This window comes from Numida meleagris, chromosome Z (assembly GCF_002078875.1).
Source record: "Numida meleagris isolate 19003 breed g44 Domestic line chromosome Z, NumMel1.0, whole genome shotgun sequence".
Classification (NCBI taxonomy): Eukaryota; Metazoa; Chordata; class Aves; order Galliformes; family Numididae; genus Numida; species Numida meleagris.
Genome location: NC_034438.1, coordinates 74,470,608 through 74,528,014, shown reverse-complemented (window position 1 = coordinate 74,528,014; position 57,407 = coordinate 74,470,608). Strand labels below are relative to the sequence as shown.

The window sequence follows — 57,407 nt, the reverse complement described above, 5'->3', positions numbered from 1 at the left end:
CATTATATTCATACTAGTAATTCTTCAGTGGTAACCAGGTTTAGAGTTTCAGGGAAATAACACCTTTGCACAATGCTGTGCAGTGAGTTCCTCTCGGAAGATACTTTTGCAACACCCCTTTTCACTTGATTTGAATGACATCTGCCAATACAGATGTTAATCATACAAGGAATTATGGTCAACCTTCGATCTTCACATTTACTGAATATTTTGGGTTGGAGGGGACCTTGAAGATCATCTAGTACCAACCCCCTGCCATGGGCAGGGACACTATCCACTAGACCAACCAGGCTTTGGACCCTTCCAATGGAGCACCCCTCTCCTCAGGGCAGCCTGCCAGTGCCTTACCACCCTCAGAGAAAAGAATTTCTTCCTATTATCTGATCTAAATCTCCCCACTCTTAGTTTAAAACTATTTCCTCTTGTCCTACAACTCCCTGTTAAAAGAGTCTCTCGTATTTTCTGCTACCCCCCTTTAGATACCGGAAGGCAACAACAGGGTGTCCCCAGAGCCTTTCCTTCTCCACTCTGAACAAGCCCAGCTCCCTCAGCCCATCCCTGCAGGAGAGGTGCTCAGCCCTCTGATCATCTCCATGGCTCTCCTCTGGGCCCACTCCAACAGCTCCACATCCTTCTTGTGCTGGGCACCTGAACGTAGTACTCCAGGTAGGGGACAAGGAGAATATAAACAAAATAAAGGACCAGGTTCTTGAAACACAAGGGTTTTATGCAAGCCAAATGTGACATTTCACTAGAGCACTGTGATGCAAAAAAAGACTATGCTGTTTTTGTACTAGTAACCCATTGTGACACTGCACTCCAAAAAATGCTATTATACTTTTGTTCTCTCACAGGCTTCTTGTTTTAGGAAGAAAAGCATACTCAAGCCTTTTCTGTTTTCAGTTGTCTAGTACTAGAGACAAAAAAAGTCTCACTAATCCCTGCTAGGAGACTTATGTGAAGGCTAATTCTCATTCTACTGGAGAGAAAAGAAACTGGATCCAGAATTTAACTGTAACCTAATTCTGATAAAAGCAAAACAAACAAGTTCTAAGAAAGCTGGGGAAAACACTTAATGAAAAAAAGATCATTAATGTATGTTTTATCCGTTTTGAGGTTTGCATGCTTGATTCAAGTCCAACTCAAGCAGTGCCCACCTTCACTCTCATTGGATTAAGTTTAATGTTGAGCTGCTGGCCAATTCTAATGAGCATCCTGCAAGCCAAACACTTAGCAGAGTTATGCCTAGTTCAATTTCTCCACCATAAACTTATTGCATACTTGAGCTTTTGTAGGGTACTTACAAGCTAGATGACTAGCACTGATACATGGGTTGTGATAAGCTTAAAGTACTAGCACTGCAGCAATTTAAGATAATTGACAAAGGCTTGATGTGTTTTCAAATAATTTTGACTACATACAATTTTCCTTGAAAATTTCCAGAAATATTGAATCACCAGAATTCTAGAGGGAAAAAACACAGAAGACAATAATCTTGGAAGTTTGCACTAACTTTGTTTTATAAATCAGAGAATGACATTACAACTGATTTTCATTTTCCATTCTGTTCAGAATTAGAATTGGTTGTTTCTTTATGCTTGACCGTCAACACAAATTCACAGGCTTATCCTGCAGTCTTATGATTTAGCTGAAAGGAGCAGTTCCTCTTACATGTTATACTGTCTTAAAATTGTTGACATTAATACTCCATAGACCAATTCAGTATATCATTAAAATGACACTGGACAAAGCAGCATGTCCTACGTTAATGCTGTGCATTTCAGAAAAATATTTAACTGTTCCAATATTTTACAGAAGACACAATTAGTTCCCGCAAATGCATTTTCTACTCAGACGAAGAAAACGCTAGCCCTTACAACTATCTTATGCTCTCCACTGAGTGACTGACTTTTCTTCCTCCCCCAATTACCAGAATTTTTGCAAGCGTTTTTTTTTCCTCTATTTTCCTCTGAGACCACAGAAGACAAGGTTTAGAATGCTGAAATTTACCAGTCCAGCAGGACCATGCAAGTAATTTTAGTCCTTCAGAAACTTTGTATGAGATCGTATATGTCTTTTGACTGTGAGTATTAATGCAACGGTAACTTCAGGTGAGAAGAATATCTATAAAAAAGTAAATCAGAATTAGAAAAGAGTTTACCACAAATAATTATCTGTGGGTTTTTATTACCATCTTCAGAATCCTTTACTCAGTGTTGTTTCAGCCTTCGATGCAATCTCAAATTGTTATAAATGCTACTTCTAAGAAACATCAAACAGACACAAAGGCAGAGCTTAATGCTTCACAATGTATATCCCCTTTATTACTGTAATCACAAAAACATGATTTTTACAGGAATGTTTAAGTGAACATTAATTGAAGCAATTAAATTGTTTCACAAAGATCAGTTAAACAAACTACAGAACACTGTATCATAAAGAACAAAAATACCAGCTTTCTGGCCTTGCAGTGCACATTTTAGTGCAAGTATTAAGACACAATAGTGTTCAATTCAGCAACGTATTGCAGAACATCATGCCACAGTCCACTTCAACGAGGGTCAGGACATGCAGCTTGTTAATAAAATGCTGTAGTATATAAAAAAAAGCCACGTTAATTCATAAAATATATAGTGGTTTATTTTGATGATTCAAAGTGATTTCACTGTGGAATTTAATTTTATCCAGGAGAAACATACAGCGTGTCTTGTCATTTGGAATATTCTTCTTTTAGGCAATGGCTTTGGCTTCAGGTAGGAATGCCTCCCAGTATTTTATTAGCTTAAAGAAAAAAAGAAAGAATTGTTACAGAACTAAATGTTGGAAAACAAATAAACCTTCCTCTTGTGTTAAACTTGTTTTCTCTGGATGAAGTAAGAACGCAGATGCTGAATAGTATCCACTCACATTAGTACACGATGCAAGCAAAAATACAATATATAAATCTGGTTAACAGTAATTACTACACATTGAGCACAGTACTACAGAATACACTTACAGAGAATGAGTTTGCAAGGTTAATTTTCTACTTTTACCTCTAACATGCATCGCTTTTTTGGTGCTGTTGTTTTCAATTAAAAAAGGCTGAAATGTTATAACGCTGGAGTGAAAACAGAAAGACTCCAAATACTCTTTTGGGAACAAAGTCTATTTCTGAGTCACTGAACACTGCTTTACTGCATTACAATACTCAGTAATACATTAAACTTTTTAAAGGAGCAGTAAGCGTTTAAGTACTCCAATCGCTTCACTAGGTCTAAGTACATATTTAGCGCAACTTATTCCAGTGTGAAAGAGCAAGCATTATCTGAGTTTCAGAAGAACAGACAAGACCCTCCCCACACCCTCTTCCCAACTATGGGAGTTTCTCCCTTGCTTCTCTCAGACAGAGCTGTGCAAGGAAGCACCGTAATAGCTGGGTAGCTGCAGTCACTGTTTTCTCCAGTACAGTGCTACTGGAAGTAGTCCAAAGATTGTCTTCTGTAACTAACCTGGTACGTAACATCTTAAATATTAACTTGTATGAAACTTAAAATTTTTCTTACCTGCTGTTGTGTTTGCACTAATGACTCTAAGTACTTGATAATAACAGTTTTAAAGTCTTTCACTCGTTCCTTCTGTTAATAAATAAATTATGGCATATTAACCTCTTCACCAATTTTACTTTGAATGTCAATATTATCTGCAGTAAAACTATCATTTACTTAGACAAAATTATACATGCCTCAAATCTTCCCACTTCCTTGCGAATCGTTTTGGAGATCTGTTCAAAATCTTTTTCCCCTTGCTGAACTTTTGTCTCCCACTGGCAAAGGAAAGACACACAGAGATGAGACTTTGTTTCCCACTCAGTCTATCAGTATGTGAGTTTTCTAGGATGTTAGCAACAATAATTCAGGAAATGAAAAGGACCTATTCATCCTTTTGACAAATAACGATTTCCAAGTAACAATTTGTGGAATAGGATGACATTAAACTATGGTATCTCTAACATAATGATATTTGTAGATGACAAAAACATCTCAGCATCGTTATGAAGAAATGCTTAATAAAATCTTTTAGAGATTCTTTAGCAAAGGAAAAGGATCTCTATGGGTTTATTAGACATTACTTTGCAGATACTGCTATAACAGGAACCTAAATCAGTAAGCTTTCTGTGACTGCCTATCCACTCGAATGTAGGAGAGTCTCAGAAGTCAGTTTCCTATACTTTTCTAATCCCAGAATAAATGATTAAATCTTTACCTCTGCCTATGGTCATATACATGCTTATCTTTCTGTTAGAGATGACAAGCTCACAATACTACGTTTTTTGGTTTTCCAGTTAGAACACATGTTGCTCAGGGAATTCAAAGCGCACAGTCTCTTTTTCAGAGGTGATTGAAGAGACAGGAGCAGTAAAAAAGCTATTGTGGGTAAGAAGAGCATTACAGGAAAATTAAGAGAAAATGGTGTTACTTGGGGTTTTTGTCATAATTGGAGTGTGGCATTTCCACAACAGTACTACATTACAGTAGGTTATATTTATCCTTAGTTTATACAAAAAGACATCTAACTACACAGTATGATCATCATCACGAACATTACCTTGTAACTAGTAGGATTTACTTTGCATCTGCTTTTGCACGCCTATGTATACTGTTAATTTAGACCATTCCTATAGATACATTGTGAAAAAAGTTATCTGCTGCCTTACATTGCACCCACAGTTAACTGGTATTTCAAATGCAACTGTATCTGTCTCAACATACAAACTGAAACATAGAAGCTAACAGATCCAAGTAATGGTTATCTTGGTCAGAAAAAGGCAGCCAAGAAACAACACATGGCTGTCAGTGGTGCTGTATATCCACAACAGCATCTTGCCCAAGCTGTGCAGCTTTCTATTTTGCAATTTCTCTGCCAGAAGAACTATTACTACAGAATTCAGCAACTACGAATCTACTTCAATGGCAGCAATCTTTCCATTCATATATTCAAATTGAGGGTTTACTAATAACCTTTTTCCACTCCTACAGTAAATACGAAAAATACATCCTTCAGGAACAACACCATTAATTCTTTTCATGTTGGGACTAAGAAAGGATTACTGGCTAGTTCTTACTACTCTCAGTATTCACAAAAATTCTGGCCAAGGAATGACATCACTTGTATTGTGAACAGATGAATGACATCAAGAGTACCAACCAGAAAGAATGTGGTCACATAAGACTCACAGTAAGCTTTGCCAGTAAACAAGGGCTTTTTTAAAGAAAAAGAAAGCCTAGTTAATGAGAAACTCCAACGCCATGTGCAAAATACAATGAAGTGTAGAAAGAACAAAGCAGTTTGTGATTAGTGACCAATGAGGAAGCCAAACAAAGTAACTGCATAACAGAGTTTGAAATCTAATGTTCTCCCATTATTTAATGAGAGTACTGGTGCATAATCAGGATGCATTAATGTTAAATAATTAAGTTGTCCTACCTCTTCAATTTCCTTAGTGAAGCATGATAGAAAAAGTGTATAAATTATGACACTTCAACATGTAAGACTTATTTTTACTGAAATCACACCATATATACATACATATATATATATGGGTAGATATACACTGCATAATGAAGTGAAACATGGGAACAGTTCTCCATTATTTTTTGTGTTGGTTCTTTTTTGTGAAATTTTAGCATCTTAGTGAAGATGCTCCTGTGCCTATCCAAGTCATCTGTTAAAACGTAAACTCTATTCAACTTGTCCTTTTTCCCCTCCTCCCATTTCCCAGACTCTGTAGAGACAGCATTCAACTGCTTTACAGATCTTACAATGTGTAGCAATTGCGCACGTTTTTTAAATAAATTCCAACAATTTCAGTAAATATGGCAGACAGCAAATGAGTAAGCAATTCTTAAATAAAAATGGTTTAAAGTAGTGCATCGATGCAGAATGAATGAGTCAAAGCAGAAAATCTGACCTCCAAAATATCGTTTGATAACATTACCTCTTTTATCTCATCTTTAGCTTGCTGCAACTTGTCAGGTTTGTTGGCAAGCTGGAGCTTTGCTTCAGCTTCACGTTTTTTTTGTAAAGTGACCTGAGCATCTTGCCACTTCTGCCAGCATTTCATTCGGTGGTCAAACACACCCTGTGAGGATGAAGAAATTTATTAAACAACTGGATTGTTAGCACTATCTAAATTTCTTGTAGGAAAAGGTATTTCTGAATAAAACTAGAATAATTATACTCAAACTTCACTGCGTCTACTGTAGTGATCAGAAGGACCAACATGATGGAAAAGGTGTTACCAAAGAGGTGGAAGGACCGATGCGATAGCAAGGTGCTACAAGGGAAGTAGATCGCCCACCTGTATCAGAAGATTCTGGGTTTGCAGGGAAAGGCTTCCACCAAGGAGGGATCTCCAGAGAGAGATCCTTCCTCAGTGGCAGTCAGCCCTTAAATGAGGCCTAAGAAGGGTGACCTTCCGGTCACACACGTGAATTGCCTTCACCTGTGTTTCCAGGGCTGACTGGGTCTTTCCTCCAGGTGCTTAATCAGTGGTTCAGGCCATGACTCAGCAGTTCCCATACAGTCTACCATGTCTACTTGCCTTTCACTTGACAGCATGTTTGCACAGCTAAATACCACCTATAAATAACAGAGGGCATTCAAGAAGCCTATTCCAAGTGGACGGTGTCCCATAGTATACTGTGTTCCTCATTCCAAGAAAACACTACCAAAGTAACCAAAGGGGGTGGAAATGGAGAAAGGGAGGGGAGAGAAAGGGAAAATAACATCTTGACAAGTTCACAGGTAGCTCTGGATAAAATTCTCAGACATCCCTTCCCATGTCAAAAATTGATTATACTATACAGTACGACTGACAACAAAATCCAGTACTTTCTTTAATAACGTGTAGATCCAAAAACGATACTTGTTTCCTATTTACGGAGGCTTTCAGCTAGCCAGCAAATGTGGCCGAATTATATTCCTGCTTAGACTTAATAGCATATAGCATGCCCCAATACCACACACAATTAGAACAGCTTAAAGTAGATATTCACCATTTACATTCTTTCTACATCCTATGAAGCCATCCCCATTTTTATCATTGGAATAATTGATCACAGATTCATTCATTTTACTCAGAGTGAAAGGCAAAAGCTTTGTCTCAACTATGTTAAAAATGTGCATATACATACAAACATTCATTTACCCCAAACGTAGAAGTTGAGGATAGTGACTTTACACACAAAATTAGTTCTTTTGCTGCTAGTACTCACTTTTACTGCAGCAATCAGGCGAATATAATCACCGAGCAGCTCTGAGAACATGTAGAAATCAGCAAAAGCTTGTTCTTGATGCAACTGATCTATCTTCTCCTCAACTTCTGCAAGCTGAGACAAAGCCCTAGATAGAGCAGTGTGGTCCTCAGAGTTACCTAACATGGCAGCACTTTTAGCAAAGGCAGCTGTGTTGGCTGAAAGTTCTGAAATACAGAAATAACATTCCGTACAATGTAGTTGACTTATGTTACTTTGCAGCACAGATCAACATATCAGAGATTCCGCCCTAATGCAATCTTAATTTCACCAAATGAAAAATAGAAGACATATTTCCTAAAGCTCATGATAGAATACACAAGGCATTCACAATGAAACCATATTTAGGAGAACACAGTGCACAAAATTCTCCATCAGTAAATGTTTTGCTGACCCTACTACTGTCTCTATCAGGAGACATGGAAAAAACTGTCACTTCATTGAAATCAAAATGCCTGGTTCAGGAAAAGTCCAAGCTACAGAACCAAAGCCAAGTCACCAGCAGAGCAACTTCAAACCAACCTCAGCTGGTCTACAGCACCGTTGAGAGTTGGAAAAACCTACGTATTTCACAAGAACACCACCACCACAAGAGGAATTTATTTTTGTTCGTCTGTCCTACTGACTAAAGTTCTTTTAATTGTGCGTACTGTAACACATTGCTATGTTTTGACACATCTTAGAGGAAGAAAAAAATACAACAAAAAACCACAACATATACCAGCATGGCTGGCTGGTAGCTATGAAGCTGAAGTTCTCAGCTTATTTATTAATAAGTACTAAGGCAATTGTCTCATCAAATCCCACGCACATTATCTTGTACAAAGTTAACTCCTATGAAGGACCTTTGAATATATATATTTTTATCCAAATTACTTAAGAATTGAAAGTGCAAGCTTGTTTGCAACTCTGCTGCTTTTGCAGAATCGTTAGAACGGTAGAAATGTCTGCAGAAGAAAAACCACCTTCAGATGTATAATACCATGATTTAAATAATCTCATTAAAATACATTAAACATTTCCTCAAGTCTACAAGTAGATGTCAAATCAGCAGAAAAAAATAATGTCCGTTTTCCATTTGAATTACTTCTTAAAATAGTAGTAAAGCTTGAAAACATCTGCCCAAAGATTCTTTGTGTCTGTGTTTTTTACAATAGAGAGAATAATTCATGGTATTATAATGAAGAAGCAACTTTGTGTACTTTTGAAATTACAGAGTTGAAACATAATCCAAAATTTTAACATAACGCAGTAACATCAAAAGGCACGCTTATGATCTTGCACTGGAAATCAATGTGGTTTTGTTGTTGTTTTGTTTTTAATCTAATGGAAAGCAGTCTTTGAAAAAACAGCTATGCACACAGGTGGTTAAAACATAAACTTGCAAACTTGCAGGCAATGCTTCCCTCTAATACAAGTAAACCCAAAGTTTATATAGTTTATAGTTTATAAGTTTATATCATTTCAGAAAAGTTTACCTCAACAGTAGCATGATGATGTATCATTATGTGGACCAAACAAATAACTGAAAATTCCTATTTAAGATCTTAAACTTAGTTAGCAGAGCAGTATTGAACCATAAGATGTTTAAATAGATTTATGCAGTAACTTTTTGCTCAGGAAGAAATTACTCTTGCCATGAGATCTAGAAATACATCTATAAATGTCTACTGCAGTAGAAACACTTGCTAGGTATGGTATTAGATCTCTGCAAGAAAAGAAAAAACTATACTAAATCAATACAGTAACTTTCAAGTTCAACAGAAGGGATGATTGATATTCTAGAGAAAATTAAAATTAATAGCAGGTATACCAAATTGCTACCGCAGTTTATGGTAAAAAGTACAATTACAAGACTTCTGCATTAAAATATACTGTATAACTCTACTCACTAGTTAAGAGTTCTGACATAATAAGTTCACCTCTCACAACCATTTCCTAAACTTAAGTTCGTGTAGACACATGAAAGAGAAGCTACCTTTTCTGTGGCAGACTAATGCTTCAACACTGGCATGAAGTTTTCTAAGTTGCTGATCCAGATTCTCAAATTGCTGCTGTTTTTCTTCAAACCACTGACAAAAGATGAAAGAGCCAAGCATTACAAATTAGATTACCAACAACATTTCTTGTTTAAAGAAGCAAATTATCCATGTACTGCCAGGGTGGTCAACTGATACAGCTAAGAATCCAAGCCAATAAGCAAATTAATAACCCATTTTCTACTTCTACAGCCTTAAAATGCAATTGTTGAGCCTCATTAATTCGTCTCATTATTCAAGTCGAAAATTCAGCTCTTACTGCATCCGATTCATTCATCTTGATTGTCATTTTGTTGACAGCGTCGGCAGCCTTGTTCACCATCCTCAATATTCCTGCTCCACTCAGAGCTTGGGTGTTAACCGCTCTCGGCAGCTGGAATTGAATGACAAATAAGAGCAAACAGACTGGTTAAAAGGATGGAGGTTTAACGGGGCACAAGGGGGAAAGAAAAGGATATAGTGCTTTCTTTAGTCCTATGTGTTTCAATATAGTGGAATCTAATTTCTCGGATTTACTACTTTTACATTCTCAGAGGAAAACTTAAAAATACAGACTATTTACTTTTCTTCTACATCTTTACATTTAAATGGAACAATCAGCCAACTTGTCCAAAGTTATTATGAAGTAGCTAAAGGTCCTAACTAGCCACCTATACGCAACAGAGAATAAGCTGCCACTATAGGAAGAACAATGCTTAGAATTAGATGAAAGAAATTATGTTGAACACTTCATCATAATGCAAGACTTTCACTGTATACTCATCATGAAAGGCTGACATATTTTTGCACCTAGCTCATGAGTACTGAGTGAACTGCGCATGTGCTTAGGTATTTAGAGGGTAAGTTAACAAATACTAGTATTATTCAAGTTAGTCTAAATATGCTGTACAAGGTACGCCCCTCCATCAGACCTTCCACATTTCACGTTTTGTCTGCTAGTATCATTGGCAAATCCACTGTAAGTATAACTAAAATACTAACATTAGCCTCTATTCACAAAACATCTAGCTTGCCCAGTAGCACTGCAAGCACGTTCACATTACCACACCAACAAATGTTAAGTAGGACTCACAGAGGCAAGAAACCTGTTTCCAAGCCAATTTAATTCCTAATGTTACTTAACTATCAGTACCATCAACTACAGATAGTGACTGTGCGCACAGTAAGCTTCAGTCAGAACTGTAGAGACCAACTAACTCAAGAAGTCACTGTGAAGCAGATGGCTTTTGGTCACTACAAGCCTAACTTCTTTCAAATGCACACACACCATTACAGAAGTATCCTACTACTACTCTGTACCATGTACCACTGTACAATGGATAGAGCAATCCAATTCTACCTTAGAGTAATTTAGGAGATTAGGTCTCAACAGAAAGAGAATATATTATTTTGTGTATTACAGTATCTAAAAATAAACAGGAGAACATAAAAGAACTTACAATACCTCAGAATTTTCCAAGAACTGCCTTAAATCTGGATCCTGTAACAAGGTTGGGTGTTTTACTGTTCGCTGTAGATACCTATGGTTTTAGAAATTAAAAAATTAGACAACAGAACAGATTTAAAGTGTCTGACAGCACTGGAAAATTCCCATCTAAAAAGCTGGTACAATGCAGGCAGCACACAATGTCCCTTATTACCTAATGGAACTTCAACACTTGTGAAGTATCCACTAAAGGATCAGAGTCCATGCGTCTTCAATCCTTTGCCTCCCTACTGAATGTTCATATCATATTTCTGCACTCTGCCACCTTCCTCCAACATATATGTAGGCTATGAGCTACACAGAATTACAGGCTAGCACCACGAAGCAGTTTAAACATTAAGTGAAGTCTTAGTCTAGTAAGGTAGACACAAAACCTGAAACTTCTGACTAAAATGCAGCCACACACACTGTATATCATACCATAATACACCAAAGCAGCTAGCTGCTAACCTACTGTAATTGTACGTGTCACAGTGTAAAAATATTATATTTCATATTTTCAACAATAGAATGAAATCCTCCTGCTCTAATAACAGTCAATTTTAGGCCAGGAGAACAAAAAGAGAAAAAAAAAGATGAACTGCTTTAAACATTCTTACATAATGCAGTTATTTTTTGGTTAATTTAAAAACTATTGATTGAACAAGTATGGGTTGAAGAGTGAAATTTCAACAGTATTATTCCACTAAAAAGTGCTGTAAGTTTGTCACATATTGTTGCAATATTATACACTAACAGAAAGTGTTAAATGTTTGTATGAGTGCTTCAAAGAAATGCAGTACTTCAAAAGGCCAGGAGAGTATAAAAAGTATGTGATATTGCCAGTTAAAATGTGTTGACAGAACACGACCAACAGCATTTTGTACTTTTTTTTTAAAGATTAGTTTTTGCCTAGGTCTCAGCTGTGAAATACCAGATCAGATCCATGACATTCACAGATTGCTTAAAATCTCCTGGGAAGCTCCATGGAATGGAACTCTCAACTGAAAGCCTGAGTATACTGATAAGGTATTTTCTCTATCTGCCATTAGATACGGTCATTGGATCCTTACTGCTTCCTACAGAAACTCAGGGTTGCAGTGAAACTATTTCATAGATTAGATTGCTCAACTTTTTCCTTGCATGTTCTGATAATTAATAAGGTAAAGTTGGTACGGCAAGCAGCCAAAGGTATTTTTCTTTAGAAATCTGCTACTATAAAACAACTCTTAATCTAAGGGGAGTTACTAACTTTTTTGCTGGACACAAGTGACTGTGTTGCCTCAGGACATCTGGCAGACTTGCAGTACTTAAGTTCAATACTCTAGAAGATAAATATTACTGAACTCAACAAGGCCTTCCTACCACACTTTCCCCACAGCTCTGGGATCATGAAAGAGCAAACTGAAGATTTATTTGGTCTCAGTTCCTGAAGCACATTAATATGTTTCCCTTGAGTTACAGAATGAGCAACAGAACCACTGCTTTTAAATGGCATTTGAACACCTCGACAAGTAACTTAGATTCTGAAAGCAAAAGCTAGCTAAAATTGGCATGATGAAAATGTTGACTCTTGCCAGGTAAGATTTTCACAGTCTTTCTGAAAAAACATCATCAAATGTCTTAATGAGTCCATTCCTCAGTATAAGAGGTACACTCAGCATCCACTAAAACTAGTACAACAGCATAATTCCTTTAACAAGTAACTGGAAAAAATGCACAGCATTTGAAGCATGCACACAAGTTCGTGAATTGAAACTGTTCTAATCATAGTTCTATTGGTCATGTGAGAAAACAAAGGTTGAAAATAGTCATCTCTATTACTGACAGAGACTTGTGAGGAAATGTCAGCTCAGTTATCTAAGCCCAATTCCTCCAATCCCAACTGTTACTCCAAGTCTTCACATCTCATGGCACCGCTCCTTTAGCAACAGACTTGTTTAAACACATATGTTGTTTCACTGTTCTACTCCAGGTGACAGTACTACTTCATTAACTTCTGGGTGCAATTTTAAGTAGCAAATGTTAAGTCATACATCAATTTCCAGTGACAGGTAACTGTAAGATAGAACAACCTATCAGTATTTGGAGGTTCAGTATCTGTTCAGATCTCTTTCTATTATTAAGAAAACAGAAAGATATTAGCAACAGGAATCTAAAGAAATATTTTTGGTTAAGACTGTATGCCAAAGACTGATCTAGCAGACGCTGTATGAAATTCCTGAGCTCTTGGAGTTCCAGAGAGAAACTAAAAACTTTGACTTCTGTTAATTTTCCAGTTTAACTGCAACTGTTGTAAGGAATATTGTTCTCAAATGATATAATCACATCACAACAGTAGAATATTAAAAAAATCATATCAAAAAGCTCATATTCCTGCATAAGTTTTGCTAATGCCTAAGCAAGCTAATGAAGAAAGTTTAGCTTACTGGTTCTCTACAGTCTCAAAACTAAGCACTGATCAGCTTGAAAGGTGGTAGCTATAATCCTCTGTATGATTATATCTACATTTCCAGTTATTAATGGGAATTATGCAGATTTTTAACAGAAAAAAATGGCAGCTGCATACAGTCTTCAGAATGCACCTAAGCACAGATGGTTCAGATCCCTGTTAGAGAGACTAAACAAGTTTTGGATACATACATTACCTTTCAAGAGCTGCTCTTCTTTTTTCTACAAATTCAGTAGATGAAGAATCTTCCTTGCCTACTTTAACCTTGGTCATGCCTTTGAAGAAAATGGCATCATATTGATTTTAAATTTATTATACAGACATCATTTAGTATAGCTGATATGATTAGAAGATAAAGCTCATTTAAGTTCAGATATTTTAAGTAAAATTACAATAAAAAGTACTACACAGGAACAGAAAGAACAAACACTGCAGGCTGCATGGTCTTCTCGGAACAGTCCTGTGAAATACACAATTTCCTGTAATATGTTATTGTGGTTAAAAAGTTAAAAAAAAAGAATAGCTGAATTTGAGTTTATGAAGACAATATAAATGATGATCAGTCTTACTGGTCAGTCACGTTCACAAGGAGAAAACACACTAATAGATCAGAATAAGAAAATAAGTCTCAGGTTACAAGTTTATTAATTGTTTTTTCATAGCCAATACTTTCATTCTACTACAGTCTAAGTTTCAGAACTAAGAACTTTTTAATTAACTAATGGAAACCCGATAGTATTTTGAAAATTCTGAAAAACTATAAACTGGAGAATAAAATAGACACAATAAAACAGACACAGATTTACACCACTTCCTCTGCTAAAGTCAATAGCGGCCAAAGAACAACAACTGTGGAGTTCTTGATGTCTTGTGGTATGTGAAATATGTACAACTTCAGCAAGAAAGAACTCAAACTGTGGTTGACGTCAGTATTTTTCATGCTGAAGACGCATACTCAGAGGACTTAGAAACCCAAGTGCTATCAAAAGCACCATGAAATACTGAACATTCAAAATCACTCATATTTTCTAAAGCACAGGAGAGTTATGTTATGATATAATCCCAACACCTCATTTCTACACATAGAATATTTCTGTTCCCATTACTTCTGATCTTTTCAATCTATAAGTTCCAAATAGAAAACTCTGAAAATTTGAAAATGTACTCTGTGACCAGTCAGTTCAGCAGTTTCCAAAACTGTTTCTCTCCCAACTGTTTTTCTTAAAAATAAAACCTATGATTTTTCAAAACAGATATGTGAGGCAGTTTAGATGAATGCTGAACTCTAGCTCACCAATGACTCAGTTTTGTTCTGTTGTTCCATGGGATATTTGGTAATTCACTTGCATTTGTGAATTGTCTCAAACGCAGGTCCCTCCCAACCCCACCAAATAAATAAATGATAAAACAAAATAATAACAATTTGTTTTAACTTAGAACTCCAAGCCCTATAACTACTGTAACAAAATGAAAAGACTAAGGATTTTGTACAACACACATCACATAAAACTGGATGTAGAATATTTCATATTAAAACTTAAAATAACTGTGTGATGTAAACTCATTTGCCATCTTTTAGCTGTTTTTCCAGCTCTCATCTCAGTCTCATCTTAAACCAGAATCCTTTCAATCCTCCAGAATTAGACCATATGTTTTTTGATAGAAATAAACAGCAAACTTGCACTGAATGGCAAGCAGTTCAAGTTTGAAATATGACTTTCCTGCCCTTCTGAAAACAACCTACAGACTCTGTCTTCCCAACTGATCTGTATCTTAAGAAAGTCAGTCACCACTTTAATGAAAAGCTGCTGCTCTGATCAGCTTTAGAGATGAAACAACTGGAAAAAAGAAAAGTCCTGCCATTCCCCACAGATCAAATAGCACTCTCATGTCCAGTAATTTATTTACATGGAAAAGCCACTAGACTTCCAAACGTTTCTTATTTTAAATATTTAGTTATCTTCGAAGATCTTCTCCTACTTGGAGCTACAAAACGTAAATTGTTGCAGTACATAAACAGTGCTCCCTACGTGATGGAGCAAAAATCTTATCCTTCAAGGCATTCAGAAAGACTAGAGTCACTCAAAAATATTTTTAAAATTAGAACTTTGAAGAATTAACTAAGCATTCCACCATATACAACAATTAGAAGAAACAAACCGAAGTATCAGAGAGGTGAAATATGTATGAAGCTCTGTGTATAGTGAGCAACTGATAACAACACAAGTTAAAAATAAACCTTCTTTTAACATCTTTGTTTTGACAGACTAATCAGCTCTTGAGGGGCAACAGCGAAGAAAGACTAGTAGATAAGAAACAGAACACTCTGCATTAAGACAAATGTCTTTCTTATTACCAGCACTGATCTGAGTTAGGAAGAGGCCACAACATATCTTTTCAACTTAACCCTAACTTTTTTTAAAATTTGAGAACAGGAGGAATATATGGTAATTGGGAACACCTGACAAGAAGGAATAAATATCTGCACAGAATAATAATTACTTTAGAAGCACAGCAGGTAGAATGTTTCATTTGTACTACAGTAATTAAATGACATGCACACATACATCCAACTGCACAGAAACTAGACTTACCTACAATACTTTTTTCTGGAGCTGGAGGCACAATGTAACCAATATGCATGTATTTTGTTGCTAACTTGCTGTGCAAGCCAAGAAAATCACTGAATCTTCTTTTAACAGAGAACTCATTTTGGTGAAACATAGAAATGGATGTCTTAAAAAAAAACAGAATAATCTTAGTGATGACTTGCTGATGCATTTACTTGATTATGATATAAAGGTACCTGCAAATACTTGTTGCACTGGTTACCTTTGTCGTTACTCTGTATGCCATATAAGCGTTCATGCCATCCCCTGTAAAAAAAATTAAAACACTTATCCTAGGATAAGTTACCTTAATCCTTCTAGATTCTTTTTGTTCCAAAACATACATTATGCATATTTCCATTTAGATACTAAAAGCTGCCAGAAGATAAGCAAATAAGAAATAATGCTAAAATCTCAGAATGGTCTCTAACAGGTCAGCCTGTCAGCTGACTTCCTAGTTTGAAGAGACTTACCAACTTTCTCTGGGTCTGATACATTGATTTCTATATCAAACAAATCTCCATTTGCTTCCTCTTCAATCTAGGAAAAGAATATTTAGCAAGTCAATATGCATTCATACTATGTACAGGTACAAAAATAAGGGAACAATAGAAGTAGGAGAAAGAGTCAGTATGCTTGAGCTTTTTCTCAGGTCAAGTTGGCCTCAGAATTCTTAGTAAATATTCACTGTGTGGGGATACTTGTTTTACTGCCTCCAATTTCAGCAGATATAGTAGTTCAAGAAAAATGCTCTCATTAGCAGTGTTTCTATAATCTTTTAATCAAAGGACAGGTATTTGGGAAGGGAGAAGTCACAGGCAGATAATGCCTGATACTTGCCTGGGCTCTAATCATGCAAACTTTTCATGCAATTGTACATAAGTTTGAGAGAACAGAGATCTAAGGAAACATCATGGCAGAAAGGACAGTATGTCAGGGCAGAAGAGGAAAAAAATAAGAATAAAATGCCATCCTGAGATTGCACCATCAGAGATTCTGAGGAAGAAGTTTCTGAGTCACAAGCAAGTCTTGTTTACAAATTCATTTAACAGTGACACTGTCTAGTAAGAGGATACAGTAGAATGAATGCCGTTTGCCAATGACCTGGCTTTGAATGGAACATCAAATATAAACAGCAATATTTAAATAATGATCAGTCTCCGCTGCCTGTTAGTATACAGGATAATGCTAACAACTGCTCCTTTCATTTCCCCATTAACAACTACTTCATAAATCCAAGTTAAAATCAGTAACTTGACAGAGCTGTTATACTTCATTAACATTTCTCCCACATCAACTTCAAGGCTTGCTCCCATGCCCACTTTTACAATGCCTAACCTTCAGGAATGCAGCATGTTACTACTGACTCTACAGATCTCCAGTACAGTGAGGTAATGAATTATCATGGTACTTTTTTTAAGAGACAAATGCATATCAAACTTTCAGTGCCTAAAATATATACACACTTCCCCTAAACAGAGGATGATCCTGTGAAGTTCTATTTAGGAACTGTAATTTAAAATAAAGCAAACAGACAAAACAACCCACAACCTTCAAAGCCCAAACAAGATATTTCCATAATTTATAAGTTTATTGGATACCTCTTCTCTAGATCTGTCAAAACTTGCAGGGGCCGTTACACTTTTTGATTCCATTCTAGGAGCTACTAATGTAGTAGGTGTTACAGGAGTGATTGCAGGAGTAGGTTCTGGTGAAAGGATTGGATCCCTCTCTGGACTGTCCAATGAAACTTCTTCTGTGGCTTCTAGATAAAGAATTTGAGTTAGTTTTTGTGTAGCTGAGACAGTTGCCCATCACAAAGATAACAAACACAAACACAAGAAAGTGACAATGTACAAGTCTAGTAAGATCACCATTAAGAAGCACCTTCCTGTGCAGGTAATTTCTTTAAAAACGTAGTGAAACTACATGCAACATTTGAGTTTCTAGTTTATATTAGGCTACAGTAAAATTAATATTCTAAATCTTTTTTTATACAGTCAGGTAGTCCTTTAGAGTATTCATAGAAGTTTTCGTCATTTATTTATGTCAGAGATACTGTGAAAAAGAACTCATTTTTTTTCTGTCGTTAAGACTATTATTTTTCAGTTTTGTACCTTGAACGACTAATTTAATCATACAGGCTGATAATCAAGCATATTGAGCAAAGTATATGCTTTAAAGGAAGTTACACAACCATAATGCAGCCTTCCACCCCAAAGCTCCCCAAATCTCTGCTCTACAAATCCTGCACGTTTTCCTTGATTAGTTGGTTTTGACCACTGGCAACCTATCCTCTTTCTGTCTACAGAGACGTTCCTGTTCTAGTTTAAGTGATTAATACTGTGGTTCTTGCTAAACGCGCATTTGCAAGAAATTCAGTTCCTCAAAAGATAATACTGACCGCAAAACCAACATTTGGTACAGAGACTGACTCCGCAACTGATCTCAGGACGTATTGCGAACTAGATTTCCTGCAGCCAGTTCCAACCATTGTACCAAGCACAGCTTCAGGCACTAATGCAGATCCACTCTGAGTCATACAAAGTTTCCAAAACAGTTTACTAGGCAAATTTGAAAACAGCTGCTCTTGCAGTTTTTGTCTACATAACAGCTCAATTCTCAAAAGAAACTAAGCTACATTCCTTCCACTCTTTAAAGCCTGGTACATATAAAGAATATTACAAGTTCTCATTCAAGGGTTAAGAAAAACAACAGTTTTAAAGATCTGATCTACCCTAAAATTTGTGGAATTGTTATATTATGTGTAAAAACAAAATAAAAAAAGGCTCATTTTTGTTGCCCACATCATCACTTGATTCTCCAGAACAGCCTTTAACCTACTAGCAATGTCAGCAGAACTGGAAACAGCACTGAATGAAGCATAACATTTATTATTGCAAAAAGTAACATTATGGTCCTTGCTGCCGTTTACAGATGTTCTGCTAGTCAGTTCTATTTCCCATATTTCTATAACACTTTTTTATAAATGCTCAAAACCACACTTCTCTATTTCTGGGATGAAAATGACTGCATGCCTAAATTTTTGTTTGATATCAGAACTCAAAAACAAACTTCAAGGTCATTGTGCCTTAACCTGTTTGAAGCAGATGCTCATTCTTACTTGAGGCAAACAAAATTTGCTGTCATCACTTAGTTTTGGAGTGTATCACAGAACTGTTTTAGTTAGAAAGGACCTCTGGACATTGTTTAGCCTAACCACACTGCTCGAGCAATGTCAGCAATAGTAGACTGCTCTGGACCATGTTCAGTTGGGTTCTGAACATCCTGAAGGATGAAGATACCATTTTCTCTCTAGACAACCTATACCAGTGCTTCACTGATTCACCATTAAATTAAAAAAAAAATGAGGGAAAACATTTTTAATTTTGTTTAAGTATTATCCCCCATATTTCCATTTATGTCTACTATCTTTTGTCCTCCCAGAGGGCACCACTGCTAAGTCTGACTTTCTCTTCTTCAATCCCTCATATCACTTATCGGTACACCTGGATGAGGTCCTTTGAGCTTGCTCATCAAGCTTCTTTCAATACTTTATCAGCAGTTCTAGGGAGTTCACAGGTGCCCGGAGGCTGGTAAATGCAACACTCATCTACAAGAAGGGCAGGAAGGAGAATTGGGTACTAAAGGCCTGACTTCAGTCCCAGGAAGTTTACAGAGCACATCATCTTGAGTGCCATCATAAGCAAAGTACAGGACAACCAGGTGGTCAGACATAATCAGTACAGGTTTAAGAAACACAGGTCCTGCCTGACTAACCAGATTTTCTGTGGTGACACTCTTAGTGATAAGGGAAAGGTTGTAGATGCTGCTTCCTTGAACAAAGCATTTGATACTTTTTCCCACAGCACTTCCCTGGAGAAACTGGCTACTCATGGCTTGGACAATGTACAGTTCACTGGGTAAGAAACTGGATGGATGGGAGAAAGGGTCATTGCAAGCAGAGTTAAATCCAGTTGGCACCAGTTACAACTGGCGTTCCCAAGGACTCAGCATTGTGGCCAGTTTTGTTTAGTATTTTTATGAGTGATCTTGATGACGCATCCTCAGTAAGTTTGCAGAAGACACCAAATTGGGTGGCAATGTTGATTTGTTTGAGGGTAGGAAGGTTATACAGAGGGACCTACATAGGTTGGCTGGATTATTTGAGTCCAGTCACATGACATTCAATAAGGCTACCTTCCAGGTCCTGCACTTTGGTCACAACAACCCCATGTATTGCTGCAGGCTTGGGGCTGGAAAGCTGAGTAGAGGAAAAGGATCTGGGGGTGCTAGTTGACACTTGGTTGAACATGAGCCAACAGTGTGCTCACGTGGCCAAGATGGCCAATGGCATCCTGACTTGCATCAGAAATAGTGCGGTGAGCAGGGCTAGGGAGGTGATTGTACCAGTGTACTCTGCCCTTGTAAGATTGCACCTTGAGTACTGCGTTTAGTTTTAGGCCCTTCACTATAAGAGAGATATGGAGTTGCTGGAACGCATTTAGGGAAGAAAAACAAACCAGTGAAGGGACTACAAAACAAGAGTTATAACGAGCAGCAGGAAACAGAAAAAGAAGAGGCTCAGGGGAGACCTCCTCGCTCTCTACAACCACTTGAAAGGGGGTTGTAGTGAGGTGGGTGTCAGTCTCTCTCCTCAGGTGACAAGTGATAGGATGCAAGGAAACAGCTTCAAGTTGCACAAGGGGAAGTTTAAATTGGATATCAGGAAGAATTTCTTCACAGACATTGGAACAGGCTGACCACAGAAGTGGTGGAGTCATCATCACTGGAAGTATTGTGTGGATGAGGTGCTCAGGGTCATGAGTTGGTGGACTGGTAGTGTTAGGTGATGGCTGAACTTGACCTTTCCAACCTAAATGATTCTTTTATTCTCTTCTCCACTCAGCACAGTTCCATTTCTCTCAGCCTCTGCTCCTGTGTAAAGCATTTCATGCCCCTCATCATGTTAATGGCCTTTTCATGAGCTCTCTCCAGTAGATCCACGTAGCCCTTGTACTGGGATGCCCAGAACTGGGCTCAGCACTCCATGTGTGGGCTCACTGGCATTAAGCATAGGGGAAGGAAGACCTTGTTTGACCTCCTGGCAACGTTCTTCTAATTTCAGGTTATTTTAAAACTAATATTAAGAACAAGGACCTTCTTATATTTTAATATCAGCAAAGATTATCTAAAATTTTTCTTTGAAAAAGCCTGTCTTCCTCCCATTGCTTCATTTTTCTAGTTAAATCTTTAAGAATCCTACTTATGCTCCCTACCCTCAAAAGCCACAGGAAGGATATTGCATCTTAGTACAACAAAAAAGTTTGATTCAAAACCACTATGAGATGGGAAGTCACGCTGACACAGCTGGAAAATAAGAACCTTGTAAAGTGAGACAGTAGAAGGAAAACTTTTCAGTGTGGAAGAGAGGTAGGTCATTTATTGTCTAGCAGCATTCAAAATGCATATGAATTTATACAACTATTTCACAGAAGTATATACAATTGTATCAATGTATGCACCCGTGCACGCACATACATATACAAACAGAGCTACTGAATTCCAGTTTTCCCTTTTTCTGTCACCAGCTACATACCAGTGCACATGTTTGGGAATAAAACCATTAACCACCAGTAACACCTTTCTGTACCTTCAAATTTTAGGTAGGCTTATAAAACAAATCATGAAGTAATTCATACCACGCTCTCATCAGTTGAGAAAACATTCCTGTTATTGTGAAAATGAGACTTCATGAAGACAGAGTGAGTTCAAAGCATCAAACCAGCACTGCTTTAAGATGAAACAATAGCACACTTCTTGGCTACCACTCCTCTTTCTCAGACTGTTATCCACACACCTTAGTACTACCTAATCTAGGCTGATTACCACCTGAAAACCAACATGGACCAGCCCCCTACCACTGTTCAGCAATGGCTGAAGCTATGCTCCTGCACTATTTCTGTAAGAGAGGACGTGGCTGGAAATGCAAGACCACCAACTTGTAGCTTTATGATTACAACTGGCATAAGAGCAGACTTGATTCATACCAGTATTTCTGATCCTGTGAGAGTCCAGGTTGGCTGAGCATGAACAAATTTTTTTAAGGTGTTGTCTATGAGCCCTCCTTTCCTGTTTTCCTGGAGTAACTTACTGAGAGAAAAAAAGGGTAAGCTTAATTGACAAGAATTCAGTTATTTTAAAGAAGAAATTAGTTTATGCTACTCTCCCTCCTGTTACCTCTCATCTAAATTTGCATGCATCCCTTATTTTACATACATTTAGAAGAAATGGAAAACTCAGTGGAAGAGTGTGAGGGGAGAGAGCAGCAGACAAGGATGTCATACTCTTCATTTAGAAGCAAAGTATTAAAAGCTAATTTCAGAAGTAGATTAGTGTCTTTCAAGACACATTGCAAAGGGAAAAAGAAGCATTAATTCGACAGTAAGAATAGCAGGTTATCGCACTTTTTACCTTCTTTTTCCCTGCTTAGAAACAGTCTTTCATGAGTGCGTAAGATGAAGGATTATTTCTCCAGAAACAGATTTGTTTGTATGACCTCTGCCAGTTACGCTTCTTATACATAATTCAGTTTGAAAAATTGGATGATATAGTGTGGATTAAAATGTAATTAACATTTATTTTTTCATTGAGGTGAATTTCGTAGGTTTCAGAGCAGAGTGCTTTCAGAAACATTTGTTTCACTTATTCATTTTAGATGATCCACAGAAAATTTATGTATTTGGTTGTGCGTGGGGGGTGGAGTACACATTTTTTTTTTAACTCTGTATTAATATTTGCATGAAAAACGAGATCTGGCTTTTCTGTATAGTTTTCAAAAGCATAAGTTCTTGTGAAGCCCAGCTTCAAGGAGAAGAACATTGAGATCCAATGCTCACATCAGCTGTAGCAGCTATCAGCACACATTAATCACTTCCACCAATCTAGTATTGTAAGATTTATACACATGAATACCTGCTTTGCAAAGTAGTCTTTGATAAAAGATCATTTTCAAGATGCTAAGCTCTGAAAGAACACGAAAACATCTCAGCCTGTTACAGAAAACAGACAAGTGCACCAAGCTTCTACTGGCACTTAAGCAGTAAGCTTAATCTCAGTGTTAGGCAGCTCCTGTTTCTTTACCTTTCACCACCACTATTTGTCAAGCATCATATGAAGAAGTGCAAATTTTGCAGTTCCTCACAAGCAGCTCACTTCTGAGCTGAGTAAGTTATTTTTTACCAATCACACTTCTAAATGTCATAGATCTCCAACATCCTGACATCACTTGACTGCTCAAATTAGCTTATTATCTTTGAAAGTTTACTCAGATGAACACATAAATTTGGGAGTAAACTTAAGTAGAAACTGTTGTTCAAAGGAAAAATTATTGGGGAAAAAACTTCTTCTTCAGGTTTAGCATATCTTGAAGACAAACAACCTAACAGAACAGACTGTTCTAATCCACGTAAGTCATTGGCCATGACCCTTACTAATACAACAGAAGGACTAAAACAATCACAGTGAGAAAAGAAACACTGTTAACACAACAGACACTAGTTGGTTCAAACAATTTTGTGTGTTTGGTTCTCACAGAAGAGACCTAGAAGTCAATAACCAGTTTCTAATAACCAGCCAGGAATCTGCACCTAACTCTTGACTGACAGATACTATTGCTACAAACTTTTGCTGTTCAGTTCATCTCAAAGTCTAGTCCATGGAATTGGCATATTCTTTTCTCTACAATCTTCTAAGTGAGAGGAAAAAAAATTAAAAAGTGCCAGAAAAATAGAAAAGAACCTGAAGAACACACCCTTACAGAGAAAAACTTCCCACAAAAATGCACCAATTTTTCCTCAGGGCCAAGAAGTTAGATTCTTGCTTAAGAGGATCAATTCCCAGCTTTCAGAGTGGAAAAATTTTAATTTTCTTTTTTTTCCCTGTAAACAGTGACATAGAATTGGTGTAACTTAACAGCTTTGCTCATCTATGAGAACTGGAGGCAGAAGGCATAGACAACTATGTCCAGCAGCTACTTGCAGAACTGGAGGCCAATATTTCAAACACAAATTCATGATCTGGTTACTTACTCTACGGTAGAAGCTTACGGATGGACAGTTTTTACAGACACACCTCAAAGCTCTTAAAAATATCGCTGATAAGAAATGATTTGAGGTACTGACCATAATGCTCCACACATGAAAGAGGTCTACAGGCCAACATAAAGTAACTCATTTTTGGTCAAATAAACAACACAGTGACTTCTATACGAATCATGAAAGTGCTTAAATGAGTTTAGCAAGGCAGTTTATTTGCAGAGCCAAGAAACACAATACTCATGAATGCGGCAGCAAAGTCTACTAGTCTTCAACAGCAGATTGAAAACTCATTTTCTTCTACCTTTACAGCCCAGTTTTAATTAGAACTTATGAGTCAGCAGAGACAAGGTAAGGAATAACGAAAAACATTATTTCAGATAATTTCCTGTATCTATCTGCCCCAGAAACATGATAGCAAAGAAGCTGTAAGCACAGTCAAAAAAGTCTGAAAAAAAATATCCCAGATTCTGACTTACATCAACACAGAATAGGAAATCACAGTTTACTCTGTCATCTTTTTTTAAGGTTTCATTATTTGTTGGATAATGAAAAAAATACCTTCAAGCCCACAGGAGCTAGGGAAGAAACATCTCCATATTTTTACAAATTCGGCTGCAAAACTGTGATTGTTTATACTCCCAAAGAGCCAGTCTTTCCTCTCAGGAGCCATCCACAGCACCTCCTTTACCTGGATGTTATAATATCTAATAATTCAATATGAAGGAACAACATAAGTTATAAAACACAGAATTTCATTATTTTCCTCTCCAGTTAATTTGTTCCTGTAGGCTAGGCAGATACATTTCTCTGGAATTTCAACACACTGAAGGAAACAAAAACTCAGTCACACTCATATTTTAACTAGGTCTTGCTTCCAGAGAAATTAAGTCTTACATGATCAAACCAAAAGCAGATCCCTCACGCATCCTTATCATATTGCTTCTATTGAAGGGTTGGACTTACATCACTGTCTAGCAAAATGGTCCTTAGAAAGAAAAAAGTAATTATACTTGTGCGAGTACAGCACCTGAACACAAAGTTGACTTTTTTTTTTTAGAACTCCCATGCTGACAGTGATACAAAGCTAGAACTCCATCACAAGGATACAACTATATTATGGAAACTTCCTGTTTCAGAACAAGATGCTGCAAATCTGTCCTACACACCATAAATTGCTCTTCCCTGTTTGAGACTCCACAGAGTCCATACTATCCTCAGTCTGTCCATAAACTGCCTTTCATAAACTAGTTTTAGTTGTGTTAGACATGCAGTATGTCAGGTGCTTTCAGTTCAATGCCATATGCATTTAAAAGAATGTCTTCCACAGAAAAACTCAAACTCATTAAATCAGTTTCACTTGCTCTCTCACTGCATGCACTTCAGTTGGAACAATCTGGCAACTAACGCTTGTTCCTTCTGTCAGGTTCCCATCAATATTTAATCCAGCCACCTTCCTCTTTTATATTATCCAGCCCAATGAGAATTGGCTTTCCTAAAATATATCCATTCCAGATGGCTCTGCAGCTACAAAAGATTGCCTTTATATACTGTACAAATTACTAGCTCTAGAAAGCTCCATTCCTGAAGTGCTGCTAGTCCCTTCAAGTCATAAAATTAGGTAACAAAAATACAACAGAACTAGGAAAGCCCTTCTGTTTTTTTTACTCTCTATTTATCTTAAAATAGTTTCAGAGAGTCAACAAATTAGTCAATATATTCTAATACTGTCATAAGTAAATAAAAATTCAAACACATGCAAATATAAATTTGGTAAGTTCAGAATAAATATAACAGGCTTGTGTATACAGCTATCTATAAAAAACAAGTCCAGAACTTATTTTCAGACGGTTGTATCAGGGAATCCATGAGATTAAATTAGGACTCTATTCAAAACAGACTGCCAACTGACTCACTCACCAAGTAGTAGCAGGGAAAGTGTTACTGCTGAGAAGAGCAAGCATAACCATCTCTTGATGTACATAAAATACTCCCAGTGTTACACCTCCACTCCTGAACAGTAAACACTCCTAAACCTCTATTTGTGACAGAAACCATAAACCATGTTAAGACAGCAGAAAACCAATACTGAAGTAGTGACTGATTAATGAAGTAGTAGAACTAAGTGTTGTCCATTGACTGATTATTTATCAAAACTTTCATACATCTTTCTCGAAACACACGGTACTGCCAAGTAACAGAAATAAAAATCAAACACTGCTGAAATGGTACAAACTCCTATACGTCACCTTGTTACCTTTTAATTACAATAATAAAAGAGTCTTGTAAAAAAGGAAATACTTTCTGGCTTGTATTATGATCCTAACTATCTTTATTGATAACTGGAAAATGACCAGAACAACTTACGTATAGTTATTAAGCAGAAAACAAGAATGCAACTTAAGCCATGATTCTACAAGCACACACTAATTTGAACACTGTTAGTTATGTAACAATACTGTATTGACATCAGTTAAACATGTTACTGCTACCACTTTGTGCAGTCTCAGTACACACTATCAAGAAACTGATACCTACTAAAAAGATTTAACAGATGCTAGAGTCCCACATGAAAAAGCTGTAAATCACTGTCAAATTAAGGAAATTAAACTTTTATATTTAATATGTTTCCCCAGATGCCATTTATTCAATATAAGAATAATTCTTATCTGTTACTCCACAGAAAATATATATCATCAAGAGTGTAACAGAAGTGTTTACTCCTGAGACAACACATGCAAATTCGGTTGAAAAGAAGTCCAGTTCTAATTTAATCAATGAAATTTGAACATAACTCATCTAATCCAGAGAAGTCATATATCACTTTGTTTTAGCTAATAAACAAGGTAACATCTTCTCAGTTCAAACTGAAAGGCTACACTGAAAGTTTTACTATGTACTATCAGTATATTATCAGTATCAAGATGTGTTAGCAACTACAGAACATACAAATCTGAGCAAAGAAGAAACTTGTTTCCTCTTCCTTATTACTGTATTATTCCTTATGCCAATTTTCAAGTTCAGAAATTTAACAGTGTATTTCAGAAGATCACACGACTTGAAATCAATACGACTGGTGAATCCAGTAAAGAATGTTGATGAAGGCTAGTGACACTGCTAATACTCAAATGTATTAATTCATTACTTAATGAACTTTCCAGGAAGTGCACCTTTGACGTGATAAGCAATGGTTAAAATTGGCTATAATATCAAATTACATAAAATTAAAATTGAAGTTTCCATTAAAAGGGTATTGCTTCAAATTTCCTTACAGCCCAGCAATGAAAATGACTTTAAATAGGGTGAGAAAGCATTAACTCTCCTCCCCAGAAAAGCACAGTCTTTAAAGTCCAAGAGCAAAAGAGTTTACACAGACACACTAGAAGAAAAAAGTAATTACCAGCAAAAAGATCTTCTCTATCATCATCTATCATGATTTCTGCTGGCTTTGGACCATTGGAGTTTGTGCTGAGATCTTCTGCTGGAAGACTTGCTGGCTCTGGAGATGAAGGACTTGACTGTTAAAAAACAACAACAAAAGAAGTAAAAATAAATGATGTACGATTAGTTGCCATGTGTCAGCATGTAGGAATTACTGCAACAAACATTCTTTCATTGCAAAGAAACAAGGAAAAATGTACAGAAAGGAAACCATGTCAGCTATTTCCATTTCCGCCTCCTAGTGTAATAACAATGAACAAAGGATATGAGCTAGTCAACAGCTCTCCATTTCTTTTTTGGGGGAGAAAAAAAGTTACTCATTTCCTCAAATTTAAGTAACACGAAACAAAAGCCTACAGAAGTATCAAGGATAAGTTTATCAGTATTGCTGAATGTAATTTGATTACTGAGCTCCTTTTCAGGCTCATAATATAAGGCTTATATTTAGATGTGGATGTGTATGTAGAAAAACTTAATAATCATATCTTCCAAGTTCTCTATACCAATTTTTCAAAGATTTTTAAAAGAGGAAGTTGATGTTGCTAGATCTCGACCCTGCTTGCAGCCGAAGACAGTTTTGGTATCTTTGCTACAGGTTGAATTAGGGAATTATTGCTACAGAGGATCACATTGTACTGACAGGAAGGCTATGCCTGCCACAGTTGTAAGTTTTGTGGGTCTTTTTTGTTTGTTTTTTAAATCACTGAAGACTAGAAATTGCCCTGTGAAAAGGAAGACACTCAGGAAAACAGAATCAATACTGGGGTACCAAATGTATAGCTTTCTCAGAAAACAAATTACTTTCAACTGAAGATCACTGCTTCTATTACCAGATCCTATTCAGTAAGTATCAACCACAGTTATTTCAATAGCACTAGAAAATTTGAAAAACTCACTTCCTGCAGTTTTATCAAAGATATCTACTTAAGGAGTTTTCAGCAACAGCGTATCTGCTCATGAATGTGTGCACTTCACAAGGGGTGCCTGTAAATTGTGCCATTACTTGCTTCCTAGCTTTTGCTGAGGATCAGAATTCAAAACAGATATGAGAGGTTTCAGGTCACACTTCAACAAATGCCAAAAGATTAAAAGAAAACAACCGTGAAAAACAATACAAAAACACTGAAATAATATGTCCAGATTACATATTGCACATTCATTAACATAGTACAGCCCGTAGTCCTAAGGGAGAGGTCTTCCTCATAGCTGGCTCTCCAAGAAGAGTAGATGTTCTGACATGACATGCAGAACTGTTGCTTTAATTCAAGCAGCACAGAGTTAGATCCTGGCCCCTAAATCAATCCAAATCACAGTCATCTGAAATTGCAGTCAGAGGAAGTAAGGAAGGAGCTGTAGAGGCCCTGACAGAAAAAAATAAAAAAAAAATAGCATAAAATTGCTCTTCACAGGACATACAAAACCAATTCTCTCTTGATCTGGAAAGGTGTTAGCTCAAGCTTTTGCCTACTGAAGTCAGAAGAAAGTGAAAGAAAATCCAAAAATGTCAGAAAATTTGCATTCATTTAGATGTAAATCCTATTACTACTGCAAGGAGGAACAGTTTTGTTCAAACAACAGAGATTATATTCCTTTGCCACAGGCTGCCACTCTCTGAGAAGCCCAAATATACTGGAGGGAAACAAACAAAAAACACAAAGTTATATGCAGCAAAAGGAGTAGCCTTTCAAAATGCTTGCTGGACTCCACCCCAGGGCCTACAAGGAAGGTCAATGCAGAAGCAGTAGGAAGTTGAGTTTATAAGCTTAGAAGCAAGCAGTTCACCAGACATACAAATACTTCTCACCTCATACTACATCCATTCCCAAATGATCCCACAGAAAATACAGTACCACGAGGTAATGAAATTGTATTTCTTTATACTCTAAAGCACGATCCCCAGTTATATCACAAGACATAACTATCTTAGAGGAAACAAACTAGGAAATTTAAAAATAGCTTTATCTCTTGACATGCTTTGTTATTCTACAAATGATAGTACAGATAGTTTGCATCACATGGGAGTTCTCAAATTACTTAAGTGTTGACCTTTGCAAGTAACATGTTCCAGAAGAAACAGCTTATCTCTGTGTAGGGCTGCACACAGCTGCAAGTTCAGGATTGTCCACCTCAACTGTGAAAGCAGAGCAAGGAAAAGCTTGATTTCCCTGTGAGGATCAAGCAATTCAAAGTTTTACCAGCAAAAGCAATTCTGCACAATTACTCATTCCAAAACAGTTCTGCTGAAGCTCAACTTTGAGTAAAGCCCCATTTGTATATTTACAGATCTGAGGTTCAGCATGAAGTGGGTACTCCACCCTAGCAGAGATGCAGAATCATATATAGTTCATTTTTGCCAGCTCATCACCATGAGAAACAGCTGTAAAATGGCCAAGCCTCCCTGAACACTTGGTGCATGCAGCAGATGGTATTCAGCTTTATCCCTTAATTGTGCTCCTGATTAAAGAACAGTGGAAAAAAAAAATCACTGAAGAATGTTCACATCTTCAAGGCATTCCCCTAATCTCGTATTATCTGAGATAGCTCTTTTGCTTATTGATGATTGTTTTTCACTATACTTGGATCCTAATTACAAATAGGAACCCTAGCAGAGAAAAAAATACACCTTGAACTCTTGAACCTGATTCACACATGGCATAGTAAGAAAACATTTACGTGCCTAAATCAACAAGATAACCAGAAGACTTAACCCAGGTCTTCCAACTTTGAAGTAAAGAGTCTTTTCAGGAGTAGACATAAACAGATGGAAAGATGGCACCATGCCCTGGTAGGATTACAGATCATTTTCTAATACCGAGCTGGGATTCTGTCCACGCTGCTATTCAAGAAAGAATATCTCTGAATTTGGGAGACATGAATTTGAAGGCTGGACTACTCAGTGGATAAAAAATTAGCTGGATGGTCACAGGCAGAGGGTTGTGAACAATGGCTCTATGACCAGGTAGAGGCCGGTGACAAGTGGTGTCCCCCAGGCGTCTGTCTTGGGACTAGTGCTCTTCAACATCTTTGTCAACAATGGAGACAGTGGGAACAGGCGCAGCCTCAGTAAGTTTGCTGATGAGACCAAGCTGAGTGGTGCAGCTGATACAACAGAAGGAAGGGATGCCATCCAGAGGGACCTAAACAGGCTTGAGAAGTGAGCACACATCTAATGAGGTTCAGTGATGAGATGCAAGGTGTTGCACCTGGGCTGGGGCAATCCCAGATATAGGTACAGACAGAAATGAACTCCTTGAGAGCAGCACTACAGAGAAGGACTTGGGCTCCTGGTGGGCAGAAAGCTGGGCACGAGCCAGCAGTGTGCGCATGCAGCCCAGACGGCTGGCTGTATCCTGGTCTACATACACAGAGGGGGGGGCAGCAGGGCAGGGAGAGGACTGTCCACGAAGCACAAGAAAATATTCCCTAAATGAGATGCCTCAAACAAACCCTAGAGGCACCACTGATAACGTAAAATTTGTATGTGTTGCATAATCTCAAGTTCTGTTTTTAAGAATAGTAAATATTAAAGTTTAACTCTGAAGATGATTTTTGGGCAAAGCGTCTTTCCTTCCAAATAACCTTTTGCTGAAATTTCCCAGCCGATTAATCTTTCAAGGGCTCTTTGGAATTTTTTAACCGCTGTCATTCTCAGATGTAATAAATTAACGATGGGGTTAAACACCTTCTTTATATTAAAAAAAGAAAAAGTATTAAAATCTAAAAACACAGAGAACTTAAATCACAGTGTATACAAACTTCTTAAAGATGATTCACTGTCTGAACATTAACTTTGGACACAGCACCAGCCTGTTTGAGTTTTGCAACAAAATTTTGTTTGCTATCCTCAAAAGCTATCTCCAACAGGACAGCTGTTCTCAGCGAACTATGAAGACACAAAAAGCCACTGCCCTGAATCTATCAGAACTAGAATCAGTAATGCCTAATCATCTAATTATTCTGTTCAGCCTTTCCAACACAACAGCACCCACACCAATACTAATATCAAGCTACAGCTGGAAGTTACAAGAGCTTATTCCAAATCCTCCAACTCAACTTAGTCCTTTTATGCCTATCATGTACAGGTAAAACATTTTAAAAAGGCTGTCAGAGAATCTAGCACATACATAAAACAGTGAAAATCTAAGTATCAGAGAAGAAACTGAAGACAAACAAAAACTCACTGACAAGACATACACAGACAGCACAGCTGTTGAGAAGTTTTAACCTTACCTGATGCCTGTGATTCAAAAACCTGTTTATTTTCTGAAATACATGTCTGTAAAGATGCTGTCTGACTCCTAAGCAGAAAGGGAAGCATCCAATAACCAAAATACCTCGGGACACTCAGGTATGCAGGACACTCAAGATTCTGCTTCACTTGTTCTCTAACAGATTCCTGATGAGAAGACTTACAACCTAACTGGGGAACCTGCTGTAGTAAGTAGGGGGGTTGAACACTATATGATCTCCAGAAGTCCCTTCCAACCATTGTAATTTTGTGACTATTGGTCCATTCCAACCTACAACAGCAGTAACAAGGTCAAATTTCTTCCCTTTCATTGTGAGTTACACTGCAGTGTCAATAAATGAGTAACTTTATAGCTCTGACGTAGGAAAGCACAAAAACAAGTTCTCACATTTTCTGTTGGCTGAAGTTATAGCCCTAGATGTTCAATCATTTGTTTTCTCAATCGTAGGGTCTCCCACAGACCAAGTTAACCAGCTGCCTGAATTCTGCCCAGCTTCCTTTGGCCAGAACATAGCAGGCTGACAAAAGCAGAGTGCCATACTGTTCCAGTTGTTTGAGGCAACCTGGATCATTTTCACTGAAACAGCATTGACAGAAGTTCACAAATCATTGCATGGTTAAACAAAATAAAGACAAAGGTAGGACAGTGAGATCCTCAGTGGAAAGAAAGAGGACACAAACAGTCATACCAGAATAAACTACTACATGCTTCCATCATAGAGTCGATTTAACACCAAGGAGCAAGACATACTTCCAGTAGAATTACACCAATTAATCTTGAACGCAGACTTTGTCTTCTGCAATGATACAATACAACATCCCAGAACTTAATATTTTGCTGTCAGATATTTTATTGAGGTCACTACAGCTTAAACTTAATTGTCTCTGTTAAATTAAACACACAACAATAAAGATATCTGGATACGTATTTAATATTTTGCCCTCTATACAAAAAAAAACAAACCACACAAATGTAGGTCTTAGACATAAACAAACTGGTGATGAGATTACATACACATCCTGATCTAAACGACAGTCCTTGACAGATTACCACATCTACTCATTGTTTTAATGTGTCTCAATGCATTTATCCAATAATAGAAAAAAAGTGAAATATAAAAATCAACTGAAATGAGTAGGTGAGAGCTTAGCTACAAGTTCACATGGAACCTGCTTTACAGAAGTTTTTTTTTTAAAAAAAAAAAAAAAAAGAACCCTGAAAACTGAGAAACGAAGTAAATCCATGGAGGATTATTAATATTACAATGCTACCTAGGGCACCTTGGTCCTTGAGCTACACAAAAACAGCAGCTGAGACCGTACTGCAGATAAGCACAAACACAAAAAGTCATCAGTAACATTCTTCACACAGCACACACCACTGACTACCGCATGAAATACAATATTGTCCTAGACAGAGCGTTTGTCCAATTTATTGTGGCTGTTTTCATTGATGAGAGCAACTGTGGCAGCTAAAGGGAGACTGCCCTGTGATCATGAATTTAATGGGAGATATTCCATGAGGCATTACAATAGCATTGGCACAATGAAAACTCAAGAACCATTCTACTGCTCAGGGGCACTGAGGATGTCTGACAAGGAAATGAGCACTCTACCAGCTTACACAAGCTGTTGCTCAGACAGCTGCCCAGAGTTTTCAAGTCCAGTTTTCACAGGAAGGGAAGTGTTCCCATTAACTCCAACGCAGCAACTTTTCAAGCCCTAGAACATTCTCCTGCTACACCCTAGAATTTCCAGATGTTACAGCTCGGTGTGATGTTTTAACAGTTTACATTCTAGAATTAAGAGGGTTTAATGTGAGACATTAACTTTCAGTATATGCATAAAGAAGGCTTAAGCTCAGCTTCTTTCTCTTCAGAGAAATCAGCCTGAATTAAACAAGACTCCATTTGATTAGTCAATAAAGTTAGTGAGCCTTCCTTATAAATTGCATTTAAGTATTTCATATTTACTGCTCATAATATACATTAAATTTATATTTTGTCAGAACAAACTTAAATGAACGAATATGCGTTTTCTAAGAGACTTCTTAATGTAGAAGCTATTTGGAAGACTTATTAGCAATTTTACAGCTTTTCCAGTGTACAGTCAAATCATAGGAGAGGAAGGAACAGGATGGTTTCTGTGCACTTGAAAGAGAATGAAAGCAAGAAAAAAGCCCAGGGGAGCTAAGAACAGAAATTAATCATACCAGAAGTAAATGCAGAGCTCTGAGACAAACTCGCTAAGAACCCTTTGCACATATGATTTTCGTGTAAATTGGCATTGGACCTCATCATCCCTTGGGATGCTCACCCTACAGGTTATCTGCAATCAAGTATGTGATCCGCAAAGAAGAGCGCGATGCCATTTTGTTGTTACTTTATCCAACTTCCACTACCATTCTGAAACAGCTACTTCATGAATATTTATAGGATTAAAACATCAGGACAGAAGATTAACCAGGCCCACACTGTGAGATAACTGTTCCTCTTCAAACTAAGGTGCTCTATATGCTTAAGTTAAATTCCTTAGAATCATGCTACTGAGAAGTTCAAACTTCTCTTCCTTCATGAATCATGACCTCTTCCTTCCAAATTTGCTACAAAATCACAAGAGTGATGGTCTTCCCTGAAAGCTGTAGCTGATCAGACATCAAAAAAAGCTTTACTGACAAAGCTTTTTAAAGCTCCCCTTTAAGCAAAGAGGCTTCCCTTTTCTACTTAGCTACTTTTCTCCAAATAAACTGCATACAAAACTGAAGCAGCACAACAGAACTGTCAACCAAGCTGCTCAATGGAAACTGCATTTTTTTTTGCCAGGTTCACGTTATAGACATTTTTAGTAACTACATTTAATTATAAAGATGAGGACTTCTCATTGTAGCTGTGATTTAGGCATTAATTGTATCGTGGTGTAGAATTTAAGCCGCAATAGACTTATCACTAAAAATGATACTTATGTTTTACTGCAGTCTTTCTAGAAGGACAGAAAAAGACTCCAGTAACACAGCATCACACCCAGATGGACAGAAGTCTACTAATACAATTACATCAACTGCAGGTTGACATTATTCATTATTCCTTCATGGCATGATTCCACACATCTTTTTCCTGCCATTGCCCAGGTGATGCATCTACAAAAAGAAAAGCAACTTGAAGAAAGGCAAGTATCTTTAAAATACACTGAAGAGTCACTTGGTATACTGACCCATTTTTGTTAAGGACAGGCAACAGCCAAAGAACAAAGAAACACGCAGTGATCCTATTACTGCAAAGGTCAAAGACAGGAAACTTCAGGAAGAGAGGCACAGCAACACTTTTACTTCTGTATGCCTAACTGCACGCAAGAAGAATAAGGTTCTTCCAGTAGATACTGGCAAGGAGGAACACAACTACGACACAGCAAGAAAAGCACCTGCTTCAGTGAGCAGGCACACCGGCTGTTTTCAGAACGAGGAAGCGTCTACGCAGCCGCTGGAAGGCTGTTTTTTTTCCCCATTTATTACCTCCTGACAGAGATCTGGCACCGCGCGGGGCCCAACCCCGCCACGGGTTCCGTGCCCCTCGCTCCACCAGCCGCCCGGAGCTGGGCAGAGCGCGGAGCCGCGCGAGGCCGCGGGAGCAGGGCGAGACTCGGAGCGCAGCTGGGGGCCGGCAGCGCCCAGGGAACGGCGGCGGCAGCGGGAGGGCTGCGGGCAGCGGGGCAGAGCTGCATGCACTGCCCTGGCGGCGCGGGAGGGCGGCGGGACGGAAGAAGTGGGTTCTGTCTTTTTTTTTTTTTTTTTTTTTTTTTGGCACGGGAGGGTTCTCGGGGAGCAGCGGAGCCCCGCGGCCAGTGCGAGGACAGGTCAGGGCCGGGAGGAGGAGCCGCTCCCGCGGCAGGGCCGGGCCGAGCCGGGCCAGGGGGCCCGGCAGGGTACCGCAGTGACAGGCAGCGCCGGGCGGGCAGAGGCCGGGCTCTCACCTCCAGCGTGGACACGGTGCTGGTGAAGAGGTCCTCGCCGTCCTCCAGCTCCTCCAGCTCGGCGGGTCGTGCCTCCCCCATCGGCGGAGGCTCCCTTTCCGCCGCCATCTTCCCTCCAGCCCTGCCGCCCGCGCTCACGTGACGCCCGCCCCGCCCCTCGGCACGTGACGGGGGAGCGGGAGCGCGCCGGGCTGGGAGCGAGCGGTCGGGAGCTGCCGTCGGGTCCGGCCCGTGCGCTTGTGCGGGTGGTTCTGGCTCGTGTTGGGCGGGATCGGGCGTGCCTTTAGCAGAGCGGTGCTGGCTCGTTGCCCACCAGGAGTCCCTCGTCCTTTTCCTCAGAAATCCTTCCCAGTTTGCCAGCCTCCAGCCTGTACTGGTGCCTACGGTTGTTCCTCCCCAGTGTAGGACTCTAATCTTTGAGGGCTTCCATAACATTTACTCTGTGAGAGTTAATCTCCAAAAGTAATCTACTCTGGTGATTCTGACTACTACTCTTAGACTCTGACTACTTTTCTAACTTCATCAGGATTCACACCTGTGCCTTTAACGCTTGTGTGGTTATGGTACCATTTGACAGAGCAAATTCTCGGTTACAAAATACTGTTTTCCAGCATAGTCACAGCCATTAGCTATGCATTTTTGCCAGCAATGAACAATAACTGTGAAAACCACTAATGCTACAAGAAAACCTGTGATGACTGCAAAACATATAATGGACAAGGAGATAGTGATTTATTACTAAAAAAAAAACCAAGCTGGATTTAAAGGTAGGCCTCATCCCAGTTGACGGAGGTTCTAGGATGTGCATCCTTCAACAACACATAATAGTGGTCAGCTCTAACTCACTCATGCTACAAAATCAGAATGCAAAGGGAAGGAGAGAAGGCTACGCATGCATGCTAATGGAAACTGCAGCCAGCCTGTCCTTTGCAGCCAGTAGATCTGCCTAACACTACATGACAGAGCTATTAAGGCTGGAAAGTCAAGAACCCGATCAGTAGAACTGCTGAGACAAAGTTTACCTGTGGAGTTTGGTTCAACCTGCTGTGTATATGTACTGTGCCTTCTTTAATTGTGTAGTTACATAGCAACACTTCCATAGGAGCCTTCTTCCCAGGGAGCACTGACTGCAGTACCACTGCCTCTGGTTTACTTTACAGTACCACAGTTACCTACATACTTCATCTATTAGATGAAGTTCCAAGCCTGCTCTAAACACAAAATCATTTGCCTCCTTGAAGCCTTCTGTGTGAGGTTCTGTGGCTCATGACCCAAGCATAGCCTGTTGAAGAAAGGGAGAGGTTGTGCAAGACTGGAGAATGGGACAGTGTGTTTGTCTGGTAATCATCCTCTGGCCAATGAGAACTGCCCCTAGCCATGCAGGCCAGATAAGGCCATAGCTATGCGACTGTCACTCCTCTCACTTTATCCATGCCTAACAACGTGCAGCCTGGTACTCATGCCAGGGGCTTGAGCTATGACCAGAAATTGGCAAGGAAAAGAGGAAGTGCCACCTCTGGCAAAAACATGGAGGCCATAAAACCATGTGATGATTAACCTAGGAACAATCCCTCGTATTTTTAGGAAATGAAAATTGGATCTTAAGGAACCAATGGAAGATTCTCTGCTTTTTTGCAAAGTCATGTGTTTTTCATACCCCTGCTTACATCTTGGTTTGCATACCTTGTAGCAGTTTGCCCCCACCCCTTGCTTATCATGGCAAACCACATGTAAAAGGAGTATAAAGTCAGGATGCTGGAGGAAAGCATTCAGAGCTCCCCTCAGCCTGAGATCTCCAGCCTGCAAGCCCCACTCCCTTGGACACCATCCTGTGACAGATGTGTTGACAAGACATGTCATATCAGCTTTCTTGCCCTAATTTACCCTCACCAGAATTCGTATAACCTTACTCAACCTAATTTACCCCTACCTACCCTAATTTACTTCCCTTCCCACCCCAGAATACTGATTATATAGTCATAGGCTAATACTTTTTTACTTAGAATACCCGTGATTATAGATCATACATGCAGCAGCTTGCTCAGAGTGCATTTAATAAATTGTCTGGTGCACCTGATCTGTGTCAGTGAAATGTGTCATAGTCACGGCCTTCTTGCTGGACAAAATAAATCAGGGAATGGGGTGGGACAGGCTCCTTTCTACAGAATCTAAATTTCACAGAGACTGAAGAAAGTTTTCTGTAGAGTATTCTCATGAGACTATGTTGCCCATTTTACAGGCAGTGAGCAGAGGATGAAAAATACATGTAAAACACAGGTGCTTGCTAATTTGGATCTCCAACTTGAGATAGCTGGGATTTGTGTTTTTCTAGAATACCTGACGTTTCTATGGTTTCTTTGCCTGGGCAGTGGACTTCAATATGCCAGTACCAGCCTTATCCACACTGCTCTTTAGCGATGGACTTTTGTTCTTTCCTTCTCTCTTCTGTCCCTCCCTACCATTTTGCAAGCCCTTGACAGCTCCCATATTTTCTGGATTAGCCTTCAGAGAAGATAAGAACCCTTCAAAAAAGAGGTGATATCTGCTTTTGGCCTACAATCCAGTGATTCTTTCAAGCCAATAACATCTCAGCACAGACTCTTCACTGCAGCTCTCCTGCCTCTACTACAGCACCTGTGGGCTCTGTGAGCCTCTGCAATCAGGCTACTCACCAGGAGACTCAAATTTGCCTTCTGCATAAACACTCTTGAGAGTGGTCATACAATAAAAAGGTTCAATCTGTAAAATCACGTTGAGATATAGTTCACTGAGGATTATAGTCTTGCTGATTTTCGGTAGCTTTTAAAATGAACAAAACAGCAGTGTCAGGACTTTATTTTTCTTTCCCTTAATCAGACTACAATGGTGCTGAAGGACTGAAATAGCTATGTTATTCAGGTATGAGTAAAATACTGTTTGTTATTCTACTTTCTATACTTCAATTCATCTGTCCCAAAACAACTGCATTAGACAATAAAGTTGAGAGTTCTAAGCCATGTGAATCAAGGTTTTACAGTCAAATGTATTAGATTGATGTAACTTCTTACACGTGAGGTACTTCCACAGCTTCGCCTAAGTACTGTACCAGTGGAAAAGCCATGGCAGTCCCATGTTTTTTTAATGACTTAAGTATCAAAGAAACAGAAAGAGTCTCACAACTAAGAAAAAAGCTGAAGGAGTGAGTCTCAGGTGGTGATCTGGTCAGTTGGTAAATGTTTGTCAGATGTATTTTTAATCATCTCCAAGGATGAAGACTCCAAATCTACCCCAAGAAAGCTGTTTTAGTGCTTTGCAATCTTTTTCCAGAAACCATTTTCCTCATGCTAACCTAAAACTCAATGGCTCTCGTGCACCCTGGTGTTGAAACATTTTTTTGGTAACAATATGGCACTGCTAGCATGCCTTTTGTTGTGATCTTATTCAGAACTGATACTCAGCCTCATTATTTATCCATAATGTGGCTTACTCAGACTATGGAATAAAATCTCACATTGCTTGCTGAGTTTTGTCTTTCCTTTTACTGACATTTTCTCCAATCTGTTTTGACAATTTTGAATCATTTTGCTATGCTTCACTTGTTTGGAAATATAATGCAAATATCATAAGCACTGTCCCCATTCCATCATTTAAGAGAATATTAAATCATATCAGGCCTGTGATAGACCACCGCTGCCTTTCATTCGGTGCATCCTTCTGAAGCACTATTTTCTCATGAGTTTTGTTCCAACTCTATATTAGGTTGCAAATACTGCTCCATTAGCTTCCTTATGAAAAAGTCACAGTAGATAAATGTTCAAGAAATGCTTTAAGACTGTTTCCTCGCTAAGTGGTATTGTAAGGAAATGGATAAGTGCAGTAAGGGAACAATAACCACTAGAGTGCTTACAATTTGAGTCCATGAATTTCAGAGATTTTATTTTTTCCATTTAGAAAATATTAAAAAAGGAATAATGTGCTATACAGAGCCTACACTTGCTTGCAGTATTAAAGCACTGCACTGAGTCACCCTTCCTAAGCAAAATTAAAACACAAATATTTACAAAATCTGTGTATGTGACACTTGTACCCACTCATCCAGTTAGCCAAATGGACATTACACTTCTGATCGTGATGACTGTTCTTCTGTGAGGCATATACCATCTTTCCATCTGAGTAGTTAATTGCATATTTTACAAAAAATTAATTTATTCTGGCACCTTTGTCTTATTCTTTGCCAATGGGTAGCCAGTGTTTTTCATTTATTAGAAACAAACAATTGTTATGCAAGTGAAACAAGTTTGTAACAACTCAGACGTTTAATTCACCATTGGAATAGCCACAGGTACTGCCTTCAGTCAATTAATGCAACTGGAATTTCGGTTTTCCCTTTCATTTATTGATGTATTAGATTAAAATATGAATTTCTACTAATGTTAGCTGGGTGCTTTTTCCTTATTAAAACCGTAAAATTATCCAGAAGAACAGGAATTTATTTTTTCCACCTTCAAAAACACTTATGGCAGCTAAGAACTGAGTGGGAAACCTTGGTTACCATGATATACATTTATCATTTATCTGCAGTCATGATTGTTCTCCACTGTTTATGCTTTACAGGAGACAGAATGCCTTTTAGCATATATTTGTTTTTATTTTAATACTAATAGCCTTACATCCAAACCCGACTCTGAGAGCATGATGAGAAATACACAGCAGCTTCTGAGATAACTTGATTTGCTTTGGGATTCACTGATCAGTGCCTCTCAAAGCTAGTCATGCTGAAAAGAAATGTAAAGATGTGGTTAGCAAGTAGTAGACCTGAGGCATTCTGTGCCAATGTAGAAGAAATCTGTCTCCAAAGCTCTAGAATAGTTGAAGGCAGGACAACATTTAGAAGTGTCATAGGCACTTGCCTGAAGCTTACACTTCTCCAGCCTTCTGTTTATGGCCCCTTTAGTAGAGAGAAGCATAGTCCTAATTACATAAAGGAAAGCGAGAAGTTCACAGTAGTGCAGCCTAAATGCTGAGTAGTTATTTGTTCACCAGCAGCCCAGTACAATAAAAAATTAACCATGTGAGAACATTAGGGTCAGAACCCTAGTGAAAACAGTTTCAGAAAAAACAACAGCAATCCATTTGCAAGTGTTAGGTTTTTAGGAGAAAAAGAAATAATCTGCTGAAAAATGCATGCTTAATTAAAAAATTAATGCAATCAGAGCTGCATCTCACTGTACACTTTTCAGCCAGTGGTACTATCCCCATCTAGTGTAGGACTTAGATGAGAGCTCAAAATAGTTTTGTGTTATCACTTGGTAGCTGAAGAAGGTTTCAAAAAGATAGACTTCTGTGGCCAGTCTCAGTTTGGAAGCTTTGTAGGGGGAATAGGGAATAATTTGAATTAAGAGGAAGCTTTTTTGTGAGAACCTGAGGCTGAAGATAGAGAAAACGTCAGTGAGGAAGAAAATGAGTGACATGCAACAAAAATATGTCACCTCCCAGTCCCCCACCATAGACATAAACCCTGGCAGTGTGAGCCTTTGGGAAGGAAGTTTTATTTTCATTTTCTTGGCACAAAGGCCTGGCTATGATACGTAGATACATCTGCCAGTTCCCAAGTACTAATGCTGTGGGATTACAGCACTGGTGGCCTTGCTGTATCCCAAGGTGACAGAGAGTTTTCAGTTGTTACTGTAGAAACCAACCAACCCAGGTTTTAAAGTTTACAAGATTTCTCTTGTAAGGACAGTCTATGCTATTATAATATTAAACTACGCTGCTTGCTAATTCATCCATTGATAAAATGTGTGTAAGAAGCAAGGACAAAAATTGCAACCAGTTCTTTAGGATAGATAAGGAATTATGCTACAAAGTATTTGGTACGTTCTCAGGAGTGAAAAGTCTTTGAAACCATTGCAAGGGCAGCTGCCAATAAACTCTTCAAAGAGCTTTGGGGAGGAATAGGTTTATAGTCCCAGCGGTTCCTCTGTTGTGATTACACATATGCAAAAGGAAGGAGGTGTTGCATCTGCCCTTATATAGAAGCTCAGTGCTTTAAAGGAGTTTGCACTTCTCAACTTGTTGTGTGTGGGTGAACTGAGGTATTTCAGTTTGATTTCAAAGCAGAAACTGAGAAAACAGTTCTGTTCTCTGACACTACTGCTGGAATTTTAAGAATGCACGTATCCAACTCACAGCTCCAAAAACCTGCATTTCAGTTCTCCATCAGCGTTTTCATATATATATAGGAGTTAGCTGTCTTTAGCTTTCTAAAAGGCAGGAATCTACTGTAATGTATTCAGCTCAATTTATAGGCAGTAGGAAGAGGGAATCAAAATAAAAGATAATTCCTCTGCGATCCTACCTGTCTTAAACTGCTGCATTACGATGAATTGTGTGTTCAGTGCCTATTTCCACTGCATAGAGGATGATTACACAAATGCATACATAGATGCTTAACTTTAGGACTGCTGCAGTTACGTGAGGAAATCTCATTCACAGCATACATATATATCCTAGATTGTAAATCCTCTGAAGTATTGAGCCTTAATCTTAAACGCAGCTTGTTGGCTGATTATGGTATCTATCATCATAAAAATTATAAAGTGACTGTAACATTAACCAGACTCAAAATACTAATGATAATATTCTGTCCAAAATTAGTTTGCCAAAAATGGACTTCCCTCCCCTCCAGACATACACTGGCTTGTGTACTCCTGCTGCTTAAAAAAAAATAATAATAATAAATAATAATACAAAACAAACAAAAAACCCCAGATCCTCACAATTAAAGAAAATAAGAAAACATACTGAAACTTTAAAATATCTATCAAAATATTTGCTTTTGTGTGGGTTAAGAGAAGGAGGTGCCAGAAAAGGTCATTTCAAATGTCTCTAGTCATTTTTTTTCAGAGCATAATCTCTAGACCTCTTAAATTTTTTTCCTCTTTGGAAACATGTAACATAGTGGCATGTGAGAGGCATTTTTCATCGCACACTGAGCATGCATGAAACAGTATTTGCTTTATTTCAAAGTTCCACAGCCCAAATGCAGCTGTAATTTGCATCATTTACAATTTTGCTGTAAACTGACTTGGGGCATCTGTCTACATTATGACCAGACCAGGTGAAAGATAAGTAGGAAAAATGAAAAACTTCTAACATAATTGATTTCCACCAAATAGCGCTGTCTCTCGCTGTTATAACAATTAGTTTATCAATTTAATGTTGATTATGCCTTGACCTGTAAGTAACAGGGAAGCAATACAAAAGAATAACCCGGCACTGCAGCCATAAGAGCATTAATACGTATATTTTCTTTATTTTATTTCATACAACAATGTCCTTCTTTTACAAATTATATTTCAGTATGCGCCAACTAAGTTTATTCTGTGAAGGAGTAGGTTTGGGCTTAGAAAAGCTTTTTCTTTCAGGTTTGTGCTCCAAAAGATAACAAATACTAAAAACAAATAGAGAGAAAAGAGTTGCATCTCTCCAGAACACCGAGAAAGTAAAAAATGTGCTGTCTAAATAAATTATCATGGGTTTTTTTTGTTGTTGTTTGTTTGTTTGTTTGTTTGTAAGAAAGCTCCTTCATGAGCTCAGAGAAGTCCATAGAGGAACAAGGCAGTCCTAAGATAGTGAGGAGTCCATTGACACAGAGATGGGAGCTTCAAAAACAAATTGTTGAGATTCACTTGATGTCTTTGAAGGAATTCTATCAGTACTTGACCTATGTAAGCGAGAAATTTAGCTATAAACTTAGTGCATGTTGTTTTTTAATCTTCTGCTTATGTAGGTTATATGCTGTATTCTAGAGTGTAATTTGTTTGCTTTGATTAACCTAGTGCTGTGCATGTCAAAAAACGGTTTCAAGCACCTCATGTCAATAGAATAAATGATACAGTACAATACTTCCAGCAGGCTAACTAGTACAATCACTTAACCTGTTCAGGAAAAAATTAATAAGAAGTTAAAGTGTTATTCATAAATTCTGTCTGAGTGTGTCAAAGTATTACAATGTATAATTGCATAAAATTTCTTAGCATATAATAAAAACTTTTGTTTTCCCTAGAGATCACTGAGCACTCTTCCTGTGTCTGCTACTGATGCATTAGCGTAATGATAATGGACTGATATATCCCCTTCTTGTTTGCAGTTCTGTAGATTAACATGGAAGAAGGAAAAGTAACCTCCCAGTTCCTGCCTGGTGATAAGAAAATAGGCCATTAATAGCTGACAAGCTGACCTATCCAGAACGACAAACACAGCCATTCTGTGGAATTAATTACTTCAAGATATTTAGGCTCTTTGAATTATTTTGAAGAATCTTCTCCAACAAACATGCCCACCTTTCTCGTCATAAATCAATCAGGTCAATGTGTCATGCAGGAGCACTCATTCAGGAGGAGTTCAGAGCTATGAGAGCGGTGTCAGCCGGCAGTGACCTAGCCACGGCCTGGCCAGTAGGCCAAGTGGATGTGCTGGCCACCACTGGCAGGAGCTGAAGATCGTGGGCAGTGAGCAGAACGTTGTGCTGAACAGGTCGCTGTGCTCTACCATGCATCCAGTTGCATTCTCTCTGTGGCAGCAGAGGAAATTGTTGTGCTCTGCTTCTGTTGTCCTGTTTCCTGTTGCGAAGGCTGTTGCTTCACTCATCCTTCAGCTGAGCAGCCAAGACGAGCAGTCAGTTGTTGGCTTTGGAACCCAGGCAGAACCCAGCCTGGGTCAGTTTCGCCTAAATTGGGATGGCTGGTTTCACCTGGGTGGTCTAGAAGGCGCTTCTGTGCACCTGGTGACAGAAGCATGTGGCTAAAAACATTGAATAGATCTTGCGTGACAAATAAGTAATGAGCAGAACATGTGAGAATGTGGTGAAGAAAGCATGATGAGTTTGGAACAATACCTCTGAATTAATATCCATGCTTAGAGAATGTGTACTTTGTTATGTACAATGATTAAATTATTATTCAGCTGCAATACATTTTTATCTATAAAATGATGAAATGATGAAAAGGGCTTAGACTTAATGTTTAGTGTCACCCACACTTAATCCAAGTTACATATTTATAAGTTTAATTAAACTTCTTGTTTTAGAATATAAATGTTCTGTTTGATGAGATGCGGAATCATAGAATCATAGGATGGCTTGGGTTGGAAGGGACCCCAAGTATCATCAAATTCCAACTCCCCTTACCCTCTGTTTTATTGTGTGGGAGGATCATTATTTTAGTGGTTGTGGTAGGACCTCTGTTCTCATTTGCTGTTCCTACATTTGCCTCAGGTTTGTCAGCACTATAGACAAGAATGCTGTGCATACAAACCTCTGCTTTGCATAGGTGTGTAGCTAGACGGGTGACCACAGATTCTAACCTCGCAGCCCCAGGACCAGTCAGAACTGCCTAAAAGCAACCACTGCTGTGCCAGCAACAGGCACCTGCTGGGAAAGTGCCTGCTTCTGTCATGGACAAAAAATTGTATTGGGGCTCTTGGGACAGTAGGAGATACTGCTACTGTCATCAGCTGCCTGGAGCAGAGGGAGCCCAGCACCTCCCCAGGTGAGAGCAGCACTGCCTCTGGGTAGGAGAGGATGAAGCACCGCCATGCAGTGACAACACAGATTCTTTCTGATGGAGAGGCTGATGTTGCCTGCAGGGGCTTGGGCCAGAAAGTGCACACAAGGCCACTCTGCTTGGGTCCTGGCCACTACTGCCGTCCCCTGCAAGGAGATGCAACAGCACCTGGGCAGGAGCATGCAGCTGGCAACTAAGGAAGAGGGAGGGCTGCTGTCCCTTGGTTTGTTCTGCCCAGAGAGGAGTGGGCTGAGGATAAGCCATATGCCAGATGGACTTCCGTATCATCGTGGTTCTGGGAGGACTTAAAGACTGTGCTAGCACACCCTACCTTCTACACATTGGTGCAGGGTGGTGTGCTCTGGGTACAGGCTGAAGCCTCCAGGAGGTGCCTTGAAAGCTGACAGTGATGATGTGGGCAGGTAAATAAAGGTGTGGCCATTTATTTGATTATCAGCATTCCCTAAGACAATGTGGGGTTCAGGGCTGAATTATGAATGTATGATATATCTTCATCGTTCTGTGTGATCTAAGCTATTTATGCATACCAAGAGAAGACTGCAGTTAATATAACCTCTTTGAATGCTACAAGGGATACAGTTCTTTTTTTTTTTTTTTTTTTTTCTGGGACTAATATATTTTGATTTAAGCCATTTAAAACTTAGAGGAAATGAAAGTCTTCTGTGACACACTGATGGACAAAAAACTTAAATACCAGCTAAGTCCTGCTTTCTGGATCCAAATACTAGAATATCAGAATGAAATCAAATTGAAAACATTAGTGGATTTGAAATTATGACCTCAGTATGGCAGGAATGGATTGTTAAGTTTTTTGGTTTGGAGAACAAATGTTACTAAGAAGCCATTTCTCTTAAAAAATTTTAAGCATAAAACGTTGAGTTAGGAAATTCTCACACTGTTATTTAATCTGAAGTATAAAAAATGAAAACACGTGCTGTTTTGGACCAGTGATCTTTTTGTTCTTCATTATTGCCAAGAACACATTTTTGTCTGCTAAGTCCATATTCTGATATGGAACCTATTATTTTAGATGAGCATGTTATTTCTGGAAAAAATCATCAGTTTCAGTCAAAGGATTTTGAACTTTTTTTCCTCAAAGGAAAACAGTGTATTAAATTTTTTTTCCCAGACATGTCAAAGCTGGCAGAAGCAGCACAATACTTGATGAAGTCAATAAACTAGAAGACTTCCTTTTCTAACTTAAGTGCCTAAAACACAGCTGGAAACACAGATTATACCTAGAACATACTTTAGGGTTGCCACTCATGTTCTCATGTGTCACAGATGCATGATCAGACTGTGTTTTAAAATTTATGATCAGAAATATTCCTTCCTCCCTTCCTTCCTTTTTCTTCTCTTCCTGAGATTGCAGAGTATTTGTGCTAGATGTGGAGCTAGGTAAACTCCCTCTGGTGGCTAATTGCAAACCCAGATTATTCAGTGATCACTGCATTTCTAGGTTGATTAAGTAGCTATACTAGTGAAGAAATATGTGTGTCAGAACTTAGTATAAAAATGATTTCACTGTAGTCTGCTTCACACTCCTTCATAAAGTGGATATTGAATTCAGTCACAAAAGCCATGGAGATGTACACCAGAAAAGTATCATAAAATCTTGTCATGCAGATAAAATATGTTCCATGCATTGTCTATCCACAGGGATAAGGAATACACTAAAGAACAAATAAATTAGAAGTTATTTGCAATATTGAAAAATGGTAATCAGCTGGATCAAAACTACTGCAGACCACTGGCTGGTGACTCTAAATAGTTTACCGTGCTTAGGAAAAAAACATTTCCCTTCATGGTTTTGAGTAATTATTGTAATTTGCATTTTAAAAGACGCATCTCCTTCTTTACAAGGCTGTCTGAAACTGCTGGGACATGACTGCTAGTTACTATCACATCCATCTCTCATGACAAGTCAAAAAGCCATACCAAAACCAGGCAATTACCTTCCTGCAGTATTAACAGAAGCATTTTATATAAGAATGAAAAAATAGTTTTTGTTTGTTGGCTTGTTTTTACTTAGCTCAATGGTCAGACTACAGATCAAGAATTGTATGTCTGTAGCACACAGTAGTCTGAACAGTGTCCTTCTAGAGTGGTCTTCATCAGAACAGGAAGACAATTGGATTACTTTCTTCTAGGTTGCAGGATGGGACCTCTCACCTCTGGATCTACACAGCTCCTGTAGTCTAAATCCTTTTGCTGTATTTTAGACTGTAGCCACAAAAAGCACAGGATTCATTCATTGCATCGAAGATACCCATGTTTTATGGACGTTTGAAAACTGTTTATTGAGAGGTGCAGAATTCAACTCATTTTTTCTTGCCTCACAGTTTTCTTGAAAAAGGTGACTAGTGCATTAAGTTTGTAAAACTTGTTATTTTTGGCATCTCCTACCACTGACTGGTACCAGGGAGTCTGGATGTGTTGTTTTTCTCCTTCATCCACACTTCACATATTTTTTCCAACTTTATTTATATCTAAAAAAGAAGCCACAGGGGAATTTTTAAAAGGGAAGCATCCAACACAAACAAGTGTTCCAATTCGTGTGTAGCAAGATAGTAATCCTGAAACATAAACCAAAATCACTGAGATCATTCTGTCACAATATAAATCCTGTATATAGTATTTTCTTAAGAGTTCTATGAAAAAAATCTTGTGTCTCACATTTGTTCAACCTGATCAGTTATTTTTGTCAGCTATGTATCTGCCTATGATAACTTTTTGCTTTATCTTGGAATTGTAGGAGGTAGAGTTGGAATGGATCTCAAGAAATCTCTAGTTCATCCCACTGCATAATGCTCATCAGTCTCCTGTCTGACAAAATACGTAGATCCATTTTTAGAACATGAACTATTTTTCTTCTCATTCTGATTTTTAGAAAGAATGAGGTGAAAATTTCATGGTAGAAAAATTAACATTTCAGGCCTAAATAAAACCTGGTAAAATATGGTGAACTGCCCTGCCCATCTTTCAGCATGTTGCTCTTTTAACTATTTGTTTTTATTTTCCTTTTCTTCGTTGTGCTATTTTACAGCTTTTTTTTTTCTTTCTTTCTTTCTAGAATTGTTATTTTCCAGATTCTGTATTTCTTTTGCCCTTATTTGGTCTGTTATCTTCATAGATGCTGCTACAAAGAGAACTGAATGAAACAACTTTCCATAGAAGATCCATCAGCAACACAGCTAAAGCAAATGGAAATGAAAAAAAACACAGAAATGATGCTGGTAATTGTTGATAACCATCTCAAGACTTTTCCAATTAACTTTTCTGTACTTTGATTGCATTTATATTGTGGTCTGGACACATCACATAACAACACAATGATTACTTCACGTTACATCCAATCGACTCTTTCCTATTCTCATGCTCTGGGAATATCTTGGTTTTTTTTCCTCTGAACATCACATTTCCTTCTCCTGTCTTTCAGCACTGACCTGATTCCAGAAGTATGTCTGAAAGCCAGGCTGAAAGTGACAGGTGATATCCAACCTAGGTTCCTATTATACGAAGCTGCTCTCTTGGAAAAATCTCCCAGTGAAAAATTGGCCTAAGCTTCTTGGAAGGTGTTCTCACACCCAGTGTTAATCTGAATGCAGGAAATAATTAAGTAAAATAGAAGGGTTTGTAAAATTATTGAAAACTGCCTGCAGAATCCTATTTTTCTAAGCTTCAGGATCATACAGGACAGGCTACGTTTGTGTTACCAAAATTGCTTAGCTATGTGAAAGCTGGATTTCAATAGTGTAAGATTTCATGCAGTTTTTTTTTTTTAATCAATATTCAGCATCTTTGTGAGATTTTTTCCCCTCTCTCTTTCAGTCACTGTCATCACATCTGCACAGTTCTGCACCTAGTGCCATTGTCAGCTGGAAGAAATGACAAAATGGTGGCAACCTTTGCTCCAAATGTCCTGACATCCCTTTCAGTGCTGTTCCAGAAGGAAACCTCAAGATTAACAGCTGAGTTTTGAAGATCTAGTTTACACATCACGATCTGAAATGAAATAAAAGAAAATCACCACACTCAGTGGAAGAATATAAAACTCTGGGTCATTTATAACTCATTAGGCTTGGATGTTCATGTTTAATTAATATTTTATTTACAAGAAAAGAAAAAGAATTAAAGTAATTGAGAAGCATGCTGTATTTCCCAATGTCTAACAGCAAAGATTTGTTTTGCTTGGAAACAGAGAAGAAGAGAACACTTTGAGCATATATAGTAACATGCAGTTGTCTGGATGACACCCACTCATTTCAGTGAGAAAACCCACAGAATGTTGAGGTTTACCTAGGCAGCCTCTTTTTTTTTTTTTTTTCTGTAGGCAAGAGTGATAAGCTTTGGTAACAAGGACTCCAAGACTTACAGGTAAGAAAGCATGGAGACAACAGGAAAAGAGGAATTGCAAGTAAGGTAAGAATGTCCTTACTGTAAATATTCACAATAATTCTGATAATGTGCAGGGGCTCCCATAATTCCAGATCTATCTGTTTTGTAGTCGTTAGCCATCTTTAATGCTAGGAAAGATACTCACCAGTCTTATGCTGCCTCCACAGCAGCCATCTCCAAAGGATGTGCTAAAGCAGAGATGACAATGAAGAAGACAGGAGTCTAAGGCTTCACGTAAGACAGTAATAAACTAGTCCTTCATAGAGCAGCTGGAAATATAATTTTTAGGGAGTTTTTCTGTAAGATACACTATGAGATGACATGGAATGTAGCTGGCGTATTAGAAGTGCACACGTATTGAGATTTAGTTCACTTGATGTTAGAATCAAAGTTCAGCAAGTTGAATGACCGCATTGTCCTCTCATTGGACACCATAGGAAAGTAGATAAACTGGATATATTTTATGTTACTCAAATAGTAACTATCTCAAAGAATTTGCTAACTAAGCTAAGAAGTAAAACATTACATTACTATCCCCAGAGCAACAGCTGAGGTTATGATTGTGCAAAAAAATAAATCCAGTGAAGTCCAAAAGTAATGTAATGTTTGGCTTTCATGAGTGATTTTCCCCAGACACATTCTCACATCATACCATGTTTATTTCTGTAGCTCTTTGAGCATGACATTTGTTTGCATGGCTTGAAGTGTTACAAAACAGAGAAGGGACTCAGGAGGCACTTCTCGATGATGCTCTGTTGCATCCACTGTGTGGCATCCCAGCTCACTAGGAAATTCTGAAGTTTCTTGGTGACCGTAATTGTATTGAAACTTCATTCTTTCTTGCAAGACCACTGTAAGGGAAAGGAATCTGCTGCTGCTTCTTATTGTTTGATGGCATCCTATGTGCCTAAGGGTAAAGGTTGTTAAGGTTGAGAGCATACACAACTTACATCTTATCTTGCCTGTTTTGTCTCATGTAACATTAACCTTAACTCTTAGTACATTCTGTAAAGTTTTTTATAATCAAAAAGAATCCTAAAACCTAAATTCTTTTTCAGACATTGATTATGAAAGCACTACAGAGCTGAATGTTTTGCTTCTATTTCATTTATAAGGCAAAAGACTTGGACTGCACTGTCAAATTCTATGTCCTCGAACCAGAAGAACAAGGCAAGCAAATGGAAATCATATTAATGCACTGTGAAACAGAAAGAGAGAAGAGTTCGTTAACAAATGAGGAAGATCTGTTCAGGCAAAATGAAATAATTCAGTTATTTCCTGGGAGAACAATAGTAAGCACTCTCTGAATATTAACTGGTAGAACTAAAGCGTAAGTTTTACAGTCTATGTGAATCAAGGGGATATTTGCCACAGGACTACTGCTGGACCTGCTGAGGAGTACACTTACAGTGCTTTCTTATCCAGAGCAGCATGACTTTCTGCAGGTAACCTCATTAAGTAAATAAATCTATGTTTACACATACAGAATATATATTTCATAAAAGCAGATCTTTGAACACTCCTATCTGTGTAAGCTACACTGTGGATTACAAAAAGGCAGTGTGTACAGGGTTGTTTATGGCACTTGGCATGAAAGCAGCACATTTGTCATGTCAATAGATGGTCACCTGCCAAAAGTTGCCCACAACTTTTTATCTGCTTATGTGTCAACAATATACTAATCCTGGTTCTCTACAGGTAAATGAAGTATGTCAAGTTTCCAGGGAGTATCCACTGGAGACTGGGGAGCACCCAAAAGATGAGTATGTTCATGCATATTCATGCACCCTACACTGCACAGTTATGTTATACCTGGTGATGTTTTCCCTGAAAGAAAGCAACCTGTTAAAACTCAGTAAAATATTTTGCCTTTAAATGCCCAGACACATTTAATAAGGGCAGAACATTCCCGTATTCTAATACTGTAACAAGTTCCCAAAGAAATACCTGAAAAACAAACCTCTGAATTACTTTTCTGGCTGTCCAAGTTGTTGGTGTCAGGGTGGACTGGGCAAGGACAAGTCAGTAAGACAGGGTCTGTGTGCTATCTGAAAATCACCAAGATACTGGACTGTGTTCTGGACAGATTTCATAGCAAGCAGTTGAGACAGGTCAGTATAAACACCTGCACTGTATGTGAGCTGCTGACTTCTGAGGAGGAATTTCACCTAATTGGTCTGTGTAAAGAAAACTAATATAAGGGGGGAAAAAAGCATGTATTGGTTGGAGAGTGGATAAGAACCTCAGTCTGACCCAAAAGTGTCTTGTCTGTGACAAAGAAAAGTGAAATAAATTGCAAGGTCATTGCACTCTGCTTGTCTCAGACTGTCTTTCATGTCCAATAAATGATGTGCGATTACAGTAAGCAGCTAGCTTTTAGGGAGTATTTTGGCAAGGCCTCTCCCCTCTTTCCTCAGTGTTGGTACCATGGCTTTGTGCCATGGTATCCTTCTATCCTCCTACCTGTCAAAATACTTCAGTCTGAAAGCACTGACTGCTACTGACTGTGGAGTAAACCTTGCATTACAGAGCTGTGTCTGGACCGTGTCTTGCAGTAGCAAAGTTGCTGGGCAGAGGCCATGGCCCCTGACATCCACAAGAACTATGCTGATATCAGTGGGAGCTTCCTCTCCATACCAGAGAGAGGTGTTTTTTGGAGCTAACAGGCTATTTTATCTAGGTCTGTTTGTGCAGGATACAGAAAAGTGATTGTCTCCTGCATCTATTTTTCTCTTTTTCCCTCTCCAAAATGTCTCTATCAGGATGTGGATTTTATTTTTTTTATATATAAGAGTTGTATTTTTTCTCATTGCCTTCCCACAAAAGGTCTACATTTGAATTTGTTTCTTTCATGTGCGGCATAAACAGAAGACAGATTTTGTTCTTTCCCTCTGCTGAACCTCTCTTGTTAAAAATGACTGATGCTTGTTTATCCCCTCTTTTGTACTTTGAACAGATATCAAATCCTATGCTTTGAGAAAAAATATAGTAGGGGATCATGGATTCATCATCATTCATCAAGTACTTTGATGTGCCTGCCCTGAAAACTGAGACCACAAATACATTCATTTGTCTGCTTGCAGTGAGCTGTAATTAGACTTCTGGCAAGATAGAAACTGTTTATTTGTAATGCTGCAACACCACAGAGCAAGACTAGCTTACTGCACTTTACGGCATTCAATGATTAATAATAATATAATCAAATAGCTTCTTAGTATTTTGCAATGCAATTGCACGCATGAGCCCATGTCATCAACTGGGAGCCCACTGTGCTAGGTGCTTACAAGCACTGTCTGTTTTGGCCCAATCAAAAAGGTCTTACAGTCTAATTGATCATCAGTGAGACAGGGCCTTTTTTGAGCCAATTTAACTTCCCAAGTAACTTTACACCTTCTGAGACTGGCTGCACAACTCTGTGGAGCACAAGCAGCATTTAAGGCCACCACATCTCATTTCTCCTTTACAGTAGATGTCTTTATTGCTCCACTGCCGGTGCAGATGGATTCCCAAAGGCAGACTTGTCTGTCCGTGAGAGGATGGCTCCTGTGTGAGCACCAGCTGCAGGCACGCAGCCAGAGGAGAAAACACTGGTGTCAGCCTCTGGCTGGCGGGTAGCACATGAGGACAGCCACTGTTTGTGGACACAATCTTTGCCAACTGTCTTGATTCCTAAGCGCTATGAATAGCTGACATAGCTTCAAGAAATACCAGAAGAAAAGACTGTTGAATGGCTTGCTCAAAGCAGGAAGGCAGAGAGACTGCTTTAATGGTGCCATCTGGTGTAAGTATACCTTTAAAACTTCAGTAGTCTCTTTCAACAGGTAGATAAAATCCTATTTTGATTAGTAAAGCCTTCATATTTAAAAATTATTGCGTATATTTGGAACACAGCTGTTATGGACTATTATTTAATTCTGATTTCCTAACAGTCCTGCGCTAGTTTGTATAGATACACTGAGTTTTGAATCATGCTAAAATCAGCATAGGGAAATTTTGTTTCTTTCTGGACAAGAGTTAGTGTTTGTGTGCGTATGATTGAATGCAAGTAGGGAACATTTTCCTAATAGAAAGAAAGCTGGAGTGTGTAGCTATCGTACCCTAAATGAAGCCCCAGGCTTAATAAAGTTAACTCTACTTCATAGCTGAGTCCTTACCAATTCTTTATCCAGGAATTGATGCGTTCTGCAACGCTACTCCTTGACACCATCTGAGTTTCTTACTGATGTCATGAAGACCCTTGAGAAAAACAGGTTTTTAATGTTTCTGTCAGTTCATACCCAGCAGTTTTACTGTACTATTTCATTGCTCTTTCATATTTTTTTCAACTACTTATTATTTCTTGTCTTAAACTATAAATGTTTAAGGGTAGTAGATGCCTTTCTGTGCTGCATGTACTTAACCAGTGCCAAGAGAATTTTGGCTCCTGTTATCTGTGACTGAGGACCTGAAATATGATTTCTATGTGGAAGATTTTCTGTAACTCAAACAGAAGATGCATGCTCATTACAGAGCCTCCTGGGACTGCTGTACTATATCCTCATGACTCCTGCATCCTTAAAAATAATACAAGGAACACCAAAACTAATCTACTGCCAATTTCCAGATTTGTAAAAGGTGCTTGAAAACCAGCAAAGAAACTTTTATAGATGCTGTGGCTGAAGGAGAAGCATTTACTAAGCTGCATGAGCATCCAGATGCATGATCACTGCTGTGATGCAGAGTAAGGAATCTGCCTGGAGAGACACTTCTTAATAAAAAGCAATCAGAGAGGCTGGGTTTTGATGAGAAATCTGTAAATACCCTTGTGAGCCCTTCTGAAATATTTGCTGTCCTGGAGAAGAACTTGGGATGTACATGTGATACAGAGAAAGTAGGAACAGCAGGAAGGATCTTGCTGAGGAGCAAGTGGGCGCAGCAGAAATTAAGTGCTTCATATCCCACAAAATAAAATGTGCTCTTGAAGGGTAGAGCAGGAGCTCCACAGCCCTTTTCTGTGGGTGGGCCAGGAGCTGTGAGCAGCTGCAGCAGCCAGAGGTATGGTGGCAGCCTGCATGGTGTCCACCAGCACAGCGGTGACAGAGGTTTCCTGCGAGTGCTATCAGTGGCCGTGCTGCTGGTGCAAAGTAAGTGCCCCACAGATGCCCATAAGAAATTGCTTGTTTCATGACACGTGGCATTCCCCCCAAATTAGTTTATGACAAGAAAACTTCAGACCTCTGGTAGGTCTGAAGTACTGCTGGTTTGAAATTGAGAAAAGGGTTATTTTCAATGTGATGAGATGTAAACAAGCCATATCCCACTTGCTAATTCTCTTTGAAGAATAGTAATTAGCCCTAAATTTTATCCACGGATTTCAGAGATATGAGGAATGAATACATCTTCATGTCTTTTGTTCCAGTATATCAAGCTCTCCACTAATGGGGAGGTGTTTTATGTTCAGTCCTGCCCCTCAGCACCTCAGTCCCACCGTAATCGCTAATCTGACAAACTGCTGTGTTTGGCCATGGTTTAAACAGACACCCTTGTATCGATGCAGGATCTAAGACACTTCTAGGGAAGAATTTAGGAATCCTTTGTCCCACCTTGGCTACCAGCTGCCTATACAAGCAACTGCACCCATAGAGCTCTGCCAGCCCCGACTGCTTTGCCTGCAAACAGTGAGAAACATGGGCTCAGCATCATGCATGGAGCTCCAACATTAACCTTATTTTTTTTTTTGGTACAGCTTTATAGAAGCTTAAGTATAGCTTTCACACATACAGATCTTTTCATGAGAAGGCTTGCAAATAAATTTGTACCAGACCATGCTACTTGCTCATATAGCCATGCCCCTAGGAGATCAAGTAACCAACAGTACTTTAAATAAATCTATGTCATGGAGTTGGTAGCGTAGCTTAGACATTTCAGTGAGTGTGTTCTACTTTTATTACAACTATTTTGCTTCGGCAGTCCCAGAGAAATCTTTGTATGTTCAGGAAGGAATATTAAATAGGCTTTACCAAATAGAAAATTGAATCAATTTGCTCCACAGTTAATTAAAGCTTTTTCATTTCTTCAGTGTAGTTTATTGTTTCTCAAAATATCCTTATATTAGCAGCATAAGAATGAAATCTGGCAATGGCATATATGCTGTAAGGATCCTATTTTGGGGTAGGACACGAAGTATGACATGAAGGTGAATAAGAGGGATATCTTTTTCATAGACAATTTGATTTTTTACTATTCCCATGAGCCTAACTGCTAGTTTGGAAGGGAAGGTAGAAAGTTCCATAAAGATAGAACATCTCTTCTATAAATAGTCACAAATAAGTACAAAAATACAGTGCTGGAACCACAGGAACAGGCTTTGATTTCTGAATGTGTCTTGTATATACATTGAAAGCTTAAATTTTTGTATGGCTCCTGGGCAGGGTTATGCTGTGTGATAAGATTTAGACTGCTTGAGACCTAAACATGTCATACTCTGCTGGGCATTTCTAGACTTTATTTTGGAAGACTTACTACTCTTTGGTCTTTGGAGTTCCAACTGATCTGAAAGAAGAAGATAAAATTTTAAGACCAAGTGTGAAAATTGTGAAAGCCTTCTGCATGACCTACTAAATACCTATAAACATAATCCAGCCCTTTTGTTTTCACAGTTGCAAGTGAAGTCAAGTATTCATAGGAGCAAAACACCAGAAAACTGGTCTATCTTATGGTTTATAATTTAAAGTCTAAAAATCCTGAGGTTCTTCCTATCCCTAACCTTCCTAGATATTAACCTAAATTAGTACCTCCTTTTTTTTTTTTTTTTTAAATGTGTTTTGGTGTCTATTTTTTGGAGATATGTTGTCATCTTCAGACTCATCTGCACAACACAGTGACAGTATGACTCTAAACATGCCAGTTTATCTACGCTAACCTCATAGCACTGATAGCAAGAACAGCCATTGTAGCAGCAGACTTAGTGCGTGCTATCAGAAAAGAAACTCTCCAGGGACACTTAATTAAATTAGAAGCAGTATACTAGGATGTGATACAATTGCACTTTCTTGGGCAGACATATTTTTAATTTCTCATCAAAATCACCAAGAAGGTTAGGAGCACAAATCTTTATTGACTGCCAGTAAAATTTGTTATACTAACTCAGTGAGGCACTTCATAAGTCTTCCTCTAACTTATCTCTACAGCACATACATGTAATAAATACTGTTCTTATATCTGTCTATCTATCAATCAGTCAACAACTGGGGCTGCTTGTGCTAGTGCCAAACTAATGATATAGTAACAGTTATTTCCAGCAGAACAAAGCATGCTTCAGCTTTGTAAAAAGTAATAGTTCCTCTCCTGCTCTGCATTTGATCATTAAAACATACTAAGTAATGTCATACTCTAAGAAAATATCTTAACTACTTCTGTAAGAATAGGGAAGTTAGTAGCAATCCCCATTCCATGATCATCTTTCTTGTTACATTTTGTTCAGCCAACAAGGGCTGACAGTGGTCAATGTGAATCTTTGTTGTTACACATCCTAGTCTACTACCATTATTTTTTAATTTGTGGGGAGCCTGGAGCTTTGCAGTATTAGTTTTGGAATAACTTATTTGAGGCAGTTCGATTTGACTTGCATATACGAATACCAATAGCCCTAACTTCTGTTCTGCACTTTTATGATGAAACAGTAATTTGTTATTTTTTTTCTTGTTCCGAACATTTGCAACAGCTCTCAAAGCATGACGTGAAAACGTATTGTCAAACACTCAGTTGTTGATGATCTAAGTTCTCAAAATGTTGAGTGGCATTTCTGTAGGAATCCTCTGTTGCCAAGTAGATGCAACACAGAAGCTCTTGA

At 38.4% G+C, this 57,407-nt stretch overlaps 1 protein-coding gene across 1 annotated transcript; it reads right to left on the bottom strand.

The window, feature by feature from the left end:
• On the bottom strand, positions 2,296-35,772 carry SNX2 (sorting nexin 2). The gene is made up of 15 exons (XM_021380519.1): positions 35,613-35,772; positions 27,357-27,474; positions 17,462-17,625; positions 16,334-16,400; positions 16,084-16,127; positions 15,846-15,987; positions 13,448-13,526; positions 10,779-10,854; positions 9,594-9,707; positions 9,274-9,367; positions 7,257-7,462; positions 5,978-6,121; positions 3,725-3,805; positions 3,546-3,617; positions 2,296-2,781 (listed from the first exon to the last, which is right to left on the bottom strand). Exons 1-15 carry the CDS (start codon positions 35,718-35,720, stop codon positions 2,731-2,733), a joined length of 1,560 nt encoding a protein of 519 aa, XP_021236194.1. The 5' UTR covers positions 35,721-35,772; the 3' UTR covers positions 2,296-2,730.

Bases quoted from the DNA above. Each gene is read 5' to 3' on its own strand.
- SNX2 (XM_021380519.1), bottom strand. From the start codon at position 35,720: ATGGCGGCGGAAAGGGAGCCTCCGCCGATGGGGGAGGCACGACCCGCC. The intron at 16,401-17,461 runs GTATCCAATAAA...TTCTTTTCCTAG, and splicing joins TTGACAGATCTAGAGAAGAG to ATTGAAGAGGAAGCAAATGG. The intron at 2,782-3,545 runs GTAAGAAAAATT...TTTTTCTTTAAG, and splicing joins TAGTGCAAACACAACAGCAG to CTAATAAAATACTGGGAGGC.